The sequence below is a fragment of the Coregonus clupeaformis genome, chromosome 23, assembly GCF_020615455.1.
Source record: "Coregonus clupeaformis isolate EN_2021a chromosome 23, ASM2061545v1, whole genome shotgun sequence".
In the NCBI taxonomy this organism is placed as follows: Eukaryota; Metazoa; Chordata; class Actinopteri; order Salmoniformes; family Salmonidae; genus Coregonus; species Coregonus clupeaformis.
Window position 1 is genome coordinate 59,973,961 of NC_059214.1, and position 63,300 is coordinate 60,037,260.

Below are 63,300 nucleotides of genomic sequence, written 5' to 3' on the forward strand. Positions count from 1 at the left end.
GCTTTGGCATCAATCACTTGTAATGAGTGAGCTGGGAATGTCACGATCGTCGAAGGAGGAGGACCAAGGCGCAGCGTGGAATGCAAACATATTATATTTATTTAATGAATGCACGAACAATAAACAAAACAATAAACGATAACGTGACGTCCTAGGTCTAAACACAACCAACACGGAACAAGATCCCACAAACACTATGGGAAAACAGACTGTTTAAATATGGTTCCCAATCAGAGACAACCAGCAACAGCTGACACTCGTTGCCTCTGATTGGGAACCACTCTGGCCAACATAGAAATACAAGAACTAGACTGTGAACATAGAACAAAACACATAGACTTTACACACCCTGGCTCAACATATTAGAGTCCCCAGAGCCAGGGTGTGACAGTACCCCCCCCCCCCAAAAGTGCGGACTGCGACCGCGCCTCAACATAAACCAAACAGGGGAGGGCTGGGTGGGCATTCCTCCTCGGAGGCGGTTCCGGCTCCGGGCTTGACCACCACCCTTCAACCATCCCCCCGTAGTGCCCCTGGTCCGGTCTGGCCCCGCTGGCTGGAGCTGGACTGGACATCGTAGGAGCGGATTGCTTAGGCTCCGGTGTGGAGCAGCTGACCGGTACCTGACCAGGCACCGGTGACCCAGGCACGGGTTGTGCCGGACTGACGACGCGCACCGTAGGCTTGGTGCGAGGGACAGGAACAGGCCGGGCCGGGCTGGCGACGCGACCCGTAGGCTTGGTTTGTGGAGCAGGAACGGGCCGGACCGGGCTGACGATGCGCACCCCTGGCTTGGTGCGTGGAGCAGGAACGGGCCGGACCGGGCTGACGATGCGCACCCCTGGCTTGGTGCGTGGAGCAGGAACGGGCCGGGCCGGGCTGACGATGCGCACTCCTGGCTTGGTGCGTGGAGCAGGAACGGGCCGTACCGGGCTGACGATGCGCACCCCTGTCTTGGTGCGTGGAGCAGGAACGGGCCGGACCGGGCTGGACGATGCGCACCCCTGGCTTGGTGCGTGGAGCAGGAACGGGCCGGACCCGGGCTGACGATGCGCACCCTGGCTTGGTGCGTGGAGCAGGAACGGGCCGGACCGGGCTGACGACGCGCACCGTAGGCTTGGTGCGAGGGGCAGGAATGGGCCGGACCGGGCAACGATGCGCACCCCTGGCTTGGTGCGTGGAGCAGGAACGGGCCGTACCGGGCTGACAACTCGCACCCCTGGCTTAGTGCGAGTGGCAGGAACAGGCCGGACCGGGCTGGCGACGCGCACCATTAGCTTGGTGCGGGGAGCAGGAACAGGCCGGGCCGGGCTGGCGACGTGCACCATTAGCTTGGTGAGGGGAGCAGGAACAGGCCGGGCCGGGCTGGCGACGCGCACCATTAGCTTGGTGCGGGGAGCAGGAACAGGCCGGGCCGGGCTGGCGACGCGCACCGTAGGCTTTGTGCGAGTGGCAGGAACAGGCCGGGCCGGGCTGGCGACGCGCACCATTAGCTTGGTGCAGGGAGCAGGAACAGGCCGGGCCGGGCTGGCGACGTGCACCATTAGCTTGGTGCGGGGAGCAGGAACAGGCCGGGCCGGGCTGGCGACGCGCACCATTAGTTTGGTGCGGGGAGCAGGAACAGGCCGGGCCGGGCTGGCGACGCGCACCATTAGCTTGGTGCGGGGAGCAGGAACAGGCCGGGCCGGGCTGGCGACGCGCACCGTAGGCTTGGTGCGAGGGGCAGGAACAGGCCGGGCCGGGCTGGCGACGCGCACCATCAACTTAGTGCGGGGAGCAGGAACGGGCCGGACCGGACTGGTGACGCACACCACTTGCTTGGTGTGAGGAGTGGGACTGGGTTTCTTCATAACCCTCCGCTCCCTCAGCTGCCTACACAGTTCCTCTCGCCGTGCCTCTATTCTCACCTTCTCCCTTATCGCCTCCAGTAGCTCCACCCTCTGAACCACTAACTCCTGCTCCCTCTGGACCAATAGCCCCCTTAACCTGGTGGCCTCCTCACCTAACCTCCCAAAACGCCCTGTAGCTGCCTCCTGCTGCCCCGTCGCCCATGCCGTGTGCCCCCCCCTAAAAATGTTTTGGGGTTGCCTCTCGTCCGTCCGACGACGACACTGTTGACGCCGTTGCTCCTCTCTCCGTCGCGCCTCCACCGTCTCCTTCCATGGACGGCGATCCATCCCGGCCTGGATTTCCTCCCATGTCCAGGACCCCTGCCCGTCCATTATCTGCTCCCACGTCCAGGCTGCCTGCTCCTGGACACGCTGCTTGGTCCTGGTATGGTGGGATCTTCTGTCACGATCGTTAGAGTGAGTGGACCAAGGCTCAGCGTGGAATGCAAACATATTATATTTATTTAATGAATGCACGAACAATAAACAAAACAATAAACGATAACGTGACGTCCTAGGTCTAAACACAACCAACACGGAACAAGATCCCACAAACACTATGGGAAAACAGACTGTTTAAATATGGTTCCCAATCAGAGACAACCAGCAACAGCTGACACTCGTTGCCTCTGATTGGGAACCACTCTGGCCAACATAGAAATACAAGTACTAGACTGTGAACATAGAACAAAACACATAGACTTTACACACCCTGGCTCAACATATTAGAGTCCCCAGAGCCAGGGTGTGACAGGGAAGCCCCATGTGCCCTTATTGGAATTCCTAGGTATAACCAATCAAAGTCAGATCAGACGTCAATAGAGCACACAGATCGTATAATCAACATTTAGATAAATGAACAGTATATTACTTACTGGTACACATTATGATTCTGTATTATTATTTCATTATTATTGAGGCACTTTTAATTCTATCACACTCACTGTATATTTTTTTATTCATTTTTTCTTCCTTCTGAGCTGAGAGAATAACACATCACCATGATACTGGGTATGCATGGCTGCTCCTCTTGTGGAGCTGAACCACAAGTGGAAGATGGTCATGACCTGTGCCCCACCTGCCTAGGCATTGGTCTCCTGTGCGAGGCCCTCTCTGATCCCTGCATTAACTGTGCCATCCTGCCTGTGGAGGAGTGAAGCATGTCTAGCCAGAGTTGAGGGCCTGGTTTTCACAGATAATTTACCAGCATCCGGCATTGTTCGCCAGGACCCTTTCCAGGGCCACCAAAATAGGGAAAGCCCATGAAACAGTATTGTGGACCCGTTCAACATCAACGCTTAGGATGGTCAGAGGAGTCATTCCAAGGCTCTGATCACACTGACTCAGAAGAAAGCTCTGCCTCACTACATGCTGTCCTGCGTGTGGCCTCAGCTAGGCTAGAGCTTAGTGACCTTCAAACCACAGCCCCTGCCACTAACCTGTTCTTTTAAAAGGCCCCGGCAGCTACACCATTCAGTGTGCCACCTTCACCGGCTTTTCTTACAGGGCTTCAGAGATGCTTGGCAGACCGCCGTGCTCTTGCCCACCACGGCAAGGATAGTAAGACGCTATCTCCCATGCACGACGCAAAACAACATGGGCTCTACTATATGCCTAAGGTGGATAAATGCATAGCAGAGCTGATGATCTCCCCAGATGAAGTCCTGAAGGATGACGCCCGCTGCCCCAGACCTCAGTGCAGGACCACTGATTAACTACTGTCATGGGTCTACGACACAGTGGCCTGCATGACCCGTATTGGGAATTCTCTCTCAGTGCTCATGCTAACACAGAACAAGATGCTCCAGCCAGAGCACGCAGACCTGGACCTCTGCAACCTGAATGATGCGTTTGTGTTCATGACCAGAGAACTAGGCAGACTGATGTCCACCCTAGTTGTGACTCGTCGGCAGGTCTGACTAGCTCAAGCCCCCATGTCCGACCACTCCAGACGGTCGCTGAGAAAGCTCCCAGTGGTCCCCGGACAGCTCTTCGGCCCCGTGACTGAGCAGGCCATCAAACGAAGAAAACTGCTGAGTCAGGCCAGAAACAAGGCATCACAGAGTTGTGGCAGAGGGAGGCCTGATGTGTGTGAACCTTGCCGCTCTCACTCAGCCCTACACACAACCCTGGCCCTACCATCAGCCTAACGCAGGTGCTTGCCAGACCCAGACGGCGATGCAGCCACCCCCCTCCCAACCCCACAAACACTCGTGGGGGTAGAAGCTATGGCGGGGGTCGGCCAATTTACAAAACAGCAGCACCTGACCTACTGGGCATCTCACTCCTCAGACCCATGGGTAGTGTTGACCCTTTCAAGAGTACAGGCTTCTGTTCCGACGCCAACCCCCACCATTCTCAGGGGTCAGAATGACCACAGACCACCTGAAAGCTTGCACCCTCAACCAGGATATTACATCTCTCCTGGAGAAGGGTGCGATCACAAGATTAAAAGCATCAGAACATATTTTACTTAAGCTATTTCCTGGTACCAAGAAAGACGGAGGCTTCCGTCCAGCTCTGGATTTAAAACGGTTCAATGTTTTCCTAAAAGTTCTCCCTTTCCACATGTTGCGGACAGTTGACCGTAGCCACAGGGGAATGTTTCATGTCCCAGGACTTAAAGGATGCTTACTTTCACATTCCTGTGTTACTGGAACACAGACGTTTTCTGTGGTTCGCCTTCCAAGCCCAGGCATACCAGTTCTTAGTATTATAATAATAATAATAATAATATGCCATTTAGCAGACGCTTTTATCCAAAGCGACTTACAGTCATGTGTGCATACATTTTTGTGTATGGTGGTCCTGGGGATCGAACCCACTACCCTGGCGTTACAAGCGCCGTGCTCTACCAGCTGGCTCCAAGATGCGTGAGTGCATCCCTGCGCTTCCTCCACTTAGAGGGGATCAAGATCCTTCCTTACCTCAACGACTGGCTTATCTGCGACCCCTCTCCCGAGTATGCGGCCGAGAGCACAGCACTGACACTGACCCATGTCAACGCACTGGGTCTTACCTTGAACAACAAAAACAGCAACTTCACATCAAGCCAGAAGGTCACCTTTATTGTCATGACTCTGAACTCCCACACCATGAGGGCCTGTGTAACCCCTCAGGGCGTGGACAGCATTCTTCTTCTCCTGCAACAATTCCAGTTGAACGCGTTGGTGAAAGTACGAACGTTCCAACAACTGATGGACATGCTCGCGGAGGCCTCCACGGTGACACCGTTATGCCTGTTGTCTTTAAGACCGCTACAAGTGTGGTTTAACGATCTCCGCTTGGAACCCAAGTGGGACTGAAACAGCTAGCTACTTAGCTAACGTTAGCCCAAAACGACAACACTCAAGTGGTATTGGGTGGGGCTACAGACGATAATTTCGGTTTAGTGAAGCCGTAGCTGATGATGGGTTCAAGACAACTGGGAATTCAGGAGAAAAATTGCTTTGACTGGGAAAAATCGGTTTGAACGGTCATCCACCTCAAAATTACAAGTCGGAAACTTGAACATCATCATGGGGGGAATCTCAATTGCATACTCCTCGCGTCCTCTCTTCTCACCTACTTAGAAGGTCAGAGAGGAGGGACCTCTGGCTTTCTCATCCAATGGGTTTTGAGAAGGGGGCATGGAGAGAGGAGAGAGGACGCAAGGAGTATGCAATTGAGATTCTCCCCTAGAGCTTCGACTTCTCCGACCTGAAGATCATTGACGTCACAATTCTTCCAAGTCTGAGATCTAAGTTCCCATTTGTCTTAAATGCACCACCAAAAGTAATATGTTACTGCCGCCGTGGCATAATGCATACCTTTTTACTAAACAGTACATGCTAAATAGTATATAGTACGATTAGTGCACAGTATGCAGTTTAAGTAAGTAGCAGGCAAGCCAGATTTCGGACACGGCCTATGTCTGACTGTCTGTGTGTGTGTGTGTGTTGTGCATGTCAGCACTAGCATGAAGAACTCACACATAACAGAGAAAATGTCTATTCGGTCTATTTTCTGCTGGCTGTAAAAAAAAATCTTTAAAGGCCCAGTGCAGTAAAAAACTTGATTGTCCTGTGTTTTATATATACACTCACTGGCCAGTTTATTTGGTACACCACCCCGTTACAAAAATGGATCATGGCCGTGCCTTGCTATATAAAGCAGGCAGACAGGCATCGATGCATTCAGTTACTGTTCGATTGAACGTTAGAATGGGCAAAACGAGTGACCTAAGCAACTGAGTGTGGTATGATAGTCGGTGCCTGGCGAGCCGGATCCATTATCTCAGATACGGCTGCCCTTCTGGGCTTTTCATGCATGTTGGGGTCTAGGGTTTACCAAGAATGGTGCGACAAACAAAAAACATCCATTCAGGTGCAGTCCTGTGGGGGCAAAAACAGCTCGTTGATGAGAGAGGTCGAAGGAGAATGGCAAGAATTGTGCAAGCTAACAGGCGGGCCACAAACAGACAAATAACAGTGCAGTACAACAGTGGTGTGCAGAACGGCATCTCGGAACGCACAACTCGTCGATCCTTGTCACAGGTCAGCTATTGCAGCAGACGACCACAAAATTGTCAAAGACTCCAGCCACCCTAGTCATAGACTGTTCTCCCTGCTACCGCACGGCAAGCGGTACCGGAGTGCCAAGTCTAGGTCCAAAAGACTTCTCAACAGCTTCTACCCCCAAGCCATAAGACTCATGAACAGCTAATCATGGCTATCCGGACTATTTGCACTGCCCCCCCACCCCATCCTTTTTACGCTGCTGCTACTCTGTTAATTATTTATGCATAGTCACTTTAACTCTACCCACATGTACATATTACTTCAACTATCTCAACTAGCCGGTGCCCCCGCACATTGACTCTGCACCGGTACCCCCCTGTATATATAGCCTCCCTACTGTTATTTTATTTTACTTCTGCTCTTTTTTTCTCAACACTTTTTTTGTTGATGTTTTATTTTTACTTTTTTTGTTAAAAATAAATGCACTGTTGGTTAAGGGCTGTAAGTAAGCATTTCACTGTAATGTCTGCACCTGTTGTATTCGGCGCATGTGACCAATAAAATTTTATTTGATTTGATTAGCTAAAAACTAAAAGAAGAAGCTCCAGTGGTCACGCGATCAATTACACTGGACTATTGAGGAGTGGAAAAACATCGCCTGGTCCGACGAATCCCGGTTTCTGTTGTGCCATGCTTATGGCAGAGTCAGGATATGGCGTAAGCAGCATTTGTCCATGGACCCATCCTGCCTGGTACAGGTGGTGGTGTACTGTTGTGGGGGATGTTTTCCTGGCACACGTTAGGTCCCTTGATACCAATTGAGCAACGAAAGTTTCCGACACCTTGTAGAATCCATTCCCCGAATAATTCAGGCTGTTCTGCAAAATTGCCCTTTGCTAAGAAGCTATTTTGAAACGTTTTATTGAAAACAATCACTGTAAGTTATTTAACTGTTACCCAGAAATGATTTGATATTGAGATAAAAACGGCTGCATTTGACCTTTAATGCTACATAAATGGAATCAGCATTTAATCCCCTCTCCCTCTCTCTATCTCTCCCTTCCTTTTCCACCCCTCCTCCCCTCTTTCTCCCTTGGGTTTCTCAGTCATCTCTCAGTCATGTCCCTGTTTAAGTGTTTTTGGATGCAGTGTGGGTTATGTGGGCCATGATGTGGGAGCAGGGCTATAATAGCAGCCAAAATTAAAGACACAGTTAGGGAGAGAACTCTGCTCTAGCTCAGCATCACTGCTGTGACAAACACACAGCCCTGAGCCAAAGAGAGCCCTGAGCGTGCGTTCCTGCCTGCGTGTGTGCGTGCTGCTCATAGATATTTAGTTCTTATTCATCCTCCACATATTGCCTGTACGCTAGCACTGCCCAGTGGCCACCCAGTGTTTCTACAGCAGAGTTCCATAATGATTCCACACACACAGTAGTTGTTGGTCTATAAATAGGCTAGACGGGTGATCTTTCTCACAGCACTTCAGTCTAACTAGCTTAGAAAAAATACTATAATTTAAGATGCAACTGAGGAGCGTTTGACCAGCGTCTGCAGCTTGTCCGCCATGGAGCGGCAGGTAGCTTAGTGGTTAAGAGCGTTGTGCCAGTAACCGAAAAGTCACTGGTTCTAATCCCCGAGCCGACTAGGTGAAAAATCTGTCGATGTGCCCTTGTGCAAGGCACTTAACCCTAATTGCTCCTGTAAGTCGCTCTGGATAAGAGCGTCTGCTAAATGACTAAAATGTAGAGTGGAGGTGAAATATGTAATTTCCAGACTGAGGGTAGGCTAATGATGAGATACACTTCAGGGAGCTGATTCATGACCAACTGTAGACTAGCTTACTCGGCCAACAACCAGCCCCCAGGTCCGACCAGAGGGCGCTATTATTCCTGACGTTGTTTGACCTCTGACGTCCCAACTCAGTCTGCCAAGTGGGTGATATACTTGTGTCCCCCGCAACCAGCTCATACCCAGCTAACAAAGAATGTGACTGAGACATTTGTAACATTCCCCTTAAGTCTTCCAGAGGTACTGCATGTCATAGCCCGTTTGGGACATTATAGGCACATTCATAACACTTCTAGTAAGTATTATAGAGGTTATAAATATCAGGTTGCTATACAGACATCATGGGAACATTAAAAACGTTCCTTGGTAGTCTATGAAAGGTTCTGAATATCATGTTATTTTGGAGATATCCTAGGAACATTTCATAACGTTACATTTAGAGCTATGGTTTGTCTTCATATAACGCTACAATCGGAATGATAGAAATACATTTTGGAACATTGTCTGTAAGTTTCATAATAACGTTATCATGACTTATGTGGGGACTAAAATAACTTTGTGGTCACGTCCTGGAATGTAATTTTGTTAGCTGGGTACATAAAACATCCTCCATTCAGGCTGCAAAGATTTCGGTTTTCTCCTTAACTATACTGAACAAAAATATAAACGCAACATGTGAAGTGTCGGTTCCATGTTTCAAGAGCTGAAAGAAAAGATTCCAGAAATAATCCATACGCACAAAAAGCTTATTTCTCTCAAATTCCATGCACAAATTTGTTTACACCCGTTTTAGTGAGCACTTCTCCTTTTCCAAGATAATCCATCCACCTGACAGGTGTGGCATATCAAGAAGCTGATTAAACAGCATGATCATTACACAGGTGCACCTTGTTCTGGAGACAATAAAAGACCACTAAAATGTGCATTTTTGTCACACAACACAATGCCACAGATGTCAGAAGTGTTTTTTTATTTTATTTTTATTTTACCCCCTTTTTCTCCCCAATTTCAATCTTGTCTCATCGCTGCAACTCCCCAATGGGCTCGGGAGAGGCGAAGATCGAGTCATGCGTCCTCCGAAACATGACCCGCCAAACCACGCTTCTTTACATCCGCCCACTTAACCCAGAAACCAGCTGCACCAATGTGCTGGAGGAGGAAACACTGGCGCCCGAAGTCAGCCTGCAAGTGCCCGGCCCACCACAAGGAGTCACTAGAGCGCGATGAGCCAAGTAAAGCCCCCCAGGCCAAACCCTCCCCTAACCCAGACGACGCTGGGCCAATTGTGCACCGCCCTATGGGACTCCCAGTCACGGTCAGTTGTGACACAGCCTGCGATCGAACCCTGGTTTGTAGTGACGCCTCAAGCACTGCGATGCAGTGCCTTAGACCGCTGGGCCACTCGGAAGGCCAGATGTCTCAAGTTTTGAGGGAGCGTGCAATTGGCATGCTGACTGCAGGAATGTCCACCAGAGCTGTTGCCAGAGAAACCATCTCAGGGAAGCTCGTCTGCACGCTCGTTGTCCTCACCAGGGTCTTGACCTGACTGCAGTTCCGCATCGTAACAGACTTCAGTGGGCAAATGCTCTCCTTCGATGGCCACTGGCATGCTGGAGAAGTGTGCTCTTCACAGATGGATCTCGGTTTCAACTGTACCGGGCAGATGGCATTGTGTGGGCGAGCGGTTTGCTGATGTCAACGTTGTGAACAGAGTGCCCCATGATGGTGGTGGTGTTATGGTATGGGCAGGCATAAGCTACGGACAACAAACACGATTGCATTTTATCGATGGCAATTTGAATGCACAGAGATACCGTGACGAGATCCTGAGGCCCATTATCGTGCCATTCATCCGCTGCCATCACCTCATGTTTCAGCATGATAATGCATGACCCCATGTCGCAAGGATCTGTACACAATTCCTGGAAGCTGAAAATGTCTCAGTTTTTCCATGGCCTGCATGCTCAGCAGACATGTCACCCATTGAGTATGTTTGGGATGCTCTGGATCGACGTGTACGATGGGTTTGCACAATGAGCACTTGTTGTCTTTAAAATTCATTGTTACAGTTCTTGGTTAGCTAGCTAGCAAATGTTTTACCATATTAGCATAGACATGACATGAGTCAAAACACATGATATCAATAACAGAATACAATGAGCTGAAACGAGCCACCGACGATTCCTCACATGGCAGCTTGTATAATTTTTGTGATGTTGTCAACCAACCCGTCGATAGGAAGACCCACCTAGTTGACTACTTCAAAATGGTGAAAGTCCTCAATGTGTTTTATTAAGACATATTTTCTATGTTATTTTGTTGTTGCATTAGGATGTCAGAGCTCGAACGATGTCAGGAATAATAGCACCCTCTGGCAGACCTTGGGGCTGGCCAACAACTAGCTCCCAGACTCCCACCAGGCTTCTTCTACAGTAGGCTACAAAGTCAACGCGAAAGCAAACATCCTCAAAAAATCCTTAATTCCCTCTGCAATAACAATTTAGAAAGTACATTTATACACAATATATATATTTTAAAAAATGTTATTGATTTATCAGACGCTCTTATCCAGAGCGACTTACAGTAGTGAGTGCATACATTTTCATACTTTAAAAAAAACATCAATGCTACTGCACGTTAGCGCCTACCTTTTTATTTTATTAATGTATATCAGCATTGGAGTTTTCAATGTGTATTATAGACCTATGTGAGATACGCGTCAAAGACAACTTCCTTCCATCCTTTGATGGACGCTTTCTGAATTGAATTGAATGGACACCTGTTAGAAGCCTAGGTCTACTGTTATGATGCCTGGTTGTGAATGCATCAGATTCTCCCTGAAACATAGAAATTGAAATTAGGCTTAATGATTGCACTCACAACCACCTAACGCAAATGAAATTAACAAAGTCATTGTATGTGGGTATGGTGCCATGACGTAATATACTGTAACACTAAGACATGGACACGTTAAAACAGTATTCAATGATTAACTTACAGATGCATTAAGATAGGAACACGGTGTACTACAGGTATATCATAGTACTGTAATATTGACATGGAGTATTCAAATTAAAAACACTAAATGAACAGGAGCCTATAGTATACAGGTACAGATAATGTAATACTTTACAACCTTGTAATAGCAGCATAAAACATTCACATCACATCACACATACACACGGGCTCGTGAACATGAAAAACATCAAAAAGTGGGGGTTACTTGTTTCAGGGACCACTCACATTCCCAGGAGAAATAGTCAGACCAATGTGTGATAGAGATAGAGGCTAATATTCTCACAATAACACTGAAAATACAGTAGCTTACAGCTCCATTTAGATAACAGTTTGCGGTGACAGAGAGTTACTGGATGTCTGCCAGAGGCTGAGGGAGGTGAGGAAATAGAATTCACAGAACCCACTCACACACACATGCACATACAAACACACAAACACACACACACACACATAATCAGACATACTGATTCTGTGTGTTTATCAAACAGGATACATCACTGCAGGAAGAGAGAAGGGGAGAAGAGATGACGAAAAGAGTGAAAATAGATAGAAAGAAGAGGGAGAGGGTAAGATGAAACTGGAAAGGCTTGTAGCTGCATACCCTTTTACCTTTATAATACATATACAGAAATAAAACATATTTACACATAAATGTATCTACCTTCAATGGCTTCATGTTGATCTTTCCATGTTCCTAAAAAGGCCAATGTCACTATCCTCTCACAGGTCTATAAGACCCATATCACATTCAACCTGTCAGATTTACACTCAGAAAACTATTTACACTTAGACACTTATAGGCACAGTACAGTCTAATGCCCTCAGATGTACAGAGCTGGGTTGTTCCATGAATAGAGAGCCTTTTTGCATCCCTTTGATATTAAAGTACAACTTGTGCACCAATATTGCATTTTAAAAGTATGTTACATTAAATGAAGTGCCCTTTAATATAGACCACATGGAGAATTCAATATATCAATATATTCAATATATCAGATTTTTATATGAATAAAGATTTGCTAAAGTCAGCATTTTTACATGTTTCTTCGTGCACCGTCTGTGACTTCTAGGACGAGTTTAACCAACTTAACCATAACATTTCTCCAAGTTTTCACTATCATAGTAAAGCCCTAGTTATTTTGTTTCTTTGACAAAGTCATCTCTGAAGATTATAATTTATTTCATGTGATTAGTGATTCATTTACGTCTGTCCCTCATTTTAAGGTCAACCCTGTTACGTGAACTGAACTCTAATGTTAATATGGTGAAACTATTCCTATATAAATATTTTAATCAAAAGAAACATTGAACATCTAATAGTCAAATCATAGTGTAAAAGCAGGTGAGCTGGTTATACCCTTTTTGGCCCTTTTCAGGTGTTTTGTGGTGGAAAACTGAGCCGGTCAAGCATAACACGTCAACCCTGTTACTCATAGATAGACAGGCTAGATATTTTTTAACAATTTACAACATTTTGTGAAGCTGGCATTCAATTGCCACTCCCTGCTGCACACAACAAGCTTCCATCCACCTTTCACAAGGGTTTTATGGCTGATTTAAGATTAAATCATCAACCCTTTTACGGTCAACCCTGTTACTTCATTTGGCACTTAATAGGCACATACTATATATATTTTTTTATTTAACCTCTTGAGATGGGAAAATGTTTTTTTGTTTAGTTTTTTTGAACATGTGCTCTTTATGACAGAATGTAAAAATTTGGTAAAATGAAACGTTTTTTGGGGACCAAGCTACACTTTTCTAAAGGCACCGAATTGGCGGAACAACCCAGCTGTGTTTTAGTGCCCTTGACAGTGCCCTACAGAAGCACAGAGAGCTACTGCCTTTTGGTTTTCAGTACATTCAAGTAACGTCCGGAATCAAGTGTATTCCCATTTTATCATCCCATCTACTGCGTCTTTCTGACTCCAAACCTTACCAGCTTCAGGACATGGTGGTTGGCCAACCACATATCCACACTTCTGTTGTTCTTAGTATCACGTTTGTAACAATACATATTTATATTATCTAAGGATCAATCCAGCAGTCTTAATAACACAATTATGTTCCACTCTACAGTTCCACTCCACAGACATATAGAAGCCCTTGATGAGTTTGTTGGCAGTCCAGCATCAACTTTGGAGTTGCGTCTGATATTTACAATATGGCTGGGTTTTCCCCCCTTTCAAATGCACAAGGACGCCTTACTTGACTTAGCCCCTGGTAAGAGTAGTGACAACAATGTGTCTATATCAAGGTGGTTCTAGTTGGTCGAATCATGGTCAGGGTCAGGATAGTGTCTGAAGATCTTGTGGATCCACCGGTTGTAGGATGTCTCAAGGTTGGGTCTAGTCTCTAGTTGATGATGGGATAAAGGTTTGTGCCTAGTTGAGCTCTAGTTGATCTGAGGTTCAGGGTAGTGTCTGAACACCTTGTGGATCCACTGGGTGTAGAAGGGGACGTTGATGAAGATGCCAGGGCGGTTGGCACGGGCACAGCCTCTGCCATGGACACTGACCCCCACTATGACCCTGCTCTCTCCTTCCTGGCACACCAAGGGGCCGCCATAGTCCCTCTGACGGAGAGAGACATAAAACATACATTAGTAAGGAAATACAGTACTCTCCTGGGAGAGCAATCTCTGTTCAAGTGTTTCAGTGCAGAACATTTCATTAGCAGTTCACCAGCCTCCTTACCTCACAGACCCCCTCGTCCCTCCTCCCCCCAGCACAGATCTTGGCGTCTGTGATGTGGAGGTTCCCTCTGTGTTGTTCTCTACACCTCTCATTACTGACCATGGGCAGATGGACCACCTTCAGTACACCTTCATGACCCGTCCCTGAGAGAGAGAGAAGGGGGGGATTTTTGTCATGACAATGGGACATCAGTAGAGCTAATGAGTAACCAGTTCCTTATCTAGATGATAAAATCCTGATGGGTGTGATGGTATGTGTGTGTACCTTTGGTCTCGCCCCATCCATACATGCTACACATCGTACCCTCAGAAATAGAGCACCCAGCCACCGGCAGCTGAATGGTGTGGACACTGTCTGCAGGGAGGGCAGGCCTTACAGAGAGAAAGACAGAATCATATCAACAAAAAGTTATCTCAGGAGTAGAACACGTATGTAAAACGACCAGGTGTGTTTGTATACTCACTGGGCCAGCCGTATGAGGGCCAGGTTGGAGCCCTCAGGACCACAGACCACATGGGAGATGGAGACTTCCTGTCTGAAGGAGCCGTTAGGAGCCGAGCCACGGAGGTCTGACACACCCAACCACACACGGTACTCACTCAGGTCTGGAACGCTGGGTGGAGACAGGTAGATGTAAGTATGGTGTGACGTACCGTGGAGAAGCCACCAGGGGGAGACTCGTCGAGGCCTGGTGAAAGACGGAGTCTACATCACACGTCAGTGGCTCCCTCTGCTGGACGTGCCAGGTCTCGACGGGTCCTCCGGCCAGGACTAATTGGGGATGATTGAGGCTGGTGAGTAATCAAGGGGCTGATTGCTCACCAGCCATACAGGGCCCATAAAGCTTCCAGGAGGGCAGCACACAGGAGGGTTGGAGGTAGTGAGAGCTTGCTACCGGCTAGACAGCCTCACAGTCTTCTAGAACCGAGTGGCTCGGTGGTCTACCCCAGAGGAGACAGCATTCCCCAGAGCTCAGAAGGCGGTAACCCGGAAGAGGTCTCCTGGTGGAGACCTGTTTCTTTTATTTTTCTTTATTATTTTAAATAAACACCCTTGAAACTGAGGTATCACACTTGTGTCTGATCTGAGTAAACGTCTAGCTCAAACCCCCTGGTCTGCCACAATAGTAAAGGAGGGACAGAGGAAGAAAGGAAAAGAGCTAAAGAGAAATATAGAGCGGGAGAGAGAGGTGCAGTTACCATGAGGAGAAACACTGTCTGTCAGTGAGAACCCACTCCTCTCGTATGAGAGAACCTCCACACCAGTGACTGGACCTGGTGAAGGAACACAACACACGATATCACACACTGGGGATGGACCTTTACTAACTCCAACACTGGGACAGATGGTCAGTATACATCTGCCACAAGAGCAGTTTATACCTATATTACACAGAGAAACAAAGCCAGTTGCGTGTTTGTGTGTGTGTACCCTTTCTGTATGCTGACCATCCAGCTTCCATCTGTAATGGCGACTGGAGCTCCTCCTACTATCCTGGTCCTCTTATGGATGAAACACGACACCTCCACTGATAAGTTGAGAAAGAGGAAACTAAAAAAATGTTTTACCCAAAGAGGTACAAGATGAAAACATGAAAACCAGAAGGCGTAAGTTGAGGGACTGACCTCTCTGTGGAATGGTGTTCTCTGATGGTTCACCTGTATGTCAGAGGATGAAACACAAGATGGAGGTCTCAATGACAATGCCACTACAGCAGTTGTGTGTGTGTGGGGGGTGGGTGCGTGCGTGCGTGAGAGAGAGAGAGAGAGAGAGAGTGAGACTCACATGGTTTGATGCTGCAGTAGTCCCAGGGTATAGCAGTGCTGTTAGTGTAACACCAGGGGCCGTATGTGTCTCTGTCTGGGTTCCTACAGAAACTCCCCTCCTGTCTCACAGTCAGCACCGCCGCATCTCTGTCACTGCTAAACACACGCAAAGAAGAAGCGTAGAGTTTATAAAACTGTGTAACAGATACTGTCAGCCAAGCATACAGAGCACATCACAGGTGTGTATGGTCTCTTGCTCTCTTTTTTTCTCTCTATCCCTCACACACACCTACACACCTAAACTGACACAGGGAAATTATCGTTATGTTTGGAACGCCACCAACAGAATTCTTTCCCAGACATTCCTGGATGATAAGAAGAGGAGAATTCAGTTGAGGACCAATCACTGATGCACAGTTAGTGTGTGTGTGTGTGTGTGTGTGTGTGTGTGTGTGTGAGTATGTGTGAGTATGTGTGAGTGTGAGAGAGTGATGATCCCTTTGAGTCTCTCTAACATAAACAATAAACCGCTGATCCCTGACTAGGGTTGAATACCGGGAAATGGGTTACCAATATTTCCTGCCCAAACCCACTCCCTTTTCCTGTGATAAATAACTGCGAGAAACAGGACAATGACCCAACACACCTCCAGGCTGTGTAAGGGCTATTTTACCAAGAAGGAGAGTTATGGAGTGCTGCATCAGATGACCTGGCCTCCACAATCCCCAACAACCAAAGTTAGATGTTTTGGGATGAGTCGGACCGTAGAGTGAAGGAAAGCAGCCAACAAGTGCTCAGCATATGTGGGAACTCCTTCAAGACGGTCGGAAAAGCATTCCAGGTGAAGCTGGTTGAGAGAGTGCCAAGAGTGTGCAAAGCTGTCATCAAGGCAAAGGGTGGCTATTTGAAGAATCTCAAATATGAAATATTTTTTATTTGTTTAACACTTTTTTGGTTACTACATGATTTCATATGTGTTATTTCGTAGTTTCGATGTCTTCACTATTATTCTATAATGTAGAAAATAGTAAAAATAAAGAAAAACCCTTGAATGAGTAGGTCTTCTAGTGTATAGGGTATATACAGTTGAAGTCGGAAGTTTACATACACCTTAGCCAAATACTTTAAACTCAGTTTTTCACAATTCCTGACATTTAATCCTAGTAAAAATTCCCTGTCTTAGGTCAGTTAGGATCACCACTTTATTTTAAGAATGTGAAATGTCAGAATAATAGTAGAGAGAATGATTTTTTAAGCTTTTATTTCTTTCATCACATTCCCAGTGGGTCAGAAGTTGACAATGACTCAATTAGTATTTGGTAGCATTGCCTTTCAATTGTTGAAATTGGGACAAACGTTTTGGGTAGCCTTCCACAAGATTCCCACAAAAAGTTGGGTGAATTTTGGCCCATTCCTCCTGACAGAGCTGGTGTAACTGAGTCAGGTTTGTAGGCCTCCTTGCTCGCACACGCTTTTTCAGTTCTGCCCACAAATGTCCTATAGGATTGAGGTCAGGGCTTTGTGATGGCCACTCCAATACCTTGACTTTGTTGTCCTTAAGCCATTTTGCCACAACTTTCGAAGTATGCTTGGGGTCATTGTCCATTTGGAAAATCCATTTGCGACCAAGCTTTAACTTCCTGACTGATGTCTTGAGATGTTGCTTCAATATATCCACCTAATTTTCCTTCCTCATGATGCCATCTATTTTGTGAAGTGCACAAGTCCCTCCTGCAGCAAAGCACCCCCACACCATGATGCTGCCACCCCCGTGCTTCATGGTTGGGATGGTGTTCTTCGGCTTGCAAGCGTTCCCCTTTTTCCTTCAAACATAACGATGGTCAGTATGTCCAAACAGTTCTATTTTTGTTTCATCAGACCAGAGGACATTTCTCTAAAAAGTACCCATGTGCAGTTGCAAACTGTAGTCTGGCTTTTATATGGCGGTTTTGGAGCAGTGGCTTCTTCCTTGCTGAGCGGCCTTTCAGGTTATGTCGATATAGGACTTGTTTTACTGTGGATATAGATACTTTTGTACATGTTTCCTCCAGCATCTTCATAAGGTCCTTTGATGTTGTTCTGGGATTGATTTGCACTTTTCACACCAAAGTAAGTTCATCTCTAGGAGACAGAACGCGTCTCCTTCCTGAGCGGTATGACGGCTGTGTGGTCCCATGGTGTTTATACTTGCATACTATTGTTTGTACAGATGAACGTGGTACCGTCAGGCATTTTGAAATTGCTCCCAAGGATGAACCAGACTTGTGGAGGTCTTGGCTGATTTCTTTTGATTTTCCCATGATGTCAAGCAAAGAGTCACTGAGTTTGAAGGTAGACCTTGAAATACATCCACAGGTACACCTCCAACTGACTCAAATGATGTCAATTACCCTATCAGAAGCTTCTAAAGCCATGACATCATTTTCTGGAATTTTCCAAGCTGTTTAAAGGCACAGTCAACTTAGTGTATGTAAACTTCTGACCCACTGGAATTGTGATACAGTGAATTATATGTGAAGTAATCTGTCTGTAAACAATTGTTGGAAAAATTACTTTTGTCATGCACAAAGTAGATGTCCTAACCGACTTACCAAAACTATAGTTTGTAAACAAGAAATGTTTGGAGTGGTTGAAAAACAAGTTTTAATGACTCCAACCTAAGTGTATGTAAACTTCCGACTTCAATTTTATATATGTACATATATATACAGTGGGGAAAAAAAGTATTTAGTCAGCCACCAATTGTGCAAGTTCTCCCACTTAAAAAGATGAGAGAGGCCTGTAATTTTCATCATAGGTACACGTCAACTATGACAGACAAATTGAGAAAAGAAAATCCAGAAAATCACATTGTAGGATTTTTAATGAATTTATTTGCAAATTATGGTGGAAAATAAGTATTTGGTCACCTACAAACAAGCAAGATTTCTGGCTCTCACAGACCTGTAACTTCTTCTTTAAGAGGCTCCTCTGTCCTCCACTCGTTACCTGTATTAATGGCACCTGTTTGAACTTGTTATCAGTATAAAAGACACCTGTCCACAACCTCAAACAGTCACACTCCAAACTCCACTATGGCCAAGACCAAAGAGCTGTCAAAGGACACCATAAACAAAATTGTAGACCTGCACCAGGCTGGAATGACTGAATCTGCAATAGGTAAGCAGCTTGGTTTGAAGAAATCAACTGTGGGAGCAATTATTAGGAAATGGAAGACATACAAGACCACTGATAATCTCCCTCGATCTGAGGCTCCACGCAAGATCTCACCCCGTGGGGTCAAAATGATCACAAGAACGGTGAGCAAAAATCCCAGAACCACACGGGGGACCTAGTGAATGACCTGCAGAGAGCTGGGACCAAAGTAACAAAGCCTACCATCAGTAACACACTACGCCGCCATGGACTCAAATCCTGCAGTGCTAGACGTGTCCCCCTGCTTAAGCCAGTACATGTCCAGGCCCGTCTGAAGTTTGCTAGAGTGCATCCAGAAGAGGATTGGGAGAATGTCATATGGTCAGATGAAACCAAAATATAACTTTTTGGTAAAAACTCAACTCGTCGTGTTTGGAGGACAAAGAATGCTGAGTTGCATCCAAAGAACACCATACCTACTGTGAAGCATGGGAGTGAAAACATCATACTTTGGGGCTGTTTTTCTGCAAAGGGACCAGGATGACTGATCCGTGTAAAGGAAAGAATGAATGGGGCCATGTATCGTGAGATTTTGAGTGAAAACCTCCTTCCATCAGCAAGGGCATTGAAGATGAAACGTGGCTGGGTCTTTCAGCATGACAATGATCCCAAACACACCGCCCGGGCAACGAAGGAGTGGCTTCGTAAGAAGCATTTCAAGGTCCTGGAGTCTCCAGATCTCAACCCCATAGAAAATCTTTGGAGGGAGTTGAAAGTCCGTGTTGCCCAGCAACAGCCCCAAAACATCACTGCTCTAGAGGAGATCTGCATGGAGGAATGGGCCAAAATACCAGCAACAGTGTGTGAAAACCTTGTGAAGACTTACAGAAAACGTTTGACCTGTGTCATTGCCAACAAAGGGTATATAACAAAGTATTGAGAAACTTTTGTTATTGACCAAATACTTATTTTCCACCATAATTTGCAAATAAATTCATTAAAAATCCTACAATGTGATTTTCTGGATTTTTTTTCCTCATTTTGTCTGTCATAGTTGACGTCTACCTATGATGAAAATTACAGGCCTCTCTCATCTTTTTAAGTGGGAGAACTTGCACAATTGGTGGCTGACTAAATACTTTTTTTCCCCACTGTATATATACATATATATATATATATATATATATATATATATATAGAGAGAGAGAGAGAGAGAGAGAGAGAGAGAGAGAGAGCGAGAGAGAGAGAGAGAGAGAGAGAGAGAGAGAGAGAGAGAGAGAGAGAGAGAGAGACAGACAGACAGACAGAAAGTGGTAGAGAACGAGCGGTAGAGATGTCCTACCCTACCTCTTTTAGGTAAAAAATGTAATGTATATGTAGGTAACGAATGATGGGTTATGCATAAGATTCTAAGGAGGTAGACTAATATGCACGTCACACAACATTAGGGGAAATATTATTAAAGTATTTGATCCCCTGCTGATTTTTGTACGTTTGCCCACTGACAAAGACATGATCAGTCTATAATTTTAATGGTAGGTTTATTTGAACAGTGAGAGACAGAATAACAACAAAAAAATCTAGAAAAACGCATGTCAAAAATGTTATAAATTGATTTGCATTTTAATGAGGGAAATAATTATTTTCTCCTCTGCAAAACATGACTTAGTACTTGGTGGCAAAACCCTTGTTGGCAATCCCAGAGGTCAGACGTTTATTGTAGTTGGCCACCAGGTTTGCACACATCTCAGGAGGGATTTTGTCCCACTCCTCTTTGCAGATCTTCTCCAAGTCATTAAGGTTTCGAGGTTGACGTTTGGCAACTCGAACCTTCAGCTCCCTCCACAGATTTTCTATGGGATTAAGGTCTGAAGACTGGCTAGGCCACTCCAGGACCTTAATGTGCTTCTTCTTGAGCCACTCCTTTGTTGCCTTGGCCGTGTGTTTTGGGTCATTGTCATGCTGGAATACCCATCCATGACCCATTTTCAATGCCCTGGCTGAGGGAAGGAGGTTCTCACCCAAGATTTGACAGTACATGGCCCCGTCCATCATTCCTTTGATGCGGTGAAGTTGTCCTATCCCCTTAGCAGAAAACACCCCCAAAGCATAATGTTTCCACCTCCATGTTTGACGGTGGGGATGGTGTTCTTGGGGTCATAGGCAGCCTTCCTCCTCCTCCAAACACGGCGAGTTGAGTTGATGCCAAAGAGCTCGATTTTAGTCTCATCTGACCACAACATTTTCACCCAGTTCTCCTCTGAATCATTCAGATGTTCATTGGCAAACTTCAGACGGCCCTGTATATGTGCTTTCTTGAGCAGGGGGACCTTGCGGGCGCTGCAGGATTTCAGTCCTTCACGGCGTAGTGTGTTATCAATTGTTTTCTTGGTGACTATGGTCCCAGCTGCCTTGAGATCATTGATAAGATCCTCCTGTGTAGTTCTGGGCTGATTCCTCACCGTTCTCATGATCATTGCAACTCCACGAGGTGAGATCTTACATGGAGCCCCAGGCCGAGGGAGATTGACAGTTATTTTGTGTTTCTTCCATTTGCGAATAATCGCACCAACTGTTGTCACAGGTGTCTTTTATACATGTAACAAGCTGAGATTAGGAGCACTCCCTTTAAGAGTGTGCTCCTAATGTCAGCTCGTTACCTGTATAAAAGACACGAGGAGGGGGCAAACTTATTTCCCTCATTAAAATGTAAATCAATTTATAAACATTTTGACATGCGTTTTGCTGGATTTTTGGGTTGTCATTCTGTCTCGCACTGTTCAAATAAACCTAATATTACAATTATAGACCGATCATTTCTTTGTCAGTGGGCAAATGTACAAAATCAGCAGGGTATCAAATACTTTTTTTCCCTCACTGTAATTGTAATTTTGTAGTACACATATCCTGCATCAGCATTGCATGTTCTCTCCCAGCTTCATCGAAAGAGGTGTGTAATTCCAGTCATATAATTCAGTATAATACAGTACAGTAAGTAAGTTCACACTCAAAAATATTAGCCTAATGGAGCTGAAATTTATTTACACAAGAGAGCGTAGCTACATCTATAGGCTTTTATGTTTTTCTGTCATGCATAATGTGCAGTATCATATAAAGTATATTATATATGCTGTCTTGGATAACTGCACAATAATTTACGCTTTTTTGGTCTTGGGCTCATAAAATGTATTTAATGTAGGGCTCATAAAATGTATTTTATGTATGGCTCATCAGGCTCAGGTAGCATCAGGCTTGAATTTTAATGCCGATCAAAGCTCTAATCAAATCGAGACCTATTTATATGCTTTAGAATGACACTTCCGGTTTTGACAGGAAATACTGGGTTACCTGGGAGAAAAGTGATTTATTCTCGGGATGAAAGATTTGTAAAATACCAGGAAAATATTAAACCCTATCCCTGACGTCTGACATTTAACCCCTGGGTGGGAGCCAAGCAGAGGAGCTGTTTGGCTTTGAAGTGTGAAGTGTTCCAAAAAAGGCGGAGGCTCAGGGTCAGAGGTGAGGCCTGAAGTGTGTCCCCCAGATGCTTAATCACACACACACACACACACACACACACACACACCTTGTGGGGATGCACAATTCAGTCCCATTCAAAATCCTATTTTCCCTAACCCCTAACCCCTAACCCTGAACCTAACCCTTAACCTTACCCTAAACCTAACCTTAACCCCAAAACCTAACCTTAACCCTAAACCTAAACGTAACCCTAGCTCCTAGCCCTAATCCTAAAACTAACCCTAGCTCCTAGCTCCTAACCCTAAACCGTATTCTAACCCTAACACTAATTCTAACCTTAACCCTAAAAAAAACCTAGAAATAGCTTTTTACCTTGTGGGGACTAACAAAATGTCCCCAGTTGGTCAAATGTTTGTTTGTTTACTATTCTGGTCCCCACAAGTATAGTTAAACACGTCCACACACACACACACACACCCTCACATATATACACACACACATACACACACATACACACACACACACACAAACACACACACGTTTTCCCTAACTCCTAACCCTAAACCTAACCTCTAACCTTAATTCTAACCCTAATTGTAACCCTAACCCTAAACCTAACCCCTAAGCTTAAAATAGCCTTTGTCCTTATGGGGACATGGGAAATGTCCCAACAAGGGGGTCAACTACAGGTTAAAGATGCACTCTCTGACTTTCGTATAATTTTAGCCAGTAGTTTTGAAAGTGGCGCTCACGAGCCAAAAGTGGTCTCTTTTTTGTGAACTACGTCATCAAATTGTGTACTACACCATCCATTTCATATGATATGTCAGATCATCCAAAAAAAACGTGTTTTTGGAACACTTCATGCGTTTACATGTGAAATTCATGTGATTTTTCCTTAAAGGTAGGGCACTCCCTCTGGCATCCACCCACACACACACAGGCACACATGCAGATGTGTAGTGTGTGGATGTGTTACCTGCTGCTGTAGTCACTCCAGAGGGAACAAGGAAGACCTGACCTGGTCCTGGAAACCTCTCCTCTGTAGCTCTCTCCACTACCCTTGTAGCAGTCTGGAACAAACACACACACAGTATGAGACCAAGCTAATGAAAGTCAGAATGCTACAGACCAAACCAACCCCAGGGGAATATATTAGCAAAACTTTACTGATCTCTGTTGTCCTGACTGGTAGACCACAACATGACCACAAAACTGTCCCAGCCCCAAAGTTCTCATCTGAGTGTGAGAAAAACACAACCCTACATAATCTGAATCCTGCAAAATCCCTCAGAGCTGCTCCCTTTTTATACTATTCAATGGGACATACAGTAGCTTCCTTCTCCTCTCTATCCAATGGTTCATAGCTTCCTACTCTGCTCTATCCAATGGTTCATAGCTTCCTTCTACTCTCCATCCAATGGGACAGAGCCTCCTCTCCTCACTGTCCAATATGAAAGAGCGATGTTTTAATGCTGTCAGAGCTAGTTTATATATGTGCAGTGGGCTGTCATTCCCAGAGTCCTACAGATGTGGGATCTTAATTTGACCTATATTGTTACAGCAAAATAATGCAAAATAATGCACAGGTAAAAGTAACCAATTGTCATACTTGTGTAAAAGTAAAGATACCTTAATAGAAAGTTACTCAAGTAAAAGTGAGTCACCCAGTAAAATACTACTTGAGTAAAAGTCTAAAAGTATTTGGTTTAAATATACTTAAGTATCAAAAGTAAATGTAATTGCTAAAGTATACTGAAGAATCAAAAGTAAAAGTATGAATAATTTTCTATTCCTCATATTAAGCAATCCAGACAGCAACATTTTTGTGTTTTTTAAATTTACGGATAGCCAGGGGCACACTCCAACATAATTTACAAACGAAACATTTGCATTTAGTGAGTCCGCCAGATTAGAGGCAATATGACCAGGGATGTTCTCTTGATAACTGTGTGAATTGGACCATTTTCCTGTCCTGCTAAGCATTCAAAATGTGACGACTACTTTTGGGTGTCAGGGAAATGTATGGAGTAAAAAGTACATTATTTTATTTAGGAATGTAGTGGAGTAAAAGTAAAAGTTGTCAAAAATATAAATAGTAAAGTAAAATACGACGTAGTACTTCAAAGTATTTTCACTTAAGTACTTTACACCACTGATAATGCAGTAACAGGATGCATGATCGGGTGGTTAGGCTATTAGCTGGCCAAAAGTAGTCTACATGAAAAGTAGAATTCTGTTAAAACAACCATGTGTTAATGTGGGTTTTCAGTGAATTTATGTAAATCATGAAGCTCATCTGCATTTCCTGCGGTGCAGGAAAATTTTCAGCAACAAAACAGTGACCAAATTAAGGGACACATTAGGGACACAACTGAACAACTGCCAAGCACATGAACATTTCTTCATCAGGAATCAATTTATTTTGCTATTCTGCAGGGTCAAAATAAAAATAATTTGGAGCCTAAGGCCTATTCACCTAGTTTTACCAAAAGCTGTACATTTTAACAATGGCGGTTCATTGAGCTACGATTGTCTGAGACCTGAAGACTTGCATTATCTCCTTGATCAATGCTACAATAGGCTCTCACCTTGAGGTTCAGTGTTCTGTATGCCACAGCGGGGGATGTTAGTGCAGAACGCTGTGCGAACATTAGGGTCTGAAGTGAAGCACCATGGGAGGTCACGTCCATCAGGGTTCCTGCAGTAGTTCTCCCTCAGGTCTCTGAAACACACACATACACACACACACACACACACACACACACACACACACACACACACACACACACACACACACACACACACACACACACACACACACACACACACACACACACACAATAAAGATATATTCACAAACATAATGTGTGTAGGGTTGTCAATGTGTGTCCATACAAGTGTGGTTCACTCACTTGCAGTGGTAGTCCTGGGGAATGTATGAGTGGTTGTGGGGGTACTGTGAGTCCCAGCGTTGACAGATCACCCCACTGGGTGTTACTGCTACTGACCCTCTGTAGCCCTCACCTCGACCCCAGAAACACCTAGTAGTTACATCCACCTCTACCACACTGTCTGTGGCTGAGAGAGGGAGAGAGAGAAAGAGACAGAGAAGGAGGCACTTTGGTAAACATAGCCATATCATCTATACCCTCTGTTATGCTGAACGTTTCTCCTTGAGGCAACAGTGCCACTCAGAGACTGTAACAAGGACAAGGCTGACTTGGACTTAACTGCTCCATTTTCTATACAATACATTGTACTCATTTAGCTGATGAAGTATGTTGCAATAACAAAGAAACAATGCTGACTCATTTTTCCCAGAAATATACGGTAGGTAGCCTATTAACTCTCCAGAATCTAAACAGACAGTTTTCTGTGGATCTGACTAAAAATAGACTGCTACTAGCGAGGATAATAAAGACAGGTACAGGGAATAGAATAGGCCAAAACAATAAAACTTTGTTTCTATGTCTGTCTTTCTGCCTTGGTTTCAATAACACCACGTTTAAGGGTTAGACCATAAAACTGGACTGGGTTGACTTCCAAGGCCTGTATCAGATACAACACAGAGACAAAGAAAGAGAGAGTCCAACTGAAAAGATGCCATTTTGTAAAGTTCCAGTTCCAGAGCTCCTTATGACTCTAACAGAGCAGAGAAGAGCCAGACAGAGAAAAACAAACACTTGCAGCTTTTAAGTGCTGTTCTCTGTCAACCTTCTATAGACTATCTTCACTTCAGCCCACAACAAGCAGAAATATGATGAATATAGAGATGTATTTCTCTCTCTTCCTCTATCGCATAAACATTCACACACACACCCCTCATCTTGTATGTAACTGGAGCATAATGTGTGTGACCTCTGTGTGTCTGAAATGAGGTTTATATAGCAGAGTAACTGAACTTTCTAAAGTGTGTGTGCATACACATGTGTGTTTGTGCAAGCATGTGGGTGTGTCTTTGTGTACACACACACACACACGCACACACATGCACACATGCACACACACATACACATACACACTCACAGCAGGCTGTGATGTTGCAGTACTCCCAGGGTGTGTGTGCGTCCATGGTGAAACACCACGGTCGTTGACGTCCATCTGGGTTCCTACAGTAGTTATCAACCAGGCCTTTATCAGGATACCTACAAAACAACACACATAGGGAAGAGTAGGATTTCAACAAGTCATTGGGACAGATGGAGATACACATGAGCAGTGAGCAGAGCGGGTATGCCGGTATGTTTGTGTGTGTGTGTGTGCACGTATGTTTTGTTGTGTTACAGACTGAATTCAAAATGGATTAAATATACAGTTGAAGTCGGAAGTTTACATACACTTACGTTGGAGTCATTAAAACTTGTTTTTCAACCACTCCACACATTTCTTGTTAACAAACTATAGTTTTGGCAAGTCGGTTAGGACATCTACTTTGTGTATGTCACAAGTAATCTTTCCAACAATTGTTTACAGACAGTTTATTTCACTTATAATTCACTGTATCACAATTCCAGTGGGTCAGAAGTTTACATACACTAAGTTGACTGTGCCTTTAAACAGCTTGGAAAATTCCAGGAATTGATTTCATGGCTTTAGAAGCTTCCGATAGGCTAATTGACATAATTTGAGTCAATTGGAGGTGTACCTGTGGATGTATTTCAAGGCCTACCTTCAAACTCAGTGCCTCTTTGCTTGACATAATGCGAAAATCAAAAGAAATCAGCCAAGACCTCAGAAGAAAAATTGTAGACCTCCACAAGTCTGATTGATCCTTGGGAGCAATTTCCAAATGCCTGAAGGTACCACGTTCATCTGTACAGACAATAGTACGCAAGTATAAACACCATGGGACCATGCAGCCGTCATACCGCTCAGGAAGGAGACGCGTTCTGTCTCCTAGAGATGAACGTACTTTGGTGCGAAAAGTGCAAATCAATCCCAGAACAACAGCAAAGGACCTTGTGAAGATGCTGGAGGAAACAGGTACAAAAGTATCTAAATCCACAGTAAAACAAGTCCTATATCGACATAACCTGAAAGGTCGCTCAGCAAGGAAGAAGCCACTGCTTCATAACCGCCATAAAAAAGCCAGACTACGGTTTGCAACACATGGGGACAGTAGCGGCTCCTGAAAAAATTCTCAGGGGGGGCAATTTTTCTGATGATTTAGGTGACCTACACACAAATAAAAAGATATGTCCAGCAACAACATGAAAACAGGGGCAGCATATAAGTCAATACTGATATACACATTACTTGCTTCAAAAAGGCCTCATGGTTGAATTGGAAATATGTGCACCTGAGCATAATTCACAACAAGCAAGCAGGAGCTTTTGATAGAGTCTACTGAAAACATTGATGCAAGTTATTGGTAATAAGAAATTTTTATAGACTTCCATATTCTGCCCTCTTGTATAGATTTGTGAAAATGAACAGTGATAGACATTTTGCCTGAAAACAGAATTTGAAAATAATTTCTAGAAAAGTTAAACACAGCTATCTGTATGGCTTTGTAAAAATGAACAACCATATTCTGGCCAATTGTATAGATTTGTAAATATGAACAACCATATTCTGGCCAATTGTATAGATTTGTAAAAATGAACATGAACAGATTTTTTTTTTTTTTTTTGTAACTTTTTTAAAAATGAAAAATAACTATTTTAAACAACATCAACTGTGAACTGATTTGGGCGTGTGTGTGTTAAAGAGACAGACAGGGAGGGACAAAGAGAGAGTGAGGCTACATTACTTGTACTGAAACTGTTCTCTTCTCTCTTTCAATGCAGCAAAGCGGTCAATGACTTTCTCATTGAAATCAGGCATGCTGAGGACTAGTTCCCTCTCCATGGAAAGCATGGCCAGTGCATTCAGACGTTCCTGGCCCATTGAATTTCGCAGGAATGTCTTAACTCGTGTCAAAGTTGAGAAACATCTCTCAGCTTCAGCTGTTGTCATGGGAGTAGTTATGAGGATGTTCAACAGAGTCACAGTCTCAGAGAACGTCTCCTGGAGGTTGTAGCTCATGAGAACCTGGTACAGTGCCAGTGCACCACAGCAGCCCTTGAATTCAGGATTCTCATAGATCAGAGATAGTTCTGTCTTGAGCTTTGCCTTGCTCAGCATGGGGTATGCATTCACAGTGGCATTCAGAGCCTCATCAGGAAATGAATGGCAGTACCTTTCAAACATGTCTGCTTGCAGTAAGGTAGCACTCACAAGGTGGCCAGAGAAAGAGAACCTTTCTTTGGTGTGATCCAGGATGGTGTTGCAGACCTCTTCAGACAGCCTCTGCTTCTCCTCTTCTCTCAAAGCTGTTCTGGGTCTTTTGGCTCCTGTTGCTTCTTGCAGCTGCTGTTGAGAGGAGTCCCTGAAGGCAAACAGACCAATGTCTGTTGGCTTTGTACAGTATTGTTGTCTATGTGATGCACAGGTATATGCAATGTATCCATGTATAGTACAAATACTTCAGTTCCACTTAAAATGGGCAGGGATGCATAAAGTCTTTAGTGTTTAAGTTAGCCTTTGTGTCTCACATAGCCTGGATGTTCAGCACAGTATACAGTGGTGCTCATAAGCTTATGAGCCCATGCTAAAGTTGACTAAAAAGAGGAATAAAAAAGAAAAGGAAAATTGGAGTCCTTAAAGGTTGGATTTTCCAACTTTTTTAATTAAGTCATTAAGATCAATTTCCAAAAGATGATTTTTTATTTTTTATTCCTCTTTTTAGTCAACTTTAGAATGTGTTCATACACTTATGAGCACCACTGTACAGTACACATAGTATATAAAATAAGCTAGATTACACCACTGGCCATATATAATGAGAATAATGTAATTTCAAACACAAATGCAGTCTCCTTTCATGCATACATTTTCAAATAAAGCTCTGCTTTGAGAAAGATCGAATGATATTGTTTAATCTTACCTTATGGCCTGCACACTGCTTGTGAAGCTGTCGAGGGCACGTTTGATGAAGACAGCATCGATGTCCTTCTTCTGTAGCTTCTGGTACAGAATGTTGATGTGGGGCATGATTTTGTGAAAAAGCCCCAGGAAAAAAATAAAATCTTCATCATGTAGCATCCTCACGTAGCCAGATGCCTCTCTCACGGTGGGCTGGTCAAATGAGTTTGACTTTCTCGTCGTCTGCAAAAAGACTGTTCAGTCTCTCCAAAAGCACACTGGCGATTGAGACTGAGGTTGATTCCGAGATGGGAAGGAACTCAAAAAAGCGCTCCTGCACTTTGTGGTTGCTATCTATGTACCTCAGCACAAGCACCAGCTGTGTCTGTGTAGAAACGTCCGTGGTCTCGTCAGCTTGGATAGCTACGAAGTTCGCCGACTTCACCTCCTCCACAATATGTTCCCTCATGACCGCTAGCATACACTCCAGTAGCTCGTTTTGAATGGTCTTTGATGTGCCCTTGAAAACTTTAGCATTTTTAAGATGGTCATCAAACACATCATCTAATTGTGCCGCAAAGTTGACAAGTCCAAGAAAAATACCAGGGTTGGTGGAGACCTCAGTTTCATCTTTGCCTCGCAAAGCTATCTCAAACACTCCGCAAAACTTCACACACTGGATTAGCCGGCTGAGGATGTGGCGGTTCTTGCTAACCTCATCGTTGTGGCGGCGGACAGCTAGCCTGTATCCCTCATCCAGATGAGTGGCAATGTTCACTCTCCCCAAAGCAGACAATCTCAAACAGCTATCCATGTGGGTCTTTGACAGCTCATGTTTCTTAATGGTCCTCTGTAGCTCAGCTGGTAGAGCACGGCGCTTGTAACGCTAAGGTAGTGGGTTCGATCCCCGGGACCACCCATACACAAAAAAAATAAAATAATGTATGCACGCATGACTGTAAGTCGCTTTGGATAAAAGCGTCTGCTAAATGGCTTATTATATTATTTAATCTTTTCTGAAAGATGGTGCATGTCCGTTACACCAGTCGCTGTCCAAGCGGTGCTGTCTGCCGTGCCGCCTTCAGGGTGAAAGAGTAAGCAGGGGTAACAGAAGACTGCATTAGCTACATCGCAGCCTGCTAGTCAGGTTTTTCGTTCGTACCAATTTTTGGAAAATCCTCGGGTGTAGGACTTTCCCCCTTTAGTAGAAACCTGTTGAATTATTACATTTGGTCTGGGAGGTCCTAATTGTTTCGTTGCCAATTTATCTTGATTTGTTCGCCGACAAAAAGGAACTTCTTTCAAAGAGACAATCGAGTTGCACTGAACGCTAGCCATCTTGACAGTAGTACGTGAATTGATTGACGCTGCTACCCGCTCTTTTCTTAGTTATGTTCATGGTTATGTTACGTATGACGAAAGCACGTAAGTGCAAGCCCTATCGGAACCCATAGAGATTGTATTGAAAGCTCTGATATTTGAAAAAAAAAAGGTTTTACATGAGTGTCTATGAGAGACTTCTGGGGCGATTTTCAACCTGACTGAAATCGCCCCAAAACTGGTGGGGCCATTTGAAGCACGACTTTAGCCTGATTGGACATTTAGTGGCAGATCAGACGTCTAGATTAGAACACTGATAACTACTGTTGCCGTGATATAATTGATTAGAAAAAAAATCCCTTCCTTTTCCCGTTTGGCAGTGCGTCGCCCATATCGCCCTAATGAACACACCGCCCCTGCATGGGGACAAAGATCGTACTTTTTCGAGAAATGTCCTCTGGTCTGATGAAACAAAAATAGAACTGTTTGGCCATAATGACCATCGTTATGTTTGGAGGAAAAAGGGGGCCGCTTGCAAGCCGAAGAACACCATCCCAACCGTGAAGCACGGGGCTGGCAGCATCATGCTGTGGGGGTGCTTTGCTGCAGGAGGGACTGGTGCACTTCACAAAATAGATGGCATCATGAGAAATGACAATTATGTGAATATACTGTAGCAACATCTCAAGACATCAGTCAGGAAGTTAAAGCTTGGTCGCAAATGGGTCATCCAAATGGATAATGACCCCAAGCATACTTCCAAAGTTGTGGCAAAATGGCTTAAGGACAACACATTTAAGGTATTGGAGTGGCCATCCCAAAGCCCTGACCTCAATCCTATAGAAAATGTGTGGGCAGAACTGAAAAAGCATGTGCGAGCAAGGAGGCCTACAAACCTGACTTAGTTACACCACCTCTGTCAGGAGGAATGGGCCAAAATTCACCCAACTTATTGTGGGAAGCTTGTGGAAGGCTACCTGAAACGTTTGACCCAAGTTAAACAATTTAAAGGCAATGTTACCATATACTAATTGAGTGTATGTAAACTTCTGACCCACTGGGAATGTGATGAAATAAATAAAAGCTGAAATAAATCATTCTCTCTACTATTATTCTGACATTTCACATTCTTAAAATAAAGTGGTTATCCTAACTGACCTAAGACAAGGAATTTTTACTAGGATTAAGTTTAAATTATGTAAACTTCCGACTTCAACTGTATATTTTTCTCAACCATCTACACAGTACCCCATAATGACAAAGTGAAAACATGTTTTTAGACATTTTTGGAAATTTATTGAAAATGAAATATCTCATTTACATTTTAGTCATTTAGCAGACGCTCTTATCCAGAGCGATTTACAGTTAGTGAGTGCATACATTATTTTTTTATTTTTTTCATACTGGCCCCCTGTGGATATCGAACCCACAACCCTGGCATTGCAAACGCCATGCTCTACCAACTGAGCTACATCCCTGCCGGCCATTCCCTCCCCTACCCTGGACGACGCTGGGCCAATTGTGCGCCGCCCCATGGGTCTCCTGGTCGCGGCCGGCTACGACAGAGCCTGGATTCGAACCAGGATCTCTAGTGGCACAGCTAGCACTGCGATGCAGTGCGCCACTCGGGAGGTCACATTTACATAAGTATTCACACCCCTGAGTCAATAGTTTGTAGAAGCAACTTTGGCAGCGATTACAGCTGCGAGTTCTTCTTGGTAAGTCTCTAACATGCTGACCACACCGCCCGCATTGTTTGCGCAAGCATTGCAAAATAAATGTACACATACATGTTATTCAATAATTGTATCCAAACAGTTCGCACGCGTCAACGATCGTCTGAGTAGCCAGGCGCTAAAATAGAACTTGGTTCTATTTTTGAACATTGTTCTATTTTTGACAGTTGACACATTGCAAGTCCCACCACTCCCATCTCCTCATTGGTTTTTAGGAGCATATACCCATGTGGGTGATTAAAAGATGAACTGAGGTCCACACTCCAGTCCAGTTGGTGGTGGTAATGCACCTTAAAGTTGGATTCCAATTACCATATAAAGTCCACAGAAGAAGAAGAAGAAGAAGACTGAATTTGGAAAGATTACTAGAAACTAACTAGGTTTCTCCTTTTATCTGTGGATTAATTGTCATATTAGAGAATACATGATTTTGTATGACTCAAAATGGGTCAAAATTCTACAAAGATCCAGAAAAAAATGACATTTTCAGGTAAAATAACAACCCAATGTTTATGTCCCAGAACAAATTAGCTAGCAACAGCAAGCTAGCTAGCTAAATGTCCAATGATGTTTTATGTGTTTTCTATCACAGCCATTAAACTCTAGAACTGTTTTAAAGTCACCATTGGCCTCATGGTGAAATCCCTGAGCGGTTTCCTTCCTCTCCAGCAATTGAGTTGTAGTGACTGGGTGTATTGATACACCATCCGAAGTGTAATTAATAACTTCACCATGCTCAAAGGCATATTCAATGTTTTTGTGGTCTTTGAAATTCACTGCTTGACTGAGGGACCTTACAGATCATTGTATGTGTGGTGTACAGAGATGAGGTAGTCATTAAAAAAAATGTTAGACACTATTGCACACAGAGTGAGTCCATGCAACTTATTATGTTACTTGTTAAGCACATTTTTACTCCTGAATGTATTTAGGCTTATCATAACAAAGGGGTTGAATACTTATGGACTCAAGACATTTCATTTTTTCATTTTTTATGAATTAGTAAAAAAAGTATTGTGTACGTAGGCCAGTGACCAAACATCTACATTTAAACCATTTTAAATTTGAGCTGTAACACAACAACATGTGGAAAAAGCAAAGAGGGGGAGGTGAATACTTTCTGAAAGCACTGTAAGTGTGTGTGTACAAAACATTCAGGAAACATGCTCTTTCCATGACATAGACTGACCAAGTGAATCCAGGTGAAAGCTATGATCCCTTATTGATGTCACTTGTTAAATCCACTTCAATCAGTGTAGATGAAGAGGAGGAGACAGGTTAAAAAATGATTTTCAAACCTTGAGACAATTGAGACATGGATTGTGTATGTGTGCCATTCAGAGGGTGAATGGGCAAGACAAAATATTTAAGTGCCTTTGAACGGGGTATGGTTGTAGATGCCAGGTGCACCGGTTTGTTTCAAGAACTGCAATGCTGCTGGGTTTTTCACGCTCAACAGTTTCCTGTGTGTATCAAGATTGGTCCACCACCGAAAGGACATCCAGCCAATTTGACACATCTGTGGAACGCTTTTTACACTTTGTAGAGTCCATGCCCCTACGAATTGAGGCTGTTCTGAGGGCAAAAGGGGGGAGTTGCAACTCAATATTAGTAAGGTGTGTGTGTGTGCATGCATGTGTGATTATCTATAAGTGTGTGTGTGTTGGCCACAGGACCTCTACGGGCAGAGCAGACTGCTCCACTGCACACTGTAAAAGGTAACTGCCTAACTCATTAAAGAAATTGAAAATATAAAAATATTTCAGGGGTTTGAAAAGGAACAGAGAGGAACAATAGAAACTTTTGTTTTACTTTTTTTGGGTTCGAACCGGTTCAGAACTTTATTTTGCTGGTCGGAACAGTGGAACAGAATGTAAAAGTAATGGTTCTGCTCAGAATGAAACAAATGGAAAGAAATTAACAAATTAAGTTATTGAGTAAATATAAATGTATTTATTTGTGTTCTGCTAATCTAAAGTTAATTTAACATTTATTAAATAAATTGTTCTTACTTGATTCTATTATTTTTTATGTCTTTACTTAAAATAATAAAGTATTTGTCAGACACATTGATAGTTGGGTAAAAAACACTTGATTTATATGTGTTGTGCGGATATATAATTATAAAATGTTTGCAAGTTATGAATACTTAATAGTGTCTTGTGGCTCCGTTTTGAGAAGATTGTGGGTAATTCAATATTTTTTGACTTTATGATACTTTTACACAATGTTGTATGCATGTTTGAAGAAAGAAAAGTACTTAGGGGGTAATTGATTATGATGAACGGATATCAAAACCATTGGGCAAATTTACATTCAATAATAAGACAAGCCATTCCCACCATCAACAAGGTCATATGAACCACTCTTAATGACAGGGGCTAATGCAGCATCATGTAATGCTTATAGCTCTTCTTCCAGTTACTGCTAGAGGAATGAGCACTGTCCTAAACAATTCCTGCTAAGGTGGGTTAAAATGACAAATCATCAAATACATTAAACGTTAAACATTAAGACACAATCACTGAAAATTACTAATCAGAACTACTTACTACTTACACTTAAATGTTTTTGTAATGATAGTTAATCATTTACGTAGAAGGGACCCTACAATTGTATGTTCACTACAACAAATATTCTTGTTCAAGCAACTTCAATCTTTATAGTTCAGAATACAGTTTGTATTTAAAAATTAAAAAGCTAACCATATGGTTACTAAGTGTTGAACACTGAAATACTTTGAGTTGGGTTACTCAAATGGCTCTAGGCAACAGGTTTCCACCCAAAAATGTAGTTAGCAGAACAAATTACTTTTTATAGTGCAGGTGTTCTCATTCCTCCTGGTGATAGTTTTAATACTCACCACTGCATCCTGTATCAAGAGGTTAGCTGGTCCTCATTAAAGTCCCATAGATCAATTAATTACTCCCTTTTTGTTTACAAAGCCCTACTACACAAGCTTCCAACTTACCTAACTGCTTTGCTAACATATAAAATAATGAGATAACAAACCCTTCACAGGGTTGGTTAGCTTTTCAGATTCCTCGAGTCTCCACGGAATTAGATAAATCCGCTTTTAGTTTTCACGCTCCACATTTATGGAATCACTTATACAATTAATTACATTTGGATTCCCTGGTGCCACTAGGGCATTTTAAAACCCTGATGATAAATGAGTTCACCGAGGTGTGCAATTATTTTTATTGAATGATTGAATAACTTGTTTATGATGGCTGTGATGTTGGTGATGACTACCAGCCCTCCAGGACAGCTACAGCACCCGATGTCACAGGAAGGCCAAAAAGACCATCAAGGACAACAACCACCCGAGCCACTGCCTGTTCACACCGCTATCATCCAGAAGGCGAGATCAGTACAGGTGCATCAAAGATGGGACAGAGAGACTGAAAAACAGCTTCTATCTCAAGGCCATCAGACTGTTAAACAGCTTTCACTAGCACATTAGAGGCTGCTGCCTATATACACAGATTAGAAATCACTGGCCACTTTAATAAATGGAACACTAGTCACTTTAATAATGTTTACACATCTTGCATTACTCATCTCATATGTATATCCTGTACATTTTTACATTTTAGTCATTTAGCAGACGCTCTTATCCAGAGTGACTTACATTTAGTGAGCGCATACATTTTCATACTGGTCCCCCGTGGGAATCGAACCCACAAGTGCCATGCTCTACCAACTGAGCTACATGGGACTGTATTCTATACTGTTCTACTGTATCTTAGTCTATGCCGCTCTGACATTGCTCATTTATTTATTTATTCTAAATTCCAATGCTTTACTTAGATGTGTGTATTGGGTATATGTTGTGAAAATGTTAGATATTACTTGTTAGATATTACTGCACTGTCGGAGCTAGAAACACAAGCATTTCGCTACACCCGCAATAACATCTGCCAAACACGTGTATGTGACCAATACAATTTTATTTTATTTTATTTAATGTAATGTACTTTTTCTATTACTTCATGGTCTCAGGGCACCATTGAAAATTAGACCCTGGTCTCAACTGGGCTCCCCTGATTAAAGATCAATAAGAATAAGAATAATAAAAATATACAATACTAACAGCGATTCAGAGGTGCTGTCTTAATCACAGAGGTGAAGGGTGTGTGTGTTTGTGTGTCCTGCCCCAGCAGCAGGTGGTGTGGATTAGTGATAGACTCATTAACACATCTTTAATCATCCCTTTGTTTCTGTAATGAAGAGGCCCCAGAGCCTCATACTGAGAGAAAGTGAGTGTGTGTGTATGTTTGTGTTTTTGTGTGCGTGTGTGTGCATATGTGTGTGTTACCTCTTGGGGTTGAAGAGGTGTTTGTGTGGTTCCTCCAGGTCCCAGCGCTGACACTCCCATCCTGTCTCTGTGTGATCCATGGGACCTCTGTAGCTCTCCCCGTTACAGCTCACACACTCCACTGGACACACACACGGGTGATATTTTAATCTTCTCACATGACACAGACATTATTTTTGCATATACTGTACTTCATAAACAACATGAGGTGGTATACCACAATTGTTTCTGGATAATTGTCCTGTCTATCTATTTAGAATATAATGTAAAATGGCTCCTTTTAAGTCAAATGAGTCAACAATCACTGTGTGTGTGCGTGTGCATGTGTGTGTAGTGTTTGTCATCACTGGAAACTTATTTTCAAATCAACCTATCCAGTCATTTGTCCTTTGGACCAGAACACACACTCTCTCTGGACAGACCCACTACATTTCCTCAGACTCTGAAAACAACCCTGTAGATCCTCCCTCACACACACACATCCCTGATAGTCTTGTGTATTCTCATACACACCTAATCACATCACTGTCAGCTGTTTATTAACTATAAATATATTTTTAAGTATCCACAGAGGATAATTTATCCTGTGACAGTTTGTGTCATCCAGTTGTAGATACCACAGCAGGCTATGGTCCAGTGCAACAGGGAGAAGGGAGAGCTCATATCTGACAGTGCCGTTAAATGGTTTACTGTAAAAGGAAATGGACATGTGTGTATGTGTCCTACCCTGTGAGCATTGAGGTACTCCACAGTCCTGGTGTCTGACATTGTGGTCTGTAGTGAAGCACCATGGTCCTGAGGTAGCGTTGTCAGGGTTACGACAGTAGTTCTCTCTCAGGTCCTTCTTCCTGTTCCTCCTCGGTAGGAAACTGGAGAGAGAGAAGGACTTCAGTTAGTGTTAATCAATATCTCCCAAAATCAGGACAATTTTCCCTTTCTATCTGGTGCAGAAAGTTGAGAGGTAGAAGAGAAATCTCCATTGTGTAGTGTAGATCAGGCCTGCTCCATGTGTTGTGAAACGTGGTAGTTAAACAAAACTGTGAGTCATACACATCTACGTACTGACTGAGGTCGTCACTAGATTGTGGTTTTGTTTGCTGAGTCACATGATAATTTGGTTTATATGGGTCACAGCTGAAACAGTTTGGAAGGCACAGAGTTAGGCAACACAATGCAACATATCGTAACGGTGTGGTAGAGGTGTGTGTGTTTGCCCCAGTGTGAGCTCACTGGAGAGGAGAAGAGAGGAGAGAGGAGAAAGGAGAAGAGGAGAAAAGATGAGAAGGGGGAGGTAGGAGGAGAACAAGAGAGGAGGATGGGAGGAAGAGGAAGGATGAGGAAGGGGGGAGGTTGTTGTTATGGTTGGTTGTCCTCTGGTTGTGTTGTTCTAATGAACTTCTGGCACAAGACGTCTCTGTTATCGCTCTCTCTCTCTCTCTCTCTCTCTCTCTCTCTCTCTCTCTTTCTCTCTCTCTCGCTGTCCTCTCCTCCCTGTCCCTCTCACTCTCTCTCTCTCTCTCTGTTCCTGTAACAAGGCTGCTTATCATCATCCTCTGCTACTATGTCTGTATCAGGGCTGCTGTTTGTCACAGGTTGTATACTTTATCACTTAATTAATTAGGTTTTACTACAGTATAAACTCTCTCTCTCTCTCTCTCTCACACACACACACACACACACACACACACACACACACACACACACACACAAACAGTGTGACTACAACAGGAAATGATCCCTGACTGTGTAAAGTGTTAGAGTGAGGTCAGAGAGGACTAGCACTGATGAATGACTAGTCCCTTAGGACTAATCAGCATCCAATGTATCACTATATATACACACACACAGGCACACATGCACACACGCACAAACACAGGCTCTAGCTTACTTGTGTTCATGAGGGATAGGAGAGGCCCAGGCCTGGCACTTTATTCCATTGGCTGTTACTGACCTCCTCCCTCTGTAGTTCACTCCTGTCCCCACTATGCACTCCTGCACATAGGCTAGAGCGAGAGAGAGAGAGAGAGAGAGAGTGTCAACAAAAGGAATGGAAAAACAGACTGTGAGTGTTTGCAAGAACAGAATCTGAAAAAATATGCTTTTCTGTTTTACTCATCTGACAGAGCATATTAAGACAAGTCTCACATCCACCATAATGTTAAATTTCACTGCACAAATACATGAGAATACTAACCCGGCTACCAAACTCTGATGATACAAACAGAAAGAGATGCAGTCCTGCTTTAGACACATAGTGTAAGCACTGCAGTGCCTTTCTTCACACAGAGAGTGAGAAGAGAGAGAGAGAGAGAGAGAAGAGAGAGAGAGAGAGAGAGAGAGAGAGAGAGAGAGAGAGAGAGAGAGAGAGAGAGAGAGAGAGAGAGAGAGAGAGAGAGAGAGAGAGAGAGAGAGAGAGAGAGAGAGAGAGAGAGAGAGATGGTATACAGTACATTTCTTCTGGTAGAGTTGGTAGTTGAAGTCGTGTTGGCTATGGACTCCTGGTGAGTTCCTGTCAAACGAAAGCCACTGGCATTTCCTGTTTTTCTGATCGTACAGGAATGCTCTAGAGAGAGAGAGAGAGAGAGAGAGAGGCAGGAAGGGAGGGAGATATTGATCGATTTACGTAATATAATAATTTAGCAGGCATGCTTATCCAGATCAACTTACAATTAACATGCAGACAGTAGTCTATCAACATGCTCTCACAGTCTCACTGCAGAATCTGACATTTGCCAATAAATGTCAAATTTTGGAGGCCAGACCTCCCGAGTGGCGCAGCGGTCTAAGGCACTGCAATGCTTGAGGCGTCACTACAGATCCGGGTTCGATCCCGGGCTGTGTCGCAGCCGGCTGCGACCGGGAGACCCATGAGGCGACGCACATTTGGCCCAGCATCGTCCGGGTTAGGGGAGGGTTTGGCCAGCTGGGATGTCCTTGTCCCATCGCACTCTAGTGACTCCTGTGGCGGGCCGGGCGCATGCACGCTGACACGGTCGCCAGTTGTACAGTGTTTCCTCCGACACATTGGTGCGGCTGGCTTCCGGGTTAAGCGAGCAGTGTGTCAAGAAGCAGTGTGGCTTGTCAGGGTCGTGTTTCGGGGGACGCATGGGAAAAGACCTTCGCCTCTCCCGAGTCCGTACGGGAGTTGCAATGATGGGACAAGACTGTAACTACCAATTGGATACCATGAAAAAAGGGGTAAAAAATAAATTATACATCGAAGGCTAAGTTTAGGCATTGAATGGTAAGGGTTAAGTTTTGGGATAGGTTTAAAGCAAACAAATAAAAAACGAGTGCCTAGCACAGGGATTGAACACGCAAACCTCGGAGCCGGAACTCAGCCATCCCTGTCCAGAACACCCTAGCAAACTCCAAGCCTACTTCATGGTAAAAGCGCTCACCTTTGCCTCTAGTGGCCAGTTTTGAAGTCATCTCTAAACGTCCTACTTACCTGGAAGGATGTCGGATTTCGCAGTGGATCTTGAGCGACCTGGCTGAGACTATACAGTATGTGTCCTGAATTTAAATAGGATTGACTCAAAGCCTGCTACTGCTGAGAGGAGATGGCAGAGAGGACTCAGTTTGTCAGGGGAAACCTAGTCCTGCATACCAGACTCATGCTTGCTGCTGCTGAACGACACTAAGAGAAATCAGACATCTCATTAGAGAATGGGAGGGTATTAGACTATAGTAAGAGTGAGAGCAGCCATATTTACTGTGGAGAGTTTGGGCTGCTGCCAAGGAAGGCCAGGGGATGATGTCATAATGGCTTGGACAATAAATATATCTACCTACAGGTGAAAAACAATCCCCATAGAAGCCAAAACATAATAAGGAGATGGGATAGTTATAGAGACACAGCAGGTGAAGCTACAGGCACAGACACCCAGGAGATTGTCACAGATGCACCACACGTACCTGCAGGTGAAGGGTAGTCTCTTGTTGCGGCTGCAGCCCCGGGCACACTTCACTATGCTTAACTTCCTGCTTTTAGTCTGGAGGGTGGAGTCTGGCAGCTGGACCAATCGCACACTGTCGCTCCTCTGGTAGTCCTGCAATGCATTCCTCCTGCACTCTAACGCACACACACACACACACACAGCATGAAATGAAGGTGTTGAATGCAGTGTCCACACCCTGGCCAGTGAGGCTGTGTTGATGTTCTCATCAGGACTGAGACAAACCCAGCAGCATCATGATGTGTCAATTAGCCTGGTTCCACTGCCATTAATATCAATGGCTTAATGGGATGCATTCTCTCTCTCTCTCTCTCTCTCTCTCTCTCTCTCTCTCTCTCTCTCTCTCTCTCTCTCTCTCTCTCTCTCTCTCTCTCTCTCTCTCTCTCTCTCTCTCACACACACACACACACACATACACACACACACACACATACACACACACACACACACACACACACAGTTTGTCTCAATCCCCCTCCCTCTCCAGCAGGGATTGATTGACTAATTACGTTGTTTCACATCACCACACCATGCTGTGTTGACTCATACATAAATACATAAACAGCCCAGTAGCAGAAAGTCAGGCTATATGTCTGTTTCTTAGTACTCCGGTATTCTCCTCCTCAATAAAAGTAAAAGATAAAAAAGTGCGTAACTTAATATGAGGCATGATACGGATAAATACCTAGCCTACACAAATATTATCAATAGCCTATAACAAACGTTATATACTTTCCTTCTAAATAGTGAAAGCACTGGGACCAGAGAGTCCATGTCAGACTCGTCTAGAAGCTTTAGAATTAGTGATTATCGTGAGAGAAAACTGCAGATTTACATTGTCTATAGTTTCACCAGCACATCTATAGCTGAATGGAGATATGAGAGCGGGAGATGGTGCACGTGTTTCTACCTGAGAGGCTGCATCTCGCGCTACAGATCGTTAGATGCAGTTTTATATATATAAGAATAGGCGGGCAGCCAAGCACACAGGGTTCTCTTGGCTTTTCAAAAATAAAATAATGTTACGCAAGTTTGCTGTAGAATCATCACAAAGTCTATAGAGATGGGGTCCACAGTTTCTCTATTCCCCACAGAGAGCAGCGCAAAACGTTTTTGTTGTTTATGTTTACAGTTTAGTTTTGTAGGATGACACTTTTTAATCTAATCAAAACTCTTCTGCCCTGACATGTTCCCTTTGCAAGATCGAGAGATGATAGTCAGTTAGAATGGAAAACTGACTGCAAGGTAACAGATTTTACACAGGTTATTGTGTTGTGTTATTTTGTAAAAAAAAAAAAAAAACTCTACCATTCGACATTAGGCTCAGGGCCTACCTTCATAAAATAAGATTTTAATAAATAAAAAATGCAATGTAGGCTAAGCTAAGTTTTGGTGGGACCGGGCTGGAGAAAAGTTAAACAACTATGCTGAATCTCAATAACAAGCTGTAAGGCTGAATTCCTATTGTGACTGTCTCCTAAACTTACCAGAATAGTGGATGATTAAGAGCATAAAAATAATGTTGTAAATCCACATGGTTGCTTCAAAGGCTGTTCACGATATCCAAACTATTACTGGTATGATATCCCAATAATATTAAAGGTATTGCCGTCCGTTGATAAGGTCCAGACGACGGGACGAAGAGACTGGGGATTTTCACTCAGCTACAGCAGAGATGCCTCTGAGTAGAAACACACCGTGGACCTCTCTCTCTCTCTCTCTCTCTCTCTCTCTCTCAGCGCCAGCCATATTACACACTGGCAGCTCTCCTCCCACTTTACTCCTCTACCCCACTCACTCACTGTTGAACAATATGTTGGGTAGGTATATCTCAGTGGAAAATCAGTGGAAAAGTCCCAGTGATAACAGCATGATGCACATGAGCAAGAGTATCAGAGTTTATCTCAGCTTCTATAATGATTCATAGATGACACACAGCATCCTCAACCAGGATGAACTACCTCATCTCCTCCATATCTCCTGGGACATGGGGATTCACCTCGCCTCCTTTATTATCGATCACACACACACACACACACACATACACACACACACACACACACACACACACACACACACACACACACACACACACACATTATGCATCTTCATTTCTATCTCTCTCTTTTTATAGATGACTAATAGGAGGTTTTATGTTACTCAGAAAGAAACCACAGAGTCACTCTCCATGATAATATACAATCCCTGCCAATGAATCAGGGACTTTCACTCTCATAACCACACACACACACACACACCCTCGTACCCTCGTAACTAGGAGCAGATGTGTGCAGATCGCTCACATGCTTTGGGTTGAGTAAAACTCCATTAGTCCAATCTAATGATCTGATAAAGAAGCATATGTGTGTGTGCTTTCTGATATTAGACTGAGATTCGAGCTCTAGTAGCTCTCTGTTACATACCACTGGAACCATTTAAGACTGCACGCATTAGTTGTTCAGCCCCTTGGTTTGTTTTGCTTCTGTAAGATATGGCTATAAATGTGCACTTAACAGCTCCTCAACATGCACTCTGTAACCAACCAGTTCAACCTGCCACATTTAGGAGTTAATAAAGGTGCAGGCACATTCTATATATATTTTTTTTTTTACTATGCATTGTTGGACCTGTAAGTAAGTGTTTCACTGATAGTCTACACCTGTTGTTTACGAAGCATGTGACAAATAACATTTTATTTTATTCTTAAAAGGTTGGTTTGGAACTGGGCGGAGAGGGGGTGCAGGGTGCTAGGACAGAGGGGTCCATTTGATTTCCTCCAGATTTGCAGGCAACAGGGCAGTGTGTGTGTGTGTGTGTGTGTTTGTGTGTGTGTGCATGCGTAAGTGCATGCACATGCACGCAAAGGTCATGTTTTATCTGCTACAAATGATCTGGACCTCAAGCTGACCCTTACCCCTCCTCCCTTTCTTTCACTCACTTCCTTGCTCCCTCTTTTCTCTTCTCTCTCTTCAGACCTAGAGTGACCCACCAGGCCTGAGGAGAGAGGGAAGGAGGGCAGATGAGAAGTGAGGGAGCAAGAGAAGAGGGGAGTGAGATTGTGAGATTCTGGAGGATGAGGGGTTCGTCCTTAAACAAATGCAATGTGTGTGTGCGTGTGTGTGTGCGTGTGCGTGTGTGCAGAGGGTGTAATCACAGACACAGTGTCAGAGGATCCTCCTGTAAACAAACACACACATCCTGTTGTCAGACCTCTACTGCTAATTAAGACGTGCTGACCGGAACAGTTGACTCTATACACACACACACGGACAGGACAGTGGAGTCAGGGAAATCGAGACGGGGAGGGGTTTGCCTCTTCATCAATAACAACTGGTGTGCTGACTCGAGAGTCGTGGAAGTGTCGACCCATTGTTCACCCGCCTTGGAATACCTGATGGTCAAATGTCGACCCTTCTACCTCCCGAGGGAGTTTTCAGCAGTTATCATGAGTATTGTATACATTCCACCTCGGGACAAGAAAAATAACAAACTGGCACTTAATGAACTGTACGAGGCTATAAAAAAGCAGGAAAACGTACATCCCTCGCCACTAGGGGCGATAAAGACCACTGTTATTCCATATACAAACAAGCATGCAAGGCATTCTCTCGTCCACCATTTGGCAAATCAGATCATGTCTCTGTACTCCTGCTTCCTGTTTACAAGCAGAAGCTCAAACAGGAAGAACCTGTGACTCGCTCTGTCGAGAAATGGTCACCAGAATCAGAGATTATGCTACAGGACTGCTTTGCTATCGCTGATAGGAATATGTTTTGAGACTCCGCCGATAACATCGACGAGCTAACCACCTCCGTCACCGGCTTCATTAGGAAATGCATCAGCGATGTTGTCCTCATAGTGAAGGTTCGCTGCATCCCAAATCAAAAGCCCTGGATTAACACAGAGGTTGGTGTTAACCGAAAGGACAGGGGTACTGCACACAGGGCTATCACATGCAACCCTGAGGCTACAGCTGAGGACAGGAACAAGTACAAGAAGTCCCGCTATGACACCAGCAGAGTCATCAAACGAGCAAAAGGACAATATAGGAATAAGGTGGAATCATATTACACAGGCTCTGATGCCCGCATCATGTGGCAGGGGCTACAGTCCCTTACGGATTACAAAGGAAGACCCAGCCGTGATCTGCCCCACGATGCCTCCCAGGCATATTCACGGTAATTTTCAACCTCTTCTTGTCCCAGTCTGTAATCCCCACATGTTTTATTAAGATGACCCCCATCATTATTTTCCCCAAGAACTCTAAGGCTTCATGCCACAATGACTACCGCCCTGTAGAACTCACATCTGAAATCATGAAGGGCTTTGAGAGGCTGGTTACATCAACCCCATCATCCCAGACACCCTAGACCCACTCCTAAATGCATACTGGCCCAACAGATCCATAGACGACGTAATCTCAATTGCACTCCACACTGCCCTCACCGACCTAGATAAGAGGAATTTCAATGTGAGAATGCTGTTCATTGACTACAGCTCAGCGTTTAACACCAGGATCCCTCTGCAACTGGATCATGGACTTCCTTAAGGGCCGACCCCAGGTGGTGAAGGTGGGCAACATCACCTCCGCCACGCTGACCCTCAAAACGGGGGCCCCACAGGAGTCTGTGCTTCATCCCCACCCGTACTACCTGTTCACCTATGACTGTGTGGCCATGCACGACTCCAACACCATCATTATGTTTCCTGACTACACGACGGTGGTAGACCTGATCACCGGCGACAATGAGATACAGGGAGGTCAGTGACCTGGCAGTGTGGTGCCAGGACAACAACCTCTCCCTCAACGTCAGTAAGACCAAGGAGCTGATCGTGGACTACAGGAGACAGGGGGGTGAGCACGCCCCCATCCACATCGACGGGGCTGCAGTGGAGTGGGTCGAGAGCTTTAAATTCCTCTGTGTCCAAATCACTAAAGACTCTTCCCGCTCAGGAGGTTGAAAAGGTTTGGCATGAGCCATCAAATCCTCAAAAGGTTATACAACTTTACCATTGAAAGCATCTTGACTGTCTGCATCAGTGCTTGGTATGGCAACAGCACCGCCCTCGATCGCATGGCGCTACAGAGGGTAGTGAGGACACCCCACTACATCACTGGTGCCGAGCTCCCTGCCATCCAGGACCTCTATATCAGGTGGTGTTAAAGAAAAGCCTGGAAAATTGTCAAAGACTCCAGCCACCCAAGCCATAGACTGTTCTTTCTGCTTCCACACGGCAAGCGGCACCGGTGCATCAAGTTTGACACCAACAGGATCCTGAACAGCTTCTATCCCCAAGCCATAAGACTGCTAAATGGCTAACTGAATAGTTAACAAAATTGCTACATGGACTATCTGAGTTGACCCTTGTATTTTATTTAATTTAAATTTTTGCCCTGTCTCTATGCACACTCACAGGGCCCTACACACTCACGCACACTGACAGTCCAACACATACACAAACACTCACGCCATCATTTGCTCACACACACATCATATGCATTTATACTGACTCTAGACACACACACACACCGACTCACATACAATCATCATATATACTGCTGCTACTCTGTTTATCATACACTGAATGTACAAAACATTAGGAAAACCTTCCTAATATTGAGTTGCACCCCCTTTTGTCCTGTGAACAGCTTCAATTCGCTGGGGCATGGACTCTAAAAGGTGTCGGGATGCTGGCCCATGTTGACTCCAATGCTTCCCACAGTTGTGTCAAGTTTGCTGGATGTCCTTTAGGTGGTGGACCATTCTTGATGAACACGCGAAACTGTTGAGCGTTAAACACCCAGCAGCGTTGCAGTTCTTGACACACTCAAACCGGTGCACCTGGCACCTACTACCATACCTCGTTCAAAGCCACTTAAATATTTTGTCTTGCCCATTCACCAGCTGAATGGCACACACACAATCCATGTCTCACTTGTATCAAAGCTTTAAAATAATTTTTTACCAGTCTCCTCCCCTTCATCTACACTGATTGAAGTGGATTTAACAGGTGACATCAAAAGCGGATCCTAGCTTTCACCTAGATTCACCTGGTCAGTCTATGTCATGGAAAGAGCAGGTGTTCCTAATGTTTTGTACACTCAGTGTATATCCTGATACCTAGTCACATTTACATTTACATTTACATTTACGTCATTTAGCAGACGCTCTAATCCAGAGCGATTTACAAATTGGTGCATTCACCTTATAGCCAGTGGGATAACCACTTTACAATTATTATTATTATTATTATTTTTGTGGGGGGTGGGGTGGGGTAAGGGGGGAGGGGGAGGGGGGGGGGTTAGAAGGATTACTTTATCCTATCCCAGGTGTTCCTTAAAGAGGTGGGGTTTCAAATGTCTCCGGAATGTGGTGAGTGACTCCACTGTCCTGGCGTCGTGAGGGAGCTTGTTCCACCATTGGGGTGCCAGAGCAGCGAACAGTTTTGACTGGGCTGAGCGGGAACTGTGCTTCAGCAGAGGTAGGGGAGCCAGCAGGCCAGAGGTGGATGAACGCAATGCCCTCGTTTGGGTGTAGGGACTGATCAGAGCCTGAAGGTACGGAGGTGCCGTTCCCCTCACAGCTCCATAGGCAAGCACCATGGTCTTGTAGCAGATGCGAGCTTCAACTGGAAGACAGTGCAGTGTGCGGAGGAGCGGCGTGACGTGAGAGAACTTGGGAAGGTTGAACACCAGACGGGCTGCGGCATTCTGGATGAGTTGTAGGGGTGGGGGAGGGAGCCCAGCCAACAGCGAGTTGCAGTAATCCAGAGGGGAGATGACAAGTGCCTGGATTAGGACCTGTGCCGCTTCCTGTGTAAGGCAGGGTCGTACTCTCCGAATGTTGTAGAGCATGAACCTACAGGATCGGGTCACCACCTTGATGTTAGCGGAGAACGACAGGGTGTTGTCCAAGGTCACGCCAAGGCTCTTCGCACTCTGGGAGGAGGACACAACGGAGTTGTCAACCGTGATGGCGAGATCATGGAACGGGCAGTCCTTCCCCGGGAGGAAGAGCAGCTCCGTCTTGCCAAGGTTCAGCTTGAGGTCACCTTACCCCTATACATATCTACCTCTATCACTCCAGTATCCCTGCACGTTGTAAATATGGTACTGGAACTGACTGACCCTGTATATAGCATACTTACTTACTTTCTTGTATTCTTCTTATTTCTTATTTTTATTTCTCGTGTTTTTGTTCTACCTTATGTTTTTTTAGTATTCATTCTTATTGATCGCTGAATTGTTGGGTTTAGAGCTGTGACATTAAAACTTGGAACACACACACAGCCCTCTTTTAAACATGGTGTGTTGTTCTGTAGCTAGCTATAAACTTAACTACTACATTTTGATGTTGCAATGATCATCTAATTTGGTACAACATTGTCAAACCTCCTTCCAGTCTGTAAACCAAGGCCCTTAGACTTTTAAAACCAATAAGAGTCTAAGCCGGTCTAAGCTGAGGGACTGGGGGGGTTCTACTAAGCTATATGTGGAATTGTTTTCAGAAGCTCATACCAATGATAATTTAGATTTGGAATTTTAAGATTCCTTGAAGTTTTAAGATTCCTTGAAGTTTTTTTATATGTCGGCCTTACTGCTATTAGCTCATACAAATGCATTGAAAATCAGATTCACTACATGGAACAAAAGATAGTCCCCCCCAAAAATCTAAAAGTTTGTCCAAAACATGGACGTGTTCATAAGAGTCTCACCTTTCCACAGAGGGGTCATAATAGTTTGTAGGCCTAACTGTTCGGACGCTACAGACAACATTGTAAGACAACAGATTTTCGGGATGTCTCATGGTCTGACAAACACCGCTCTAGCTCTGTCACGTTTCATTGCAGATATGGAAGTGCGACATAGGCGGATGTGGTGGATTGAGACCCATCCAATGCTAAAAAAAAAAAAAAAGATATCTCTATCTTAAACTGAAGGATTCTTATGGGGATTTTGTTATTTTGCTAATTGATTTCCGCGGGGGCGCAGACATCGACCTTGGGTGGTTCTGTTGTCAGACACACACACTCCCCAGTGATATACAGCAGCTCCTTTTCAATCTGCCAGATACACACACGCACACACACATGCACGCAAGCATACACGTGCACACACCTAATGACACACCTTATCTCTCTTTCAGACTAGTGTTTGTCCTTCGTCTCCTGTGTTTATGGGTGTTGATGTGAAACAATCCCTGAGTAGAATACCATGTCCTTTTGTATATCACACTAACCATAACTGTTTAAGACACACATCCTTCACCATACAATACATATACGTCACACACACACACACAGAATAGGTCAGATTTTACATACAAGACCATTGCACTTTAAGAGGAAATAAATATTTTTTCCACTATTGTTGTGCTAGCTGATAAAGATTGTATTGTAACATTCCAAATGGGTGTGGTCTATACCTACCATCTCCTCAAAAGGTGACTTTGGTGACTAATGACTTGGATCACTTCTATCACTATAATACCTCCTTACTTCTATTTCACAATTGCCTGTTCTTATGAGTGTGTTCATGGTTTATAACCACTCACACACCTGGTAACAATCAGCTTATGTTGTCTGGTGGACACTGCTGTGGAGGGAGAGAGAGAGAGAGAGAAAGAGCTCTATCTGGGAAAGCAGCTTTCTCACCACGTGTGTGTGTATGTGTGTGTGGGGGGAGGGGGTGTCTAATGGGCCTTTACAGGTTGGTAGCCAGAGGCAGACCACTACACTATGATGACTGCCATGTACCTTAAACCACCAACAGATGACTCATTTCAGTGCGTGTGTTTTTGTATAGTAATGGCCAAACTAGAGCTAATCATCACGTAGTACAGTGTGTGCTTGGGACCCATTCCAAACAGAGTGGAAATCCAGAGATCAACTCCAATCATTGTGCCACTGAGAATACTCACCTGGAGAGAGCTCTCTGTTTTCTGACAAGGGGAACACGCGCGTGCGCACACACCTGAGGACCCTGTGTCCCGCTGGTCCTGTATGTCAACTTGGGAATGTTGACTGTAATTCCAGCACTCACAGGAGGATGGAAGGAATACTGGGGAATGTTGGGATTTATTGTTGACTGATTGTAAATTAACTCTGGGACATCCAGGATATGGCTAAATTCTGGATTAGGAGAGGGAGAAGGAGGACGGAGCAAAAGACGAAGCAAAAGAGAGTAAGAGCTGGTGATTATGTGGTCATGTTTAAGGTTTTGGCAAAGCCTGTGGTCTCTGAATGTGTGCAGAGGCCTAAGGTGAACCATAAATTCCTAAAGGGCAGTGTTAGAGGTAATAGATGGAGACAGTGTCTCGTTCGTTGAATGACGGGACAGACCAAGGCGCAGCGTGATATGCGTACATGTTTATTTTCTATTAAACACAACGACAAAACAACCAACGAAACGAAACGTGAAGTCCAAGGTAGACGACACAACATACCTTAACCGGAACAAGATCCCACAACCCACTAGTGCCAATAGGCTGCCTAGGTATGGCCCCAATCAGAGACAACGAACGACAGCTGCCTCTGATTGGGAACCACACCGGCCAACATAGAACCATACATACTAGATCGACAAACAATGACCAAACACAACAAGGAATAGACACACCCTGACTCAACATATAAGCGTCCCCTGAGTCAGGGCGTGACAGACAGCTCATATGTTGCACCCAATATGCTCCCCACACATGTAGCAATGTGGAGGGAGCCCGCTCTGACTAAAGTAGAGGGCAAAATACCCTTACATTTAATGTTAACAGTGTTCAATAAGTGGTGTTCCATTCTATTCTATTATTTTCTATTCTGTACTGTCATGATGACCCTGCTTACGGGAACAACCCCTCCCCTTTGCTCTGACTGGAAGAACTAATCTACAACCAATTTGAATGAAGGTCAGAGATCAACTAAATTAGGGCCACTTGATAAGAGATGTAGTCTAACGGCCTTATGGTTACAGTTAGGTTCATGTTAGTTTTGGCCTTAGGGTGGTTGTGTCCTGTTTTACTAATGAGGATAACATTTCAATATCAATGGCCCCACTCCCCTCTCTCTCTTTATCCCTTTTCCTCATTCTCTGTTAACGCTTAGCACTGGCATGTGAGGAGATGGCAGCCATGGTAACAGACCCCCATCACTACAGACAAGGATATCAAATTACACACAGACCCCCCCAGGATACACTGTAAAACCAAGTATTTAGGATCTGAACACATAACTAAACACTTTTCCCTTAGACTTTTAGAGGTTAAACGCGTCAAGGCATTTAGAATTTCAATGAAAACGCATCAGTGTTTAGATTGTAAATACCAGAACATGATATTCGCAGTAAAAAAAAAATAACACATGAACATGTTTATTCAGAACAAGGCATTTACATTTGAAAGGTAATGAACAGTCAAAAACATGTTTTTCATGAAATTAGATGATATTTGGATGAAACCAGATCAAACACTTTGATTCAGGAGGAAAAATGTGTTGTTGATGTGCATATCTGAAGGAGAGAGAGCCTACCTTTTCATGGTTGTTTGATCAATAGAAATGTAAAGTTCCCAAATGTAAGAGGACATTCAGGTGGATTTTGTGGATTTTGGCGAATGCGTTCTAATGATCTAAAGTCGCGCTGTTGCAACTGCCTGTGAACACACAGTGCAGTTCAAAGTGAGTGATGGCATGCCCGTGTGGCAAAAGGCTTATTTGCGTAAAGGCCTACTGTAGCTCTGATTGCCTATGGCGCCCCGGTCTGCGTAAACTCCGGTCCTGGATGAGACAGATGTTTTTATTAGGTTTTATTTGCTGCAGTGTCTATTAATTGTCCGTCGCTTTCCCACTCTATATTGCTATAGAATTTTCAGAAATGCCTAGAATGTTTGGGAATTACGTATACTAAGAATTTATGAAAATTTGAAAATGACCATATTTAAGTGCTCGCAGAAAATGTTTCTCCTGGGGGTGTATATGCATAGATTAAAATAAGATTTCATGTTGCTAAAATGCTGTCAGTTCCACTTTAAGGGATATACACACATTAAAAATTCTAACAGCTTTTTTGTTGGTAGAGTGTTTCATTGTCTTAAAATATTGTTCAATTTGGGCAATTTAATAATGAATAAATTACATAAAACTGTTTCAAATTATTTATATCGTAGGTAAAGAATCCAAGCAGTACATCTCTCCATGATAGGGTAAATAATGCAAATAGTCCGGGTAGCCATGATTAGCTGTTCAGGAGTCTTATGGCAGAAGCTGTTAAGAAGCATTTTGGAACTAGACTTGGCGCTCCGGTACCGCTTGCTGTGCGGTAGCAGAGAGAACAGTCTATGACTAGGGTGGCTGGAGTCTTTGACCATTTTTAGGGCCTCCCTCTGACACCGCCTGGTATAGAGGTCCTGAATGGCAGGTAGCTTGGCCCCAGTGATATACTGGGCCGTACGCACTACCCTCTGTAGTGACTTGCGGTCGGAGGCCGAGCATTTGCTATACGAGGCGGTGATGCAACCAGTCAAGATGCTCTCGATGGTGCAGCTGTAGAACTTTCTGAGGATCTGAGAACCCATGCCAAATCTTTTCAGTCTCCTGAGGGGGAATAGGTTTTGTCTTGCCCTCTTCATGACTGTCACGGTGTGTTTGGACCATGATAGTTTGTTGGTGATGTGGACACCAAGGAACTTGAAGCTCTCAATCTGTTCCACTACAGCCCGTCGATGAGAATGTGGTCTCCTGAGTGGCGCAGTGGTCTAAGGCACTGCATCGCAGTGCTAGCTGTGCCACTAGAAATCCTGGTTCGAATCCAGGCTCTGTTGTAGCCGGATGCGACCGGGAGACCCATGGGGCGGCGCACAATTGGCCCAGGGTAGGGGAGGGAATGGCTGGCAGGGATGTAGCTCAGTTGGTAGAGCATGGCGTTTGCAACGCCAGGGTTGTGGGTTCGATTCCCACGGGGGCGCAGTATGAAAAAATAAATATAAAATAATAATGTATGCACTCACTAACTGTAAGTCGCTCTGGATAAGAGCGTCTGCTAAATGTAAAAATTAGAATGGGGTCGTGCTCAGTTCTCTTTTTTTTCCTGTAGTCCACAATCCTTTATCTTGACCACGTTGAGAGAGAGGTTGTTATCCTGGCACCACACAGCCAGGTCTCTGACCTCCTCCCTACAGGCTGTCTCATTGTTGTCGGTGATCAGGCCGACCACTGTTGTGTCGTCGGCAAACTTAATGATGGTGTTGGAGTCGTGGCTGGCCATGCAGTCATGGGTGAACAGGGAGTACAGGAGGGGACTGAGAACACACCCCTGAGGGGCCCCCGTGTTGAGGATCAGTGTGGCAGATGTGTTGTTACCTACCCTTACCACCTGGGGGCGGCCCGTCCATCTAGGTGACTATGGTGGTCTGCTTGAAACATGTTGGTATTACAGACTCAGTCAGGGACATAATGAAAATGTAAGTGAAGACACTTGCCAGTTGGTCAGCGCATGCTCGGAGTACACGTCCTGGACATCCGTCTGAATGTTGACCTGCTTAAAAGTCTTACTCTCATTGGCTACGGAGAGCGTGATCACCTAGTCATCCGGAACAGCTGATGCTCTCATGCATGCTTCAGTGTTGCTTGCCTCGAAGGGAGCATAGAAGTGATTTAGCTCATCTGGTAGGCTTGTGTCACTGGGCAGCTCGTGGCTGTGCTTCCCTTTGTAGTCTGTAATAGTTTGCAAGCCCTGCCACATCAGACGAGCATCGGAGCCAGTGTAGTACGATTCAATCTTAGTCCTGTATTGACTCTTTCCCTGTTTGATGGTTTGTCGGAGGGCATAGAGGGATTTCTTATAAGCGTCCGGGTTAGAGTCCCGCTCCTTGAAAGCGGCAGCTCTACCCTTTAGGTCAGTGCGGATGTTGCCTGTAATCCATGGCTTCTGGTTGGGGTATGTACGTACAGTCACTGTGGGGACGACGTCATCGAATCACTTATTGATGAAGCCAGTGACTGATGTGGTGTACTCTTCAATGCTATCGGAATATTCCAGTCTGTGCTAGCAAAACAGTCCTGTAGCTTAGCATCTGCGTCATCTGACCAATTCCTTACTGTGTCACTGGTGCTTCCTGCTTTAGTTTTTGCTTATAAGCAGGAATCAGGAGGATAGAGTTATGGTCAGATTTGCCAAATGGAGGGAGAGCTTTGTATGCATCTCTGTGTGTGGAATAAATGTGGTCTAGAGTTTTTTTTCCCTCTGGTTGCACATTTAACATGCTGGTAGAAATTAGGTAGAATGGATTTAAGTTTCCCTGTATTAAAGTCCCCAGCAGCTAGGAGCGCTGCCTCTGGATGAGCATTTTCCTTTTGCTTATGGCCTTATACAGCTCATTGAGTGCAATCTTAGTGCCAGCGTCGGTTTGTGGTGGCAAATAGACAGCTACGAAAAATATAGATGAAAACTCTCTTGGTAAATTGTGTGGTCTACAGCTTATCATGAGATACTCTACCTCAGGCGAGCAAAACCTAGAGACTTCCTTAGTATTAGATTTTATGCAACAGCTGTTGTTTATAAATATACACAGACGCCACCCCTTGTCTTACCGGAGTCAGCCGTTCTATCCTGCCGATGTAGCGTATATCCCACCAGCTGTAGGTTATCCACGACTCGGTGAAACATAAGATATTACAGTTTTAATGTCCCCTTGGTATGATAACCTTGATCTTAGGTCGTCCAATTTATTTTCAAATGATTGAACGTTGGCTAATAGGATTGATGGAAGAGGCAGTTTACTCGCTCGCCGTCGAATCCTTACAAGGCACCCCGACCTACATCCACGATATCTTTCTCATGCGAATTACAGGGATTTGGGCCTTGTCGGGTGTCTGTAGAATATCCTTCATGTCCGACTCGTTGAAGAAAAAATCTTTGTCCAATACGAGATGAGTAATCGCTGTCCTGACATCCAGAAGCTCTTTTTGGTCATAAGTGACGGTGGCAGAAACATTATGTACAGAATAAATTACAAATAACGTGAAAAAACACACATAATAGTACAATTGGTTGGAGGGCCGTAAATTGGCAGCCATCTCCTCTGGCGAAAATGTGTTTCAATTAAAAGTAAACCCTTTGTGACCACATATTATACATTTCATAAGGCCTTTAGTTACAGCCTAGTTATCCTTAACAATGTTCATGTCCGACACCAGACCTGCAAATCACAATACGCTGGTTTGTGAAGTGATTAATAATTCTTATCAGAATCCAGCCAGAGGGTGAATGTTCAACAATTTGAATATTTTATCACCCAAAACGTACACTAAGCATGACTGCTGTGGTGAAAGAATTGACAATCTAGACTACCTAAACCATCTCCCGAGTGCTCCTGAGTGCTCAAGTGCTCGAGAGCTCCCGAGTGGCGCAGTGGTCTAAGGCACTGCATCTCAGTGCTTGAGGTGTCACTACAGACCCCCTGGTTCGATTCCAGGCTGTATCACAATCGGCCGTGATTGGGAGTCCCATAGGGCGGCGCACAATTGACCCAGGTTTGGCCGGTGTAGGCCGTCATTGTAAATAAGAATTTGTTCTTAACTGACTTGCGTAGTTAAATATAAAAATAAACTGGAATAACCATCTCAGTAACAGGTCCAATAAATCCAACCACTTACAGATGAAATTAGCATAAAAAAAATTTTTATTTACAGTGGGGAAAATAAGTATTTAGTCAGCCACCAATTGTGCAAGTTCTCCCACTTAAAAAGATGAGGGAGGCCTGTCATTTTCATCATAGGTACACGTCAACTATGACAGACAAATTGAGAAAAAGAAATGCAGAAAATCACATTGTAGGATTTTTAATGAATTTATTTGCAAATTATGGTGGAAAATAAGTATTTGGTCATCTACAAACAAGCAAGATTTCTGGCTCTCACAGACCTGTAACTTCTTCTTTAAGAGGCTCCTCTGTCCTCCACTCGTAACCTGTATTAATGGCACCTGTTTGAACTTGTTATCAGTATAAAACACACCTGTCCACAACCTCAAACAGTCACACTCCAAACTCCACTATGGCCAAGACCAAAGAGCTGTCAAAGGACACCAGAAACAAAATTGTAGACCTGCACCAGGCTGGGAAGACTGAATCTGCAATAGGTAAGCAGCTTGGTTTGAAGAAATCAACTGTGGGAGCAATTATTAGGAAATGGAAGACATACAAGACCACTGATAATCTCCCTCGATCTGCGGCTCCACGCAAGATCTCACCCCGTGGGGTCAAAATGATCACAAGAACGGTGAGCAAAAATCCCAGAACCACACGGGGGGACCTAGTGAATGACCTGCAGAGAGCTGGGACCAAAGTAACAAAGCCTACCATCAGTAACACACTACGCCGCCAGGGACTCAAATCCTGCAGTGCCAGACGTGTACCCCTGCTTAAGCCAGTACATGTCCAGGCCCGTCTGAAGTTTGTTAGAGTGCATTTGGATGATCCAGAAGAGGATTGGGAGAATGTCATATGGTCAGATGAAACCAAAATAGAACTTTTTGGTAAAAACTCAACTCGTCGTGTTTGGAGGACAAAGAATGCTGAGTTGCATCCAAAGAACACCATACCTACTGTGAAGCATGGGGGTGGAAACATCATGCTTTGGGGCTGTTTTTCTGCAAAGGGACCAGGACGACTGATCCGTGTAAAGGAAAGAATGAATGGGGCCATGTATCGTGAGATTTTGAGTGAAAACCTCCTTCCATCAGCAAGGGCATTGAAGATGAAACGTGGCTGGGTCTTTCAGCATGACAATTGATCCCAAACACAACGCCCGGGCAACGAAGGAGTGGCTTCGTAAGAAGCATTTCAAGGTCCTGGAGTGGCCTAGCCAGTCTCCAGATCTCAACCCCATAGAAAATCTTTGGATGGAGTTGAAAGTCCGTGTTGCCCAGCGACAGCCCCAAAACATCACTGCTCTAGAGGAGATCTGCATGGAGGAATGGGCCAAAATACCAGCAACAGTGTGTGAAAACCTTGTGAAGACTTACAGAAAACGTTTGACCTCTGTCATTGCCAACAAAGGGTATATAACAAAGTATTGAGAAACTTTTGTTATTGACCAAATACTTATTTTCCACCATAATTTGCAAATAAATTCATTAAAAATCCTACAATGTGATTTTCTGGATTTTTTTTCTCATTTTGTCTGTCATAGTTGACGTGTACCTATGATGAAAATTACAGGCCTCTCTCATCTTTTTAAGTGGGAGAACTTGCACAATTGGTGGCAGACTAAATACTTTTTTCCCCCACTGTATTTATCTTTGAATGTATAAGATAAATTAATCAATCAATGTGCATGAGGGAATATAGATATTCAAAAAAATCAACCTGTAGCACAGCATGCTGGGAAATATGATAATGGAGCCCTCCCACATCTTTTTGAGTAACAACAACACCATGTGATTGAAAATATTTATTGAATCAAATGTCCTGTTCAGTTGAATAAAAGGCATGGGAAGTCACATACATTTTTATGACTAAATGCACTCTAAACAGGATGATGGGAAAGTTAACACTAGTGTTTCAAATTGGAACACTTAGGAGATATACAGTTGAAGTCGGAAGTTTACATACACTTAGGTTGGAGTCATTAAAACTCGTTTTTCAACCACTCCACAAATTTCTTGATAACATAACTATAGTTTTGGCAAGTCGGTTAGAACTTCTACTTTGTGCATGACACAAGTAATTTGTCCAACAATTGTTTACAGACAGATTAATTCACTTATAATTCACTGTATTACAATTCCAGTGGGTCAGAAGTTTACATTCACTAAGTTGACTGTGCCTTTAAACAGCTTGGAAAATTCCAGAAAATGATGTGATGGCTTTAGAAGCTTCTGATAGGCTAATTTACATAATTTGAGTCAATTGGAGGTGTACCTGTGCATGTATTTCAAGGCCTACCTTCAAACTCAGTGCCACTTTGCTTAACATCATGGGAAAATCAAAAGAAATCAGCCTCCACAAGTCTGGTTGATCCTTGGGAGCAATTTCAAAACGCCTGAAGGTACCACGTTCATCTGTACAAACAATAGTATGCAAGTATAAACACCATGGGACCACGCAGCCATCATACCGCTCAGGAAGGAGACGCGTTCTGTCTCCTAGAGATTAACGTACTTTGGTGCGAAAAGTGCAAATCAATCCCAGAACAACATCAAAGGACCTTGTGAAGATGCTGGAGGAAACATGTACAAAAGTATCTATATCCACAGTAAAACGAGTCCTATATCGACATAACCTGAAAGACCGCTCAGCAAGGAAGAAGCCACTGCTCCAAAACCGCCATATAAAAGCCAGACTACGGTTTGCAACTGCACATGGGTACTTTTTGGAGAAATGTCCTCTGGTCTGATGAAACAAAAATAGAACTGTTTGGACATAATGACCATCGTTATGTTTGAAGGAAAAAGGGGAAGGCTTGCAAGCCGAAGAACACCATCCCAACCATGAAGCACGGGGGTGGCAGCATCATGCTGTGGGGGTGCTTTGCTGCAGGAGGGACTGGTGCACTTCACAAAATAGATGGCATCATGAGGAAGGAACATTAGGTGGATATATTGAAGCAACATCTCAAGACATCAGTCAGGAAGTTAAAGCTTGGTCGCAAATGGATCTTCCAAATGGACAATGATCCCAAGCATCCTTCGAAAGTTGTGGCAAAATGGCTTAAGGACAACAAAGTCAAGGTATTGGAGTGGCCATCACAAAGCCCTGACCTCAATCCTATAGAACATTTGTGGGGAGAACTGAAAAAGCGTGTGCAAACAAGGAGGCCTACAAACCTGACTCAGTTACACCAGCTCTGTCAGGAGGAATGGGCCAAAATTCAACCAACTTATTGTGGGAAGCTTGTGGAAGGCTCCCCGAAACGTTTGACCCAAGTTAAACAATTTAAAGGCAACGTTACCATATACTAATTGAGTGTATGTAAACTTCTGACCCACTGGGAATGTGATGAAATAAATAAAAGCTGAAATAAATCATTCTCTCTACTATTATTCTGACATTTTACATTCTTAAAATAAAGTGGTGATCCTAACTGACCTAAGACAGGTTATTTTTACTAGGATTAAATGTCAGGAATTGTGAAAAACTGAGTTTAAATGTATTTGGCTAAGGTGTATGTAAACTTCCGACTTCAACTGTAGGTGTTCTCCTGGTTGTAAACAGACTGGAAAAAGCTGACTATCATGTTTAATCTTACATTCTCAACACCTGTGTTTAAGATGAGAACACTTATTGGCATATCTAAATGCCTAATGTTTAAGTTTTTAACACTTAAGGTTATAAACGTGTCACATGCTTCATGGTTTTACAGTGTAACCATCTCTTCACACACACACACACACGCACACACACACACACACACACACACACACAGACACACACACACACACACACACACCAAGACCCCCCAGTACAGCCCAAGGTGATCCTTTTGAGAAGGTTTTGTTGCCCAGTGTAACAAACACAAAGCTCTTAAAATGAGCTGTGGTTGCATTCATCCAAAGATAACATCAGATAAATAACATAAACCTAACAACACTGTGACCTGTCAGAGCTGTGATGCTGACATCTGGTCTAGAAGAAAGACCAGAACAGACCTGTCTGGCCAGGCCAGGCCTGTCTCTGCGAATCCCCCAGCCAGGAGAGAGGGTACTTGTGGGTCCTTTCAGGGACACAGTCTGGTACAGGGGACATGCTATGTTACTACAAATCTCTCTAGCTTTCATCTGCAAGCATACCTGTCCTCAGTAATGCTGTGTACTGTATGTATGTATTTATGTGTGTGTGTGCGGCAAAGAATGCAGCACGCACATCACAATACACTTAAATATTAGGAAAAGCATTCTGCTTAAAGAAAGAAGAAGGCATATGCACTATTGTTCTCCAATAGCACCTTACAGACAAAATGTGCATCCATAAATATCACATTACGTAAGGTTGGTATGAGAGTTTGCAGGCCTTTAAAGTGTGGGTCACTTTGTGGTTGAAAAATGTCCCATTGGAACCAGGTCATTCACAGTGAGAACCCTTTTACTATGACTAGAACCATGATCTATCATCAGTTAGGGAGTCCAGTAGTGATACAGTCACATTATCATTACGAGAAAATTAATGGAAATTAAAGTTGTCATAATGAATCCCAAGCCTTGAAGAATAACACAGAAAATGTCTGCCATAGGCAGACTCACTGTCACTGATGGTTGCATAATAACCTATTGCTCTTTCAGATAATCTGATCAATATGAGGAACATTGCATTTTGAAAAATGTGTTATCAGTGTGCTGGAGAGCACAAGAACATGTCATATTTGTTTTGTCTATTAGCTAGACCGCCATGGTAATTTCATGTCTGTCAGTGCCGTATAATATTAAACCAAACAATGCTAGATGGCATAGATAAGTGCTTATAATGGCATACAGTGACCTTCATCATTAAGTGGCAGGTAGTCTAGCGGTTAAGAGCATTGGGCCAGTAACGAAAAGGTTGCTGGTTGGAATCCCTGAGCTGACTGTGTGAAGAACCTGTTGATGTGCCCTTGAGCAAGGCACTTAAACCCAGTTGCTCTGGATAAGAGTGTCTACTAAAATGTAAAAATCATTATTGAATTATTACTTGTGGGAACAGGGGAGCCTCAAACAGTAAGCAGTTATTTTATGCCAAGTTGGATGTCCATAAAATACTCTCCTATTGAAGGAACAGCTACTCAACAGACCATAACAATACTACACTTTTATTGTGAATATATCATATTTGCACAAGAATCAACACCATATTATAAACATTATTTTCCGTTTCTTTTTTATACACTAAATGTCATTATTGTACAAATGTATACAAAATTGAATCAAGCTAATGAAGTTCCACAAAATAGTAAGTCATGTATTAAAGCACAATCAGAGATACCCCAGGGACATGCCCATACCAGGGCTACGTCATGCCGTTGGCGTTATACACACATCAACATGCTACTCCAATAAACAGGCATGATCCTGAACGCTCCAAACCAGGTGGTCACTAGATGGTCATGGCAGAAGGGACAGTATTGGCAACAATCATACAGTAAGTACTTCGTTTTGGGTTAGGGTTACAGTGCTGCATTTTTGTAATGTGTAACTGAGAATTTAACTTGAACTAATGATTAGGGATGAGAGTGAGTAAATGTGTCTGTTGTTCAGGTCTGTGGTAACAGTGCTTGAAACTTGGTCCTGTCCATCATGGCGAAACAGTGACTCCTGGTTTGAGGAGCATCCAACGTCGAACAGACTCTTTCCGTCACATTGCATTGTTTGGACACTGAGCTTTCGGCGTCTCGTTTACAGCTTTTAGAGAGAAACACAAAGAAGAAACAAGCAGAAGAGGAACAAGAAGAAGATGATAAAGAAACAGTCTTTAGATATGCTGATATCATTCTCCACTTCTCTGCTCACCAGGATGTGTGATGTAACTAACTACTGAAGCCTTTTGGAAAGCTTTTCTGTCTTTCACGTTCCTGAAATCCTGAGAACAAATTTCAGGAGCATATTATTCAAGCCTAGCTGCCAGTCTGAAGCTGAAACACAGACTGCCACCCAGGCTGGGTAGATACCAGCTACGTAACATAAGAAACGTATCTCTGAGCTACGGCTCCTGCTCTACTACTACACATAGCATACTGTACGGCATGCAACTGAGACACCTTTGGACATAATTCCAATGACTCCCCGTCAAAGAATAACTTTGGATAAATTAATGGTATTTTGGAGCTATATACAGTGGGGAAACAAAGTATTTAGTCAGCCACCAATTGTGCAAGTTCTCCCACTTAAAAAGATGAGAGAGGCCTGAAATTATCATCATAGGTACACGTCAACTATGACAGACAAAATGAGATTTTTTTTTCAAGAAAATCACATTGTAGGATTTTTAATGAATTTATTTGCAAATTATGGTGGAAAATAAGTATTTGGTCAATAACAAAAGTTTCTCAATACTTTGTTATATACCCTTTGTTGACAATGACACAGGTCAAACATTTTCTGTAAGTCTTCACAAGGTTTTCACACACTGTTGCTGGTATTTTGGCCCATTCCTCCATGCAGATCTCCTCTAGAGCAGTGATGTTTTGGGGCTGTCGCTGGGCAACACAGACTTTCAACTCCATCCAAATATTTTCTATGGGGTTGAGATCTGGAGACTGGATAGGCCACTCCAGGACCATGAAATGCTTCTTACGAAGCCACTCCTTCGTTGCCCGGGCGGTGTGTTTGGGATCATTGTCATGCTGAAAGACCCAGCCACGTTTCATCTTCAATGCCCTTGCTGATGGAAGGAGGTTTTCACTCAAAATCTCACGATACATGGCCCCATTCATTCTTTCCTTTACACGGATCAGTCGTCCTGGTCCCTTTGCAGAAAAACAGCCCCAAAGCATGATGTTTCCACCCCCATGCTTCACAGTAGGTATGGTGTTCTTTGGATGCAACTCAGCATTCTTTGTCCTCCAAACACGACGAGTTGAGTTTTTACCAAAAAGTTATATTTTGGTTTCATCTGACCATATGACATTCTCCCAATCCTCTTCTGGATCATCCAAATGCACTCTAGCAAACTTCAGACGGACCTGGACATGTACTGGCTTAAGCAGGGGGGACACGTCTGGCACTGCAGGATTTGAGTCCCTGGCGGCGTAGTGTGTTACTGATGGTAGGCTTTGTTACTTTGGTCCCAGCTCTCTGCAGGTCATTCACTAGGTCCCCCCGTGTGGTTCTGGGATTTTTGCTCACCGTTCTTGTGATCATTTTGACCCCACGGGGTGAGATCTTGCGTGGAGCCCCAGATCGAGGGAGATTATCAGTGGTCTTGTATGTCTTCCATTTCCTAATAATTGCTCCCACAGTTGATTTCTTCAAACCAAGCTGCTTACCTATTGCAGATTCAGTCTTCCCAGCCTGGTGCAGGTCTACAATTTTGTTTCTGGTGTCCTTTGACAGCTCTTTGGTCTTGGCCATAGTGGAGTTTGGAGTGTGACTGTTTGAGGTTGTGGACAGGTGTCTTTTATACTGATAACAAGTTCAAACAGGTGCACTTAATACAGGTTACGAGTGGAGGACAGAGGAGCCTCTTAAAGAAGAAGTTACAGGTCTGTGAGAGCCAGAAATCTTGCTTGTTTGTAGGTGACCAAATACTTATTTTCCACCATAATTTGCAAAAATAAATTCATTAAAAATCCTACAATGTGATTTTCTGGAGAAAAAAATTCTCAGTTTGTCTGTCATAGTTGACGTGTACCTATGATGAAAATTACAGGCCTCTCTCATCTTTTTAAGTGGGAGAACTTGCACAATTGGTGGCTGACTAAATACTTTTTTCCCCCACTGTAGGCACTGGGAATCTGATGCATTAAATGAAGCTATACTGTATCAGTGTCTATGCTGTATCTATACAGACCTGGGTCATATGCATACTGTACTTTCAAAGACTTGAGTTGCACTAGATTTAGATTGCCTGGTGTGCAATGGAACAAATGGCATAGTCCCAAAAGTGCAAAGCCTGCCTACCCTGTATGTGAAGCAAAACAAAGCACACCAAAAGTATTAGAAAGTAATTTGCCTAGGTCACTGATTGGTACCCTAGGAATGGTAACGTGACCATAAAGATATTAAAGTATGATTTGACCCTGCATGTTTTCAGAGAAAGATCTATCATGGGTCAACTATCCCCGTTCCTCTATGGAATGGTGTCTTAGTGTTCTTCAGCTCTCTAC

General features: G+C 43.9%; 1 protein-coding gene across 2 annotated transcripts; it reads right to left on the bottom strand.

Moving 5' to 3' along the window:
* Positions 1 to 12,835: 12,835 nt before the first annotated feature.
* On the bottom strand, positions 12,836 to 42,214 carry LOC121576578 (hepatocyte growth factor-like). 2 transcript variants are annotated; one of them, XM_041889821.1, is made up of 18 exons: positions 42,006 to 42,214; positions 40,478 to 40,634; positions 39,010 to 39,122; positions 38,448 to 38,562; positions 37,286 to 37,428; positions 36,560 to 36,680; positions 26,303 to 26,421; positions 25,189 to 25,354; positions 24,865 to 24,998; positions 23,253 to 23,346; positions 15,678 to 15,811; positions 15,518 to 15,550; positions 15,324 to 15,420; positions 15,092 to 15,166; positions 14,356 to 14,505; positions 14,157 to 14,263; positions 13,893 to 14,035; positions 12,836 to 13,771 (listed from the first exon to the last, which is right to left on the bottom strand). In XM_041889821.1, the coding sequence occupies exons 1-18, from the start codon at positions 42,052 to 42,054 to the stop codon at positions 13,592 to 13,594; spliced, it is 2,130 nt and encodes a 709-aa protein (XP_041745755.1). In that variant the 5' UTR covers positions 42,055 to 42,214; the 3' UTR covers positions 12,836 to 13,591. The 2 variants fall into 2 exon arrangements, with proteins under 2 accessions (XP_041745755.1, XP_041745754.1); XM_041889820.1 differs by having other exon boundaries at positions 15,678 to 15,814.
* Positions 42,215 to 63,300: the final 21,086 nt, after the last annotated feature.

What these genes read in the sequence shown, in the direction of transcription:
- LOC121576578 (XM_041889820.1), bottom strand. Translation starts at nt 42,054, where the DNA reads ATGTGGATTTACAACATTATTTTTATGCTCTTAATCATCCACTATTCT. An exon ending in GCCCTCATACGGCTGGCCCA is followed by an intron (nt 14,264 to 14,355) that starts GTGAGTATACAA and finishes TCTCTCTGTAAG; the next exon opens with GCCTGCCCTCCCTGCAGACA. An exon ending in TGGATGGGGCGAGACCAAAG is followed by an intron (nt 14,036 to 14,156) that starts GTACACACACAT and finishes TCTCTCTCTCAG; the next exon opens with GGACGGGTCATGAAGGTGTA.